Below are 72089 nucleotides of genomic sequence, written 5' to 3'. Positions count from 1 at the left end.
TGATTAAACCCAAGCTGTCTCATGTGAATTTCTTGATTTTTGAATCTTGAAAAAATGTATTCAAATGTGTTGAAGTCTTGGCCATCACTCTGTTCGCTAAAGCCTCCGGATGCAATGTTAACTTAGACTTTTATTTCTTAATTATTTTCATCTGAATACCCCTTAGTTAGAAGAACATGGGCATTTTTCTCAGGGAGAGTACAAAGTAACTACCTACCACACATAACCAACTGCAACTATGCCCTGAGTTTCTCTACTTGGTTAATTCCATGATCTTCCTATGGCAATAGGTAAGGTTCCAGGTACTTTTCATTCTAAAGAATCTCAAACAAGATGTCTACAACTGATCAAATTGAATGCTTGGAAAAATGTATATGACTGAGGCATCTTACCTTAGTAGGACCAGCTTAAGCACATTAATACTTTCATTAAAACCCCTTCTGTATATACTTGGTGTAAAGCCACACTTTAAGTTACAAGTCTAAATCTATGACATTTGTGGCACAAAGAAATATTTAAGAAAACTAGATAGAATAGTGTAAGAATGAAAAATTTCTTATTACATATAATATAACAAATAGTTATTATTTTCTTTTTTCCTTGGTTTTAGGGTTTTTTTGTTTGTTTTTCAAGGAAGTTTCTCATTCTAGCTCAGGCTGACTATATAGTCTGAGGCTAGCCTCAAACTCACAGTGAACCTCCTACCTCTGCCTCCCAAGTGCTGGGATTAAGGATGTGAGCCACTCACGGCACAAACAGTCATTTAATTCTAGAAATAATCTTAAAAACAGATGTAATATTAAATAGTAATAGACAGAGATTTAATTAGAACCCTAAAATCCACTGTCAGCATTCAAAATCTAACATGAATGTGTACATACACACACACACACACACACACACACACACACACACACACACACACACACCAATTTCATGTCCTTATAGAAATATAGAAAGGAGCAACTAACAATTCCATATTGAGCAGAACACAACAGGTTGATCTTCCCCTGATTTCATCTCTTTCTTCCTCTTCCTCTCTCTAACTTCTCCCCTTACCTTATTCTTACTTAATCGGCTTTAATCCTGACCCCCATTCTGACTTCTCTGCTTAGTTTAATATATTCTTGATCTTGGCTGTAGCTTGTTTTCTCTTGCCAGGTATGTTGGCTTACTACCATGTCCTTAAAGATAATGGTCCCACTACATTTACATCTAAGACATGTTATAAAACTACAATGAATCAACACACAGTAATATGAGGGCATTAGTTTTTAAGGCATCAATAATGTAGCAAATTGTTTCTTGGTGGCTGGATTAGTGAGAATTTCCACCAAAGCAAAATGGCTAAAATACAAAAGGAGTTTTTTTTTTTTTCCTCTCACTCATGTAAAGCTACTTCATATGAGGAGAAATTGAGCTGTTATGGGGTATAAATCTTCTCCATACAAGTTCTGTCATCTTTCATGTCCTTGCAAATGATTACTATTATTATTTCCCAGGTAGAAGGATAGGATAGAGTATGGAAGAATCGATAGGAAACCTACATAAGCTAAGCCAGGAGGTGTAAACATTACTTATGAGTATTTTAGCCACAGATTATATTCCCATATCTGTTGGCAAGGAGATTTGTGATGTGTAACTTATCCCCAACCTACAATGTAAGAATGAATGGATTTTGTTTCTAGCTGGTGATGTCACCATACATAGCATCATAAACCTCTTAGAACCCAGATGTGCAAACAAGGTAGTCACCAATCACAAACTGAAGTTTCAGTTTGACATGTATGAAAGACTAAGAATTTGAAAAAGAGAATTGTTACATAAAAGTCTAGTAAAATTCTAATTTACTGCATTAAGAAGCTCAAAGGTACTTGTCACTTGTGCTCATTAATTCAGCTATATAAGTGAATGATTTATGTCACATAGAAATACATTCACAGTGATCACATTATGTCTATTGAAAATGAAGTAACATTACATTAGTGTAATCCCAAGGGGGAGCACTTTCTAAAATTCCAAAACGTGGTGCAGATCTAAAGCATTTGCATCAGTTTTGAAATACTCTACTATGAAAATGTCAACGAGAGGGATCCCACCATGGCAGTCACCTTTCCTTATGTCTATCAAGCTGTCACAAGAAAATATGGATGAATACCTAGAGAGACATTATAGGCTTGGAAAATAGCCTGAACTGGTAGCACATGATACATACAATTGTGTTATGGCTACAGTTAACAACTACATCTGCTTATGGAGGGCTGTGTCCAGCCAGATAATACACTGGTCACAGAAACTGAGATCCTACCTAGTCATATCACATCATAGTACTTTAAGTAATGATGTACTTGGAGCTGTCTCTACCTGTAGCTGGAAGCAAGAAAAACAAATATTGATTATTATAGTAGGTTGAAGGAAGAAAATAACATGCAAAGTCTCCTCAGATCAATTCTCCAGCAAGGGACTGGAGATATTGGACAAGCTGTATTCACTAACCATCTTTGACTTGATGCCTATGACTAGTAACATTTGCCTCAAAAGTATTTTTAACATTTATTAAAATAAACTAGGACTTAGTCATGTATACGCATTTAATGAGCCTCCCAGTTCCATCCTCTGCTGCACTACTTCAGGGACCCACTTAATTTTCCATGAATAATCTGCAATTCTTAAAATGGAATTATACATGTTTTGCTTCACTTAGAGGATATCTTAATATCTGAGTTTGCTTCTACGCAATGATATTACACATGTACAGTACCATTATCCTTGCAATTAGTGGCCTTACCAAAAGTAATAAAGGTTATATTCAGTTTGCTGAGTTCTGAATTTAGCAAGTTATCTCAGGTGATACGGATTTTGATGGAGACATTGCATCTGCTTTTATTCATTTTGATGAACAAAAAGCATTTCCAGTCAGTAGAAGCGGCTTAGTGGTTAAGGCACTTGCCTGTGAAACCTAAGCTCCCATGTTTGACTCCCTAGGTCCCACATAAGCCATGTGCCTTAACTGCTAAGCTATTTCTCCAGCCCTAAATTTTCATCCCAATGTAAGACTGCAGGGACAACTGGGTGAGCAAAATAGACTCCAATTATACCAGAGCAGCCTTTTGTATACATGGTTACCTGAGAGTGAGGGGAGTAGCATGCATCTTTTTGAAGGCACTCAAAAGAACAGAATATGAAGAAGGAAAACTTTCTCCAGCCATTTACTCCCGCTTCCCAGTAAGCACTCTCAAGAGCACCAGAGACACACCAGTATATGCAGGGACCTTTGTCTTTTGGTAAACATAGTGGATGCTAAAATAATGGTCTGTCCAACCTAGGTATGCACAGTGAAAGGCAGCCTTCCTCGATCTCACAGGATAAGGTAATAAGACCGGAAGCAAATACTGAAGTTCAATGTGAGGAATCACTGGACCCTCTGCATGTTTCTCTGCATGCTTTTAAGCAGTACAGTTATGTTATTTCTTTGAAAGCCTTAGAATTTCTTCATTTTTCTCCAGGACTGTGAATGAAGGATTAAACTTCTGGTTTGGTTGAAGGCAAAGCAGGTTGCAAAATGGGGCAGGTCATTTCCTGTGGCCTCAAAGGTTCCTAATAGGATGGCAGAACCATGTCAGACATATCTCAAAGGTCACTCTGACACATTAATGCAAAAGGGTACAATAGGTTTGCATATGGCTGTACCTTCATGGAGGGGTGTGTGTGTGTGTGTGTGTATGTGTGTGTGTGTGTGTGTGTGTGTGTAGTGATGCTTTCAAACCTGTACTCCAACTGGAATTGAACAACCATCTGCACATTAGCTCTACCTTCTTAAGCCCATGAAACAGAATTTGAAATGAAGTTGAAGGCCCCTGTTATTACTGACTGATGAGTAAAGGGATTAGCAGAAAAGAAAACTCCACATTTTGCCACAAGGGAAAGCTAGTCTCTAAAGAGAACTTTATCATTTTGCTTATTCAAGAAATATTGTTCCAGAGGCATATAGAGATCCTCAGGGGTCTGTGGATACCTATTTATGAAACACTGTGATAAAAGTTAAAGACTGTCACTTTAGTGGGTCCCTTGATACTAATGTTGTTTGAAAGAAACTCTAAAATGAGCCTTGGAAACATCTTACTAGCACTGAGTTATAAGTGGACTGTAAATAACATATTTATATTTATTTTTAGCATCACCACTGAAATTTAAATTAAAAATTTTATAAAGATCATGTGGGCCCAGAAAAAATTATCTTGAAGATATAAGAAATTTAATTTCACAATTTTATAATTGCTTATAAAAAGGGATAATAAATAGTGCTGGGATTCAAACAGACTGGGTTTCTAAATCCTGGCTCTAGAATTCGTGAACTGCTTTATCTTAGGTTATAAGACTTACTCTCTTCATATGTAGAAGTGAGAATAGAAGTGCTTACACAACATCCTTTTGACCAGGCAGACAGCATGATGCATGTAGCATATACCACATGGTGTTTTACATATAACTGAATTCTTTTACGTTTTCTTCTTTTTTCACCATATGTGTAAGGACCTAATGATGAGGTACAATAATGGATTAAATACTATCCAAAGAGAGATCTAAATCTGATGAGACAATAGAGACACAAATATGCCACATCATGGTAGACAATAGTGTAAAAATGTGACAGAGCAAAATAATGTATAAGATCTAGATGAAGATTTTTTTTCCCCGAATCCCCAACAAGAAACTCAAAAGTTTTGCCCAAAGAAATATATTCCTGGTGAATATTCAGTTAATGATAATGGTGATGGTGATGATGATGATGATGATGATGATGATGAAAATAACACTAATGATGATGACAATAATGATGAAGATAATGTGTATTCATATTGCTATGTTGTAGGGATCCAATTTGCATATATTACTGAATCCTCACAACATTCTTGTGATGGAAAATATAATTTCTATGTTACATAAAAATCTCAAAGTTGTTCAGATAGCATTAAAAAAGCTGAGACTTCACCCGATCTTCTATGACTTGCAAACAACTACCATATACTTTATTTCCATAAGTTAATGAATGATTGGCTATTAAGTCCTATACTGACTCTGGTTTATTTGCATTTCAGTAGGTTTGTGTAGGTATATTAGTTGAGTCCTTTTCCCTACTTCATCCTATCTTCTATCCTGTGGTTGTTAGTACCCTACATGGGATTTGGGAGACAATACTGCAGAGTCACACCTCACTTGGTATCCATGAGAAGAGCATGTACCACTCTCTCTAAATACGTGGTACTCACCTAAGAAGCTGTAGCATGACCTCTCATAATGGTTCTCAGGCACAGGTGAGCATGGGACTCAACATGAGAGCCACTTTTAGAGATTATGTCATAAAATCACAAAGAGGGTTACCCTTCCTTGGATAAAATTGGAGATATTACAGCTCCTACAAACATGAGAAAAACCAATCTGAGAAAACAGCAAAAACATCATTTGTACCATCATTCCCAGCCAGCAATTTCAAAGTATCACACCAATAACCTCACCTGCTGCACAGGTCAGTGTAGAGTGTTTATTGTACTTGGAATCAAAGAACACTTTAATAATAGAGAATTGCCTTTATGCCTAATTACAGCACTTCAAATATTATTGTATACTTTTATGTATATATTTCTAAATATATCAATCATAATACATACATGGTATATTGTGTGCATAATATAACAAACCATTCCGTACTTCTGACTTAAGGAGCATATCTTTAAGGCCACTGGACTCCTCTCTGGGGCTTTACCATTCTTCTTCCTTACATTCTACACGTAACCACTGATGTAAATTTTATTTGTCATCTATTTTTTTTTGTTTGTTTTCAATATTACTAAAGTATTTCATTGTTCTTCAGAAACTGAATTATTTTGTTGAGGATCATGTGTGTAGTCTACATCCAAACTTCTTAAATTATGACTCATGACTTTTAATGAGGTCACATAATTGAAAAATAACTGGATGTTGGGGACAAAAATATATTGACAATAGTAATAGATGTATGAACATGCAATAACCAAAAATTAATTATGCTAATATATATAAATTAATATATATGAATATATATATATATTGTATAATAAATAATGTATAATAAACACCAGGTATCTGACAGGGTTCTCCCATGTTGCACCATGTTTCTTCACTGCAACCTTGGTTCTTAACACACATGACCATTTGGCTTTGCACATGCCATCACACCAAGCAACATTCAAGACTATTGTATATTTTGAACAGCAGGTTTTTGTTGTATATAAAAAGTCTTCCACTCTTATAAGGACATACTGTGTAATTATGGAAAACAGACCCTCAGTAGTTTGCTGCCATCATTCCTTGGCAAACCTTTAGATTTTATTGGATTGGAATGTTTGATTTTAAGTGTTTCTCTTTAAGCTGCTGATGTGAGTGTCATAAGACAGTCATTAAATTAATTTTGGCTTGGGATTAGGACAAAACTTTCAACAATTTTTGAAATGCCCCTTAATATATTTTTACCACTTTGGACCATATCTTTATGTGAAATGTGATTCTAACACTGACAGTTATAATATTAAAACATCAATCAACTCTGGAAAATGTTGATGCTCTATGTACTACAATATCATATATTCATCCAGATGTAATTCTTTATGTAAAATCAACAATTGCATCCATTTCGTTAGCATGAAAAAATGGTTTCATCTTTAACGAATAGTACAACTATGCTTATGTCAACTAATTATTTTAAAATGCATTTCTTTATGATAATTTTTATTGGTAAATGCTTGATGTGCTTACCTATAGTATGTAGCTAAATTTAAGGATTAAAAAATGAGAGAAAGTTATGATCAAAATGCATCATTTACATGTATAAAATTCTTCAATAAATAAAAATATTACTGGCAGAAAAGGGATTGTAAGAAAAAAAATTAAGAAAATCTGGTCTGTATAACTTACTTTCACTATTCAATTTCAAAGATAAACCTTGTTTTCTTAAACTTGCTATTGATGATGATGCTTGGAATGCATCAAGCTTTTATCATGACCTTTATAACCATTTTGAATATGTCCCCTGTACCAGAGCATGAGTTTATATACATCTATAAGAATTGTGGAAATAAATATTTTGAATCTTCAAAAATATAAAATAATATCACTATTTTGCCCCCTCCAATTGCTTCTATTTGTGCCACTAGTTATTCTATACATAAATGCCTATGTGAAGATTGTCAACCTTTTTAGTTTCCTCATCTGTGAAAAACATATTGCTATGCTTTTTATTTCATTTCTATAAATATTCATTTATCATGTGTTTACTTACTTTTTATGTTTCATTTTTATTTTTCATTCATGTACTTTGCCCATTTTTCTTCTGTATTATTTTTGGTTATTGACATATTTTTTCATTACATATTCTGGGTACCAGCCCTTGACTACTTTGTGTCTACCAGAAATTTTCTCTCAAAGTGTGGCTTCTTCACATTTGTTATTATACACTCATTAGTCAGAAGATTAGAACCATTTATATATACTTGCATTTATTAATTCTTTCATTTTCTTTATAGATAATGTATATTTAGAAATCCTTGTCTCCACTAAATTTATGAATGTTTACTTCTATATTTACTCTGGTCCCCCTGCCGCTTTGTGTCACCTGACTGACAGCAGTACCATATCCCCACCTTGCCCTGTCACAGGACAGAGCAGTCCCATTCACCTCATGCTTCAGGGTTCCAAGGGACCCACTGTCCCACCCCTTCACCCTGCAGAATTGCAAAACCACCATGCATTCCCTTCCTCCCCACACCCTGCAGCCCAGCCACAACACCAATCTGCTTTGTCCCATTCACCCTTCCCCCTTCTGTCCTCGGGCCACCTGACCATGCAGTCATATACCCCAAATATCTGAAGGACAGGCTCTTTCCTCAGGTCCTGGGGCCCCCACCAGAGCTTCACAGGCTCCTTCCATCTGAGCAGGAGGCCCCATTGCCATCAGAAGCTAGTGGAAGCAAACATAAAAAGGAATAATCACTGAAGACATTTCAAGGGTAAACTACAGCTTTCTCCTAAATTAAATAAGACTTCTACACTGTAATCGGCAGACCACAGTGCAAAATAGAATAACATGAAAAGTCAAATACAAGCAAATCCAACAAGATTGCTATGTCCCACAATGGATATCTCTATTCAAAACATAGGAGAGACAATAAGATGAGAACCCCAAAATGAAGTACAAACTATGCAACCCTGGCCAAGCAAATAGGAGAACTTGCAGAAAAGCAATGAACGGCTGATATTGTATGAATGTTGTCCTCACTAGCTTAGACCTCATAGAAAAGAACCAGTAAGGGTTCCAAAGGCAGTTAAATGATCTGCAGGAGAGTGAACAAAATAGGACCTCAATAATCAGCTGGCTAAGCTCAATGACGATATAAAGAAATTCAGAGATGAATTCTGATAAGCATTAAAAAAAATGAGACAATGATGTGAAAAGATAACTCAACAAAGGGATGGAAAGTCTACATAAAAAAAAAAAAAGTAGAAATTACAAACCAAAATGAACAATCCCAAAACTATAGAAACTCCCAAGAATATAGTCAGCTATGTGGGGGGATACAAACTCAGAACTGGAAGACAAAACAGAAGAAACAGTTTGTGAGTCCAAAAGTTTCAATAAGTTCAAAATTTTTGTGAACATAACATGAATTATGGGATATCCTTAAATGTCCCAACATTCTGATCATGGGATAGCAGAAGGGGAAGAAATTCAGACCAAAGGCATGGAGAACTTATGTAATAAAATAATTGAAGAAAACCTTCCCACTCTCTCAAAAGAAAGTCCCATAAAGTGACAAGAAGCTCACAGAACTCCAAATAGACTGGATCAAAGGAGAAAGTCTACAAGACATAATATCATTGAGACTCTAAACATTGATTCCAAAGAGAAAGTCCTAAAAGCAGCTAGGGAGAAACAACACATTACATATAAAGGTAACCCCATCAAAATTACTTCAGATTTCTCAATGAAAACCCTGAAAGCCAGCAGGGCCTGGAATGAAACACTGTAAAGTCTAAGAACCTATGGCTTCCAACCCAAACTACTCTACCCAGCAAAAGTATCACTCATAATAGATAGTGAAAGAAAAACTTTTCACAACAAAACTCAGCTTTACAACTATATGAACACAAAGCCAAACCTGCAGAGAGTACTTCAGGGAAATCACAGAAGAACCACATAACCAACCTCAAGTCCTTCAAGAAGAGATCACATTAACTAAACTCAGAGAAGGCCCAAGAAAACTATAAACTCCAAGAAAACACCAAATGACATAAACCACCATAATATGTCAAGGATTAAATCAAACCTCACAGTTGTTACCTTAAATATTAATGGCCTTAATTTACCCCATCAAGAGACATAAGCTAACAAGGTGGATCAGAACATTATTTCTAAAAATGTAAAAGTTTGATTTTCAAAAGTATTGTTTAAAAGTAAATAAAGTATTTAAGGTAAAATAATGATTTTCTGTTATTCTACACAAACATTTTCCTCAGCCTCATTCATTGAAAAATTCTCTTTTGCTCATGTCTCTGAAATGTCAGTGAACTCTATCATCCATCAAGTTTGCATAAAAAAGTGTGCTGATTTCATGAATTGTTCTTTTGTTACATTGGTCTCTTGTTCCAATACTGTTGTATTGTACATTTATAAAATGTCTTTGTATATGTGCCAATTCTCCACATCTGATTATTTTTTAAGAAATGTCTAAATTTAACCCTGCTTTTTATCCATGTGCATTTTATAACTAGCTGAGCTAATTCCATAGACAAATTGGTTGAAATTTCTATTGGAATTAATTTGAACTTATACATTATTCTAAGAAAAACTGACATTTTTTAAATGTTCATTTTTTTCATGTACATAGTATATCTCTCTGCTTATTTGTATTTTCTTTTATATCCAATTTTAAAGTTTCAAATTTTACCTTATGAGGTCATATGTAACTTTAGAGTATTCCTTATAGAATATGTTTTGAATCTTATTCTAAAATTAAATTTTTTATAGTAACATCATAGAAGTGAAGATGATGTTTATCCATCAAGTATGTAAGATATAATATTAATTTAAAAATCAGTATATTCATTTGAGTTTTCTACAAGGAGATTTTTACTGAGTTTTAGTGATTGTGTAATTTGTTAATTTTCATTCCTTATATTTTTCAATTATATTGTGATTATGTAATTTATTAATTTCTAATCCTTATATTTTTCAATATCTTACATCACATCTTTTTGAAATGAAAAGAGAGGAAGTGATGCAATGAAGTGCCAAATCTGGACTCTCTACTCACTTCTAATTTTGAAGAGAATATATTTAACACCTACCATCTTTTTTTGTTAGATAGATTTTACTTTTTGCACTGCTTCCTTTAGTTGGAATATTATGAGGATGTTTTGAATCATAGATAAGTAATGCATTTTACCTAATTTAGTTTATGTCTCTCTCTAATAACATATTTATGTCATTTTCTTTTGGCTTTTGTTCCTTTTCTACTGATATTTTATATGAAATTAATGATAGAAGTTAGATAGATGATAGACAGATAGATTTTACATGTGATCTGTACCTGGCTTATTTTATTTAACATGATGACCTCCATTTTCATCTATTTAATTGTGCATTGTTAAAGATGAATAAAACTATGTTATGTATATAGAATTTTGTTTGTTGTATTCATACATCTGTTGATTGACATATAGGCTGGTTCCATATCTTAGCCCCTGATATAAGTGCAGCAATAAACATAGATGTGTAGATATCAATTAGAGATATGTGTAAATTACATAGATAGATAGATAGATAGATAGATAGATAGATAGATAACATATTTTTATCTCGAGCCAGGTGTGGTGGTGTACGCCTTTAATCCCAGCACTTGGGAGGCAGAGGTAGGAGGATCACCGAGAGTTTGAGGCCACCCTGAGAATACATAGTGAATTCCAGGTCAGCCTGAGCTAGAGTGAGACCCTACCTTAGAAAACCATATATATATATATATATATATATATATATATATATATATATAAAATCTCATCCCTGCTCCCATTTCCCTGAGGCCTTCCTCAGTGAAGTCATGGGATTTATTGATTTATTGTAGGGTCATAAGACACAAACACAAAGACAGAAATAGAAAGACGGAGAGAATGGGTGCACTAGATCCTTTATCCATTGCTAAGGGGCTCCAGATGCGCACAACCTTGTGAATCTGGCTTTATGTGGTATTAGGGAATTAAACCCAGGGTGTTAGGCTTTGCAAGCAAGTGTCTTAACCACTGACCCATATCTTCACCCCTTTATTTAATTTTAATATGATATTTTAGTTGCTTCTGCATTAGTATAATGAAACTTGTAACACAATTAATAAAGTCTGTTTGAGCTTTTGGGTCTAGAAGTTCCCATCTTAAGTCACATGGCATTATTCTTCGGAGTCTTTGCTGAAAGTTGGAGGCTATGATGGGAGTGTCATGTGGAGCTGATTTGAAACACAGAAAAAGAGAACAGGCTAGGGTCCCAGCATCCCTTATAGAACATAACCCTAGGGGCCATGAACAGGCTTCCCCTTCTATAGATCTGCACATTAGAGCCACAGTGAAGAGCAAGCTTTTTTGCCTGGATCTTTTGGGAGAACACTGCCTACATTCAAAACACAACATAGACCTGGTCGTGGTGGCGCACACCTTTAATCCCAGAACTCGGGAGGCAGAGGTAAGAGGATTGCTGTGAGTTCGAGGCCACCCTGAGACTCCATAGTGAATTCCAGGTCAGCATGGGCTAGAGTGAGACCCTACCTTGAAAAACCAGAAAAAAGAAACAGACATATGTTAAATTACACTAGCAGCATTTCTAAAATTTAACAAGAACCTACATCAGTATGTGTGTGAGATAAGCGCTGATGGATGATGTGGTATTTCCTATTTTGCCAGTGTATGACTTGAAGGGTTTTGTAGGTATATCTGCAGGTCAAGTTGGCCTGTAATATTCCTACACATTTCTGCTTCTCTGTGTGGTTTTCATAGGACCATGGTTCTAGGCGCATGGCATCTTACAATTCATTTCCCTGCCCTTTGCTTCCATATCTCAAAGTCATTAATGATATCATGATAATATGGTTTGAAAATATTTACTTCAACTTGCTTATAAAACTTTGTGAAATTTGATTGATAATTTTGTAGAAATTTTTAAACTAATGGTGCTGTTTTTATGATGGAAATAATCTATTAATTCTTACTATTTTTCTAATACAATTTTGAAAACTTTATAATTGTTAGGAAATTATCAATTTCACCTAAAATTTCAACTTGTTTACTGTACAGGTGTTCATCTCAAGCTCATAAGTCCAAATTTTACTTTTAACTGCATTCTGTTTCAAATTCAAAAGATGCTGGGTTCAAATTCCCCCCTTTCTTTTCCTAATCCATACTTAATCTAACTGTCTGTGTTATCAGCCTTTTCAAAAAAATGTAAAGTGACATTGTCAGGTATCATAAGAGTATCTCATAGTTACTCAATCCATTTAATTTTTGCTGGGTTTATTCTGTGGTCTTTGATCCTATGTCTAGTAAACCTTCAATTTTTTATCTTTTGTGCAATGGACAGATTTAATTAACAAATATCTGAGGCATTAATAGTTGGATTACAGCCTTCACTTTTAATTGATAGGCAACATTTTCTCATGATTTTGCATTAAAGACCTTACTAGGATGAATGGGGAAAAAGGGGAGGCCATCAAAGGGGTGGTAAACACTAATCTAGACCCAAACAGCAATGGTACCATAAAATTCTGCTTCCTAAAAGGCAGACCAAATGGCTGAACCTTCACCAGGCCCTTACAAGAAAGGCCTGAACCACAAGACACTGGAGAGGGTAGAATCAAGTCTAACCTAAATCTTCTACATCTTCTTTTCCTCCCTCTCCCTCTCTCCCTCTTCTCTCTAACTCTTGTATATTAGTTATCATTTTCCTCATTTTCTTAGTGAGCACTGACCTGTAACTCCCAGTACCAGCATGGGGTCATCAATCACAATGAGCTTTTGATCAGAGAGACCTACAACGTTTCCTAAAAGACAGACAGATTTCTGTCAGAGTACTTGATGATCCATCAAAGGTTAGTGGTAAAACCCTATTGCTGAAGACACCATATGCAGTTGACAGGTAAAATGGAATGGCATGGCTGGAGAGAGTCAGTCCCCAGACAGTCAGCGTATCTAGTGCCAGAAGGTGATACATAGGAGACTGGGGGAATATCTGTTCAAGCAACTCATGGTCTAACCTACTTAGCAGCAAATAACCTGTTGTGATGCCCACACAAGTGCAATAGTGGCACACAGCCATGGTAGGGAACCAACTGCTCTTGATTTGGCTAACTGATCCCCTCAGTGGTACAGGACCCATAGCTGGAGCTGGGAAACAATAAGAACCATATCCAAACACAAGCCCACTCTCCAATATCAAGCTACCATCAATCATGGGCTACAAGAAGGCCTACACCTATTAAATTCTCTACAAAAAAAAAAAAAAAAAGTAAGGGTTATCTCATTTGTCCTGGTGCTAACTTACTCTCTGTTGGAGAATCTGTTTCTCTTTTTCAGATACATGTACATCCTAAGGAGAAAGCCACCCTATCATACCTCAAAAGGGCCCAGGCTGAAACTAAGAAAATTTGGCGAAACAAGCAAGGGTGCTCTTCTCCTGATGAACCGGATACCAGCACAAGGGGGAAGGAGACCAACACAAAGAAAAATCAACTCCTACCAAATCAGAGAGCCAGAGCCGCAGAGGCCCCCAACACCTCATCACTGAAGCAGACCAAAAATGAACCCAACATGGTTCAGGGAAATTTTGTGGAAGAGGGGATGGAAAGAATGTCGGAGCCACATGTTGGGTTATGATATGCAGAGACATTTATCATACCAATAACTGGGGGCTAACTCCACAATGCACGACCCATATACCTCAAAAAGGAGGGGCTAATGGGGAGGAGGTAGGTCACGGATGACCCTAATAATGGTACCAAACTGCCTGAATTTGCTGAATACAAAACTCATTTTATAAAAAAAAAAGATCTTACATTTCTATTTTGAAAATATTTTATTTTTATTTATTTTTTTGACAGAGAAAGAGGGGGGAGAGAGAGAAAGAGAATTGGATGCTCCAGGGCCTTCAACAAAGGAACTCTAGATGCATGCACCCCCTTGTGCATATGGCTAATGTGGGTCCTGGGGAATTGAACCTGGGTTGTTTTTCTTTCCAGGCAAATGCCTTAACTGCTAAGCCATTCCTCTAGCCCCTTTAAAAATATATATATTAGGGGCTGGAGAGATGGCTTAGCGGTTAAGCGCTTGCCTGTGAAGCCTAAGGACCCCGGTTCGAGGCTCGGTTCCCCAAGTCCCACGTTAGCCAGATGCACAAGGGGGCGCACGCGTCTGGAGTTCGTTTGCAGAGGCTGGAAGCCCTGGGGCGCCCGTTCTCTCCCTCTATCTGTCTTTCTCTCTGTGTCTGTCGCTCCCAAATAAATAAATAAATAATTTATATATATATATATATATATAATTTTTATTTATTTTATTTCTATTTAAAATGTATAGTATCCACTTTATAATTTTATTAGACTATTAGAGATACTTTCTATTATTTATGTTTTATTTAGTCATAATATGTTTTACAAGGTAGTGACTAAATTTTATTGAAGCCATACTTCATGTCCTTATGGACAGATTCTTGACAAAATGTGTATCTTTACATTATTGGATTCAGCATTCTATATGTCTTACTACATGAAGCTGGGAAATCCTCTGTCTTTACTAATTTGTTGCACTTAACAGTTACTGAGTAATGTGTGCTAATCTGTCTTAATGTGATTTTGCTTTCTTAACTGTCTCTTTAAGCACTGTAAACTATTTATATTATGACACTATAGTGCTTTTTATAAGCATAGAACTGTCATGCAATTCCATTAAGCTAAAAGTTTTAGTCTTGTGAGAAAATAGACTTTATTTCTATCAAAGTCTTCTTTCTTAATGTCTACTTTCTTATATAACAATATAAAAATCACATTTTATTTTAGTTAGTAAAAGCCTGGAAACTTTTCAGTAATTTTCCACTTAAGCTTTCTGTTTTAATTTGATTTAAGTATGCCTTTTATAAGCAGCATATAACTGGATAGTGTTTTAATTTTTAGTAATATAGCTTTTAAATACCAATAGTAGACTATATTAGGGAGATTATTCCTGTGTTGGCATTTTTCTAGTACCATGTTTTGTTTATTTGTTTTCTCCTGCTTGTAGAAGTTTATTTTCTTCTTTTCTGGCTTCCTTAAGGTTGAGGTTTTTATTCCACTTACCCTTCTATATATTTGGAAATTACCTAGTGTATTTTAAATATTGTGGTTATGTCAAGTTAATTTTTCATATTTTCCAATTTAATACACACATAAAATATTCGATATAATTTTATAATCTTTTATATGCATGTGTGTGAAGTGTGGATGTGATGATGCAAGTGATATATGTGTATGCATATGCAGATGTGTTTGAAACTTCTTCACATTTGCAGAAGCCAGAAACTGATGTCAGATTTCCTCCCCTATTGCTCTTCCACCTTACTTCATGGAAACAGTGTCTCTTACTAAACCTGGAGTTCACCATTTTGTTTGTTTGTTTTTTGCCTAAACTGGCTAGAAAGAAATGGCCAGAAATCCCCTTGTCATCTCCTTAATAGTGCTGGGGTTACAGGCACTGCAAAACATTTCTCGATACCTTATTTATTTATTATGAGAGAGAGAGAAAGAAAATGAGTGCACCAGGGCATTTAGCCACTGCAAATGAATTCCAGACACATGTGCCACTTTGTGCATCTGGCTTATGTGGGTTCTGGGGAATTGAACCTGGGTCCTTAGGCTTCTCAAGCAAGTCCCTTAACCCCTCACTGAGCCATCTCTCCATCCCACATGCTAAAGTTTTTACATGGGTGCTCTGATTAAGCTCATGTCTTCATATTTGCATAGCAAATGCACTAACTCACTGAGCCACCTCCCTGGCCCCTATAGATACTACACTTTTGAGCAAAATAATCCACATTGTTACAACACTTCTGTCCAGAAATTTTGTTCCATCATCTGTCACTTCCTATTTTACATCTTATTTATGTTTTTTTTTTTCTTCTGGTTAGTGTTTCTTTAACATTTCTTCTGCTATCACAAGATTCTTTGGAGTGACTTTTCTTCTTGAAATAGGACTTTAAAATTCTGTGATTTCCTGTTGGTCATTAATTTTCTCAATTTTTTTGTTTATTTGATTTTGTCTGTAATTCTGAATAGCTACTTAGATTTACAATTCTATGTGCTAAACTAATTTTTTCTGACAATTTTCAAATGATGGTGCCCTGATTGTACTGTCTTCCAGTGACCCTCCTTCTCTTAAAAGTCATTATAATGTTGAGTCAGTCTGTTTGGGTTTGGGTTTTGTTGCATTTTGTTTGTGAACGTGTTCAGGTGTTATCTTCCAGATGAAAGGCTCACTGAAGAATAATTGACTTTCAAAAATGCCTCTGAAACTTGATTCATCAAATTTCGTGATACTTTGTCATTTATTACAATATCCTTTTATTCTTACATAACTTATTCATTATTTTTTTAAACACTCATATTCCTTGAGTTTTTGATTTGAGATATTCTATGGCATCTACGTTTAGACAACTTTCCTATAGGAATTATGTACATTTGGTTTGGCTTAACTTGCTGAAGGAAATATTAAGCTAAGATCACCAAATGGTTTCTTCAGGGTCAGAGTTTTTAGAAATTAAAAAAATAAGAATTTAAGCTTGGGGGCTGGAGTGATGACTCAGTGGTTAAAGGTTCTTGTTTGCAAAGCCTGCTAGCCTGCATTCAATTCCCAAGTACCCACATAATTCCAGGTGCACAAAGTGGTACATGTGTCTGAAGTTTTTTTTTTTTTGGAGCACCTGGAGATCTTGGCTCTCTGCCTCTCTCTCTCTCTCTCTCTCTCTCTCTCTCTCTCTCTCTCTCTCATATATATGTGAAATAATTAAATATATAAACAACAAAAAAATTAAGTTTGGTAATCAACCTACATTTTAGTAAATAGGAGGCACCTGTTTATTAAGATTTTCCTTTTCACAGTAACTATGATGAAATTATATTTCTTGTCACCTGCCTTTGATGAAGTTTTTACTCATCCTTTCTCTTCAGAGTGTAGGTATTTAGCAATGTGCCTTTAGGCAGTTGATTCTCTTCTGGCTCCCATGATAAGTGGGCTCAAGTATCCTTTTTTCTTCTTTGTTTTCATGATTAGCAAAGGCAATGGCCCACATCATCACTGTGTTTGCCTTATATGCCAGCCCAACCATGACCTGCCTTTATATTCATTATTCTGGATTTTTTTTTCCATATGGATTTTTAATTTCTAAGTATTTTTATTTTTTGTAATGTCATTTATGTCCCAAGGTAAAGTTTTATAAACATGATTTTGCGAGCTTTTTTGGATTGAGAAGTTGAGAATAATTTTTGTATTACCAGATAGGGTAGCTAGCACAGGGGTTTCCTACAAATTTTTGGTTGTTAGATTTGACCAAATTGTATTAATGAAACACAAAAATATGAGATGAACTCAGTTGTGGTTACTTTCTGTTTCAGGTGCTGTCCTTTCTTTTCTTCTCTGTTTTGACTCCTGTAACAGTACAGAAAGTTAACCAGGGTTGCCAAAGTACAACAAAAGAATTGATCCATAGCTGGGTGCGGTGTCAAACACCTTTCATCCCAGCACTCCTGAGGCAGAGATAAGAGGATCGCTACAAGTTCATTGCCATCCTGAGATTACACACTGAATTCCAGGTCAGCCTGAGCTAGAGTGAAACCCTACCTAGATAAAACAAAAAACAAACAAACAAACAAAAAGAGTTGATTAGTGGGGGGGGGGGGGGGAACTCCCAAGTTCCTAACAGTCTTATAGCAAAGAAACATAAGGCAAGTATCCAGTTGTGTGGAACTTCCCATTTTCATTAAGAAAAGCTCTGGGTTTACTGTGGGTTGGACCATCTCAATAATGGCATGAATAGATCAGGGAGTATTAGTAAAACGGGTTTTCAAGTTTTATGGAGGAAAACAATTCTATTTAGTATATGTGGGCCTTGAAAAACATGTGATGAAAGATTTCTAAAGGCATAGGCAGGGCAGCTTAGGAGTTACAGGACCCCAAAGTGGAAACACTTCAGTACAGGATAGAAATGTCAAAAAGACCTGGCCTTTTCGGCGCGGGCGGGGCTGGGGGGCGCTCTCCGCGCCGCTCCCCCCTTCTCTCCCCCGCCCCCCACACCCCGGCCCGGGAGAAGTCGGAGCCGTAGCCCGCAGACAGCGACGCCGAGCCCGGGCGGGGTCGCCCCCCAAGGGCGGGGTCGCCGGCCTCGGGGCCCGGCCTCGGAGCCCCCGGCTGCCTGCGGCGCGGGTGTCTGCCCCGCGGCCGGCTCTCCCGGAGGTCGCCTCGGCCCGCCCGTCCACCCGTGCGTCCGTCCGCCGTCCCGCGGGCCTCGCGTCCACCCGTGGCACCGCGTCGGCCTCGCACAGTCCCGTTCTCGCGCTCTAGGCTGTTTGCTTCCGAGTTCTTGTCTTTCGGACACTTAGCAGGAGAAACTCTTCCCGTGGCTTCCCGGGGCTGTGTTTTCCGTGACGAATCAGTCCCCGCGGACCTCGAGGGGGAGCAGCCGAGGCGGACACGGAAGAGACGGAGCCGAGCGGCCCTCCCTGGGTCCTCCGCGCACCCATCTTGGATGCTCAGCTCCTCGCGCGCCACCACCACCACCCCCCTCAATCTCCCTTCTTCGCACGTTCGATGCCCCTGTCGCCGAAACGCTGGAGAGGAAGCCGTCCAGCTCGGCGAAGTCCCATCTCCATAGCGGGGGACGCTGCGAGGCGAGGAAAGGCTTGGAGCTGTGCGGGCGATGCCCTCAGGACCAGGGGAAGCGTTCTGCTGCGCCGACGACCGCTGGGCCTGTTGTACGTCCCGTCTTTGCTCTGGCTCGTGTGAGAAGCCGCGGAAGAGCAAACTAAACTCGACCGTGCGGGAGAGGCGCTTCTAAGAACCGCCGTGAGGATGGGTCATCGCATTTGTTATCCTCAGCCTTTCCCCACATCGTGCAAGGCTAGCTTGAGGAGAGAGGGAAAGGGGATCTTTGGAAACCTACATTTGCAGTTTCATCAGTGCACTAGGCACTGGAGGGTAAGATGATAGTGAAGATGGAGTCTAGGCCTTCGAAGATTTTACAGTCTTCTTGGAGATATGCTTAGACGTTAAGAATTTAAGGATGACAGCTCAGCATGGCCCTGTAATCCAACATTTGGGAAGTGGAACCAGGAGGATTAAGAGTTTAAGATCATAGCGGTTAAGGCGTTTGCCTGCAAAGCCAAAGGACCCTGGTTCAATTCCCCAGAACCTATGTTAGCCAGATGCACTAGGTGGCATGGTGCATGTGTCTGAAGTTCATTTGCAGTGGCTGGAGGCCCTGGTGCACCCATTCTTTCTTTCTCTCTCCCTCTTTCTCTGTCAAATAAATAAAAATAAAAATATTTTTTACCGGGAAAAAAAAAAAAAAAGACCTGGCCTTTCATTTTTTCAGCCCCCTTAGGGAGTCCTTTCACTCCCTTCTGAGAAGACCCTTCCTACATAAATGATATTTCATGGAAGATGGCCTTTTTCCAGAGATCCTGACCCCAAACACTTGAGAATATACAAGCCGCCCACCCATGTGGCCAATAAAATCCCCAACTTGAACTTTGTGGTGGGTTTCTCATACTAGCTCTTTTGCCTCTTTGGGCAAGAACTCTGCCTTGCTTTTGTTTCTAATGTTCTGGGCATAAGTATCCTTTCAAAGCTCTCCCTCCTAAAGCTCTAAGCTATGTCTTCCTTCCTTTCCTTAACCCACCTGCTCTTAAAGCTGTTCCTCCAAAAGCTCTAAGCTTTATTTATTTATTTGCTTATTTGTTGATTGCTCAAGGCAAGATCTCAATCTAGCTCAGGCTGACCTTGAATTCATTATCGAATTCACAGTGATCCTCCTACCTCTGCCTCCCAAGTGCTGGGCTTAAAGGTGTGCGCCACCACACCCAGCTCTAAAGCTCTAAGCTTTAATAAAATCTTTCTGTACCATGCCCTCTGTTCTGTGGGTTCCATTCTTTGTACTCATAAGACAAGAATTTGGAGACACTTCAAAATTATCCGTGTATTGGCATATCACATTGGTGCATTTGCAAAGAATCCCAACATTCATGTTAGCTTCCCATCCCAGTGAAACAACATAGATACTGAGATTAACCTGCATTGTACACCCATCAAATCAATAAAGAAAGATGACGGGAAAAGTTCTGCCGCTTCTGTGGAATGAGAATGAGCCATGTTTTACAGTAATGCCAATAAGATGAGCAAAAGAAAAACTGCTGAGAATTTTTATTTAGGAGCTCTGTCCCTAGCGGGGTGTGCTGAAGATCCTAAGCATTAAGATGTGCTAAAGTTATAAGACAATCTTGTCAGTATGAGAGTTTGTGGGGGAATCTTTGATTTGCAAGGCAGCTGTCTGACCTTCAATGCATGCTGTATGCAAAAGAGCATAGCTCAAGAAAAACCAGTATCATCTAGGAGAGAGCAAAACCTCTTCATTTGAAAACTGCCTTAGCAGCCTCAAAGCCTAAGAGATGAATGGCTAAAACAACAGGGTTATGGTTGCCCTCTCTGGAGAAATGGATAAAATGTGAGGTTTGTTTCTGCCTGCTGTGTTCTGCTGCAACCTCTGTTTATACTTATTTGGCCATGGGCAGTGACACTGTGCAAATCTGCTCCTTAGTCGTGGGAAGCGATTCTCTAGCCCAGCAATCCCCACCTTCCTTCATTTTTCACTTCTTTCTTTATCATCCATTTAATGACTTGGAGTTTGACTATAGCAACACACAATTCAGAAAGTATCAACCCAAACTGACTCACTTCTTAAGGGAAATGAAAAAAAAGGCTAAAAACAAATATACTACAATAATTTTTGACATCCCAAATATTTCTGACAAACCATGTGTATAGGAAGAATGCAAAGCTTTAAACAAGCTAAATATGTTTATTTATTTCACTGATAGTTTCTGACTATAGATGGTTGATATTGGAATAGTTTTACCTGGAGACCAGTAATTCTGCTTTTATTTTATTTCCATTTTGAACGTTCAAGTGTGCACATCCGTTTTCATTTTCAGATAAGTTCTAGACATGCCCTTTCTTCTAAATCTGCTGGGACGGTTGTGTGCTGAAGTGCGGCCATGTTCTTCCTGAAGTCTGTCGTTGGCCATATTCAATGCTTGAGGCTACTTTCTATTAACTCTGTAAAACCTTTCTTTGACTCTTGTCATCACAGTCCACTTTTCATTTTGACTGACATATACATGCCCAGGGTGGACTTAAAAATGAGAGAACAGCTGATAACCACAGATATCCACAAGACATCATCACATTCCACCTGAAAAGCATATCTTCACTTTCCCACATGCTCATCACTTTGTGGTGTCTGTTATTACCTCAACTTGCCTGCTCATTGTCTGTGAATTCCTACTAAAATGGAAACTCCATGAAAACTGGCATTTTTCTGTGTGCTCTTCACCTTCTGGAACTGTTCCAATAAGAGGACCCACCACAAGATGCATGATCAAAAGTCTTTGTTGAGTAAATAAATGGTTGTGTGTTCTAGGAAGTGGGCCAGGAACCAACATTAAAAACTCCATGGATTTGAGACCTAGCACTTTTGCTGAATTGCTCTCCTGAGGGGAGATCTAGAACATTCATCAGGCTACCATAAGTAGCCCTATTTGGAAATAAGTGGATGCATATCTTCCAAAATGTTGATTCCTTTCCTTTTCCCCCACAATATGTATATAATAGGTCAATGAAAAGTCACTCAATTTCCTCTCATGACCCGGGGGCTCTGTAGATATGTTGTGAGGATACTACCAGCATGATAGACAGAGCTTTCTTGACTCTTAAGACATACTTAAGTGACTGGAACTCATTTGAGTATCTAAGTAAGAAAGTAGAAAAAGGATAAAGAGCAAAACTCCACATAAAGTTATTTGAATGTGCACACAAGAAATCTTTTAATCTTCATTTTCATTTGTTCTTGCAATGTAAAAGTTTGGAACTGTACCTGCCTTGTAGACTTAAATAATGATAGCCTTAAAAATGATAATGCTTATATTAGTTATCTTTTTCCTCAATTTAATAGTGGACACTGACCTGTAACCCCCACTTCCAGCTTGGGCCTACCATCCACAATGAGCTTTTGATCAGAGAAACCTACAAGGTTTCCCAAAACAATGACAGACTTCTGTCAGAGTACTTGATGACCCACCAAAGGCCAATGGTAAGACCCTATTGCTGAAGACGCCATACGCAGCTGACGCGTAAAATGGAATGACATGGCTGGAAGCCAGGAGAGAGTCAGTCCCCAGACAGTCAGCGTGTCTAGTGCCAGAAGGCGCTACATAGGCGACTGGGGGAAATGACCAAGATCTGTCCAAGCAACACATTGTTTAACCTAATTAGCAACAAATAACCTGATGTGATGCCCACACAAGTGCAATAGTGGTACACAGCCATGGTGAGGAATCAATTGCTCTTGATTTGGCTAACTGATCCACTCAGTGGTACTAGACCCATAGCTGGAGCTGGGAAACAAGTCAGAACCATACCCAAACACAAGCCCACTCTCCAATATCAAGCTACCATCAATCACGGGGTATAAGAGGGCCTACACCTATCAAACTGTCTGTCAAAAAAGTAAGTGTTATCTCAATTTTCCGGGTGCTAACTTACTCTCCGTTGGAGAATCTGCTTCTCTTTTCCAGATAGATGCAGATCCTAAGAAGAGAACTGCCCCAACATACCTCAAAAGGGGCCCAACTGAAACTAAGGACAACTGGCGAAATAAGCAAGGGTGATGTTTTCCTGTGAACCGGATACCAGCACAAAGGGGAAGGAGATCGACGCAGAGAAAAATCAACTCCTACCAAATCAGAGAGCCAAAGCCTCAGAGGCCCCCAACACCTCAGCACTGAAGCAGACCAAAAATAAACCCAACATGGCTCAGGGAGATCTTGCGGAAGAGGGGGCGGAAAGAATGTCAGAGTTACATGTTGGGTCATGATTTGCAGAGACATTTATCATACCAATAACTGGGGGCTAACTCCACAATGCACGACCCATTTTCATTAACAAGGAGGGTCTAATGGGAGGGGGTAGATCACAGATGAGCCTAAATAATGGTACCAAACTGTCTGTATTTACTGAAAAGAAAACTAATAAATTAAATTTAAAAAAATGATAATGCTAGTAATTACCATGGTAACCTACAGTATGCAAATTATTTTTATATCTATAAACCTGTGCTATGTATTGCATACAAATTTTATAGTATAGGTACTGGTTAAAGGCACTTTTAGACCTTGATTTCCCAATGCTTGCTATTCTATAACCTTCTAACAAAAAAGACATAGAATTAAAATACTATAATTAAATTTGATAACTGTATATTTTAGGAATATATACTTGGTAATAGAATGGCTGTGAATGTCAACAAAGCACCTAAGAAAATTTTGTGAAAATATAAAGCCATAAAGATAAAATTATAGCAACATGAAATGCCAAAATGATTTCAGCCAACATGAAGTAATATGGATGTAGGGGAGACATGAAGCAGAAGCAAGGAATTATGTCATATCATGGAGGAAGGAACATGTTTGGGGATACTCTTTTAGCTACCTAGGGCTCTTGTAATAAATTTCTGCAAATTGAATGGCTTAATACACAGAAATTTGTTATTTTCCACTTCTGGAGGGTGGCAGACTAAAGTAAAACTATCAAATTATTGGTCCCCTATGGAGGTTATTCAGAGGGACCCATATTAGCCTCTTGTGGAAGCTGGCAGTCCTAGGTCCCCTCACTTGTTGATGCCCTAGCTTCACACAAGCTAGAAGTACATGCAATTGGATCTCAAATGTACCTTAATGTAGAATTGCATAACCTTGAAATGTTTAGCAAATTATGCCTATAGTCTACAAAGTACCATTTTTCAAATTAGAGAAAATTCAGAGGCTCATGGTTGACCTGTCTTTTGGGTTATTACAGTTCACCCCTTAGTAATGCATAAGATTTATTTATAAAATAGCTAAGCATTTTAATATATAACATTTCCAAATAGGCATGTTGCATGCATTGCTTGATATATTCTTCCCCCTAGTCTTTAGTATTCTCATCTTATTGATGAGAAAATTTGCACAAGATAGCAGGCAGTGTCAAGCTAGTCTGCATGTATGTTTTTACTGTTCAGACATTAGAAAATTTAATTTGCAAATTTAAAATCCTCTAAGTGGATTGTACACATGAGAAGTAGAATCAATGATCTCCAAACTAAAAAATAAATTAAACTGTAACTAAGAATGTTCCTTCAACACTACAGAATGTTGTAGAGCTTCAGAAAACCAAAAAAAAGGGCATGGGGCATAAAGAAGAAACCAAGGTATGATTGATGATATATCTCGAAGTAAAATATCATTATATAAAACCAAAAAAGTAACTTAAAACAATTCCTACAGTTTTAAAAAGAAAGTAAATGCAAATGACAATGCTGAACATAAAGTGATGGAAACACTATTGAAACACTTACCTTCACAGAAATAATTAGTAGCAACCTTCTTTACAGATTAGTCAGATCATACTATTTGAAAATTTCACTCACATATGTACTATATTGGGATCACATTTTCTGTTCACCCACTCTCTTATTGTGCTAGGCCTCTTCCCTCACGTCCACTTTCATGGCTCATTGAAAAAATTCTAGATTCTGAAAGAGAAAACATGCAATTTTATCTTTGGGAGAGATTAGCTAATTTTGATTAAAAAAATCTCCAGTTCCATCTAGTTTTTAGAAAATAACCTAGTTTCATTCTTATTTATTTATTTAGAATTCTTATTTAGAATGATATTTTATTTTGTGCATATATATTATTACAGTTTTTTCTTTATCCCCCCATTAGTTAATGGACACCCATGCTGATTCCATCCTGTGGCTATTATGAATAGTGATACAAAAAAAGTGGTGTGCAAGCTTCTCTACTGTACTCTGACCTTGAGCATTCTGGGTATACACTCAAGTGGTAGAACAAGGGAAGAACTCTAATGTTAGTGGCTTTAGATTTTTTAAATATTTTTTTTTAATTATTTAGTTAGTTTAGAAAGAAATACTCAGGTTGAGAGAGACACTGGGTGCACCACGGCCTCTAGCCATTGAAAATTAACTCCGGATGCAACTGCCACCTTTGAGCATCTGGTTTATATGGGTATTGGGGAATCAAACCTGTGTCCTTAGGCTTCACAAGCAATTGCCGTAAACACTAACCCATCTCTCCAGATGTAATTTTAGTTGTTTTATTTTTTTATGAGAGAGAGAAAGAGCAAGATAGAGAGACAATTAGTGGGCCTGGGGCTCTGGCCACTGCAATTGAACTCTATATGCATGTACCTCCTTGTGTGTCTGGTTTACATGGTATCTGAGAAGTTGAACATGTATCCTTAAGCTTTGCAGGAAAGAACCTTAACCACAGAGGCATCTCACCAGCCCCCCAATTTTAATTTTTGGTGATCTAATTTATATCCCAGCAAAGAGTATATGAGGGTTCTTTTTCTTCTTTTTATTGTCTCCAATATTGCCTGTTGATCTCATAGTAATCATTTTTACTGAAGTAAGATGGATTCACATTGTGGTTCTAACTTGACATTCTATGAGAGTTAAGGGTATAGACATTCTGGAAGAAAGTATAGGAAACACACACCAAGTTACAGATATGGGCAGCAACTTTTTGAATACTGCCAGCAGCTCAAGAAATAAGAGCAAGAAGTGATTAATAGAATTGTATCAAATTAAAAGTATTCTGCACAGTAAAGGAAGTAATGGCCAGTGATGAGACAGGTTATAAAAAATATTAGAAAATTATTAATCTGACAAGGTATAAATGGCCAGAATACACACACACACACACACACACACACACACACACACACACACACACATATTCAAAAATTAAAAGAATAATGCCTTCATAGGGAAATAATTAGAACAAATACAGGAGAATTTTTTTTGGGGGGGGGTTCAAAGTAGGGTCTCACTGTAGTCCAGGCTGACCTGGAATTCACTATGTAGTCTCAGGGTGGCCTTGAACTCATGGCAATCCTCCTACCTTTGCCTCCTGAGTGCTGTGATTAAAGGTGTGCAACGCCACACCCAGCAAGAAGAATGTTTTGAAATATATGTTAGTTCATGTCATTCTTAGATTTGGAACACTCTTGAAACTTCTGCTGCATTTTGAATAAAATACCAACTCTTTTATGACCTAAAAAGTCACCATCATCTTCTTGGCTTTTGCCTGATTTGATACCACATCTCCTCTCAAAATTTCTCTGGTGCTTTATGTTCTGAGTCCACTGGGAATTCTCTCCTCCAGTTTGGTCTCTTCCTTGTTCTCTTGGCCTAAAATGATCATTTTCTGGCATGCATTGAGATTTAGTCTCCTAAGGATTATTCAGATCTAAGGAAAATGATGACTTCTTTGTAGACAACCCACATGCATGCCCTAAAGGGATCTACTTCAACTCCTTCTTCAACTTCATGAAAGTCTTTGTTTTTAAAACTCATACTCAATTGTTTACCAAGTCAGTAATTCTGTACCATAAAAACATATGAGTAAAATACAATGTCTATTGTGTTCATTAGAAATGCACTATCTCTACTCTAGGAACAAAGATATTCTTACATAGTTGAAACCTAAGGCTAGACGTATAAAAAGAGCAATAGTCAGGCTTTATATGGGGTAAAAAAGAAAAGAAAAGAAAAAAATAAAAAGAAAGATACAAAACAAAACATAAATCATGGCATCCATTTCAAGAGAATTTAAATATATGTATATATGTAATGAGACTATGGAGAACAGTGAGGCAATCTTTGATTCTGTATTACCATTAAAAATTACCACCATCTCTAATACTTGAATATCACCTGTTTGTTCTATATGGCATCTTTCTCCCAGATGGTGGCTGCCCTGAAAGTTGATCACATCCAAAGCTCAGTAGCTTTCCAGTGTCCTCTTGAGCTTAAAAGAGATATGGGCAACAATTATAGCCTTAGGAAACAAGACCCTCTGGTACAGTCTCCTTATGTCCTGCCCTTACCCCAGTAAATAGTCCTTTTATTAAACTCTGCTCAAATTAGTTCAAATGTTCCATTTGTTTCTTTCTGAGACACTGACTAATACACTTGAATTTCCTTTGGGAATTTTCAAATGCCAAGAGTACATATTTCATTTTGTTTCCCCTACAATTATTAATTGAATGTCTAAACATGTCGGGTACTATGACAGAGCATTGGGACAGCACAGGGAACAAAGTAAAGGGAAACCACTGCCCTCGTGTAGTTTGTGTGCTAGTCCTGGATTCTAACAAACAGCACATACATGAATTGAGTGGGCCAAAACTGTATTATGAAATAAAATAAAACAAAGAAGGGGGACAGCAATATGAGGGGCTGAAATTTAAATTGGGCAAGCAAAATATTAACAAATTTACATGTAAATAAAATCATGACAATTAGAAAGGAGCAGCTTTGAAGATTTCTGGGAAAAGAACACCCAAGTCTGATAGAATATTAATGCAGCATATCCAAAACAAAAGTAGCCAAAAGGAGGCCAGAATCTTAGGAATGTGTGAGTAGGGAAGGTGAGGTAATAAGGTTGATTGATAGGACTTGGAGGGCAACTATAAAGGTTGGTGGGTTTATGTAGAATAAAAGATAGGAAAATGTAAAACTTTGGGCTGTGTTGATCTAAATTTCGTTTGGTATTTATTTTGTAGTTTGTGTGCATTTGAACAAATGTGGGCAAATGATGGCAGGAATAAAATTATTGGGGGGTTAATAATCCAATAATCCAAGAATATCGAAATGATAGTACAGTTAATAGCAAAGGAGTTGATGACAACACTGTGAAATAAAGTCATGTCTCATTTTGAAGACTCAAAATCAACATGATTTTCTCTCAGGTTCATTCATTCAAATTGTATATGTTGTATACCTACTGAGGGTCAGGCAGAATGCTAGCTAGGCACTTGGACTGGAATGGAGAGTAGACCCAAGTCCTCTAATATGTAGCATCAAACAAAATGTCACATTCTACATTACAAATAACATTGGCATTACACAAAAGCACATAGATCAATTACAGAGTGTATTGAAAATTGATACATGCTATGAAACAGAGAATTAAAATGATCCAACATAAATGCAAAGGGATAAACCAAAGTAACAGATGGTTAGGATGAGTCTCATTGAGTGCAAGAGGTTGTTTGTACAAACATTTGAAAGGAAGATATTTGGGGGTGAGAACTCTAGGTAAAGACAACAACCAAAGCATAGTCACTAGGTAGGTTTGTGCATGGGGTTGTAAAGATCCACAAGAAGCTGAAGAGGCTAGAACAGAATCAGCCAGGAACAGTTTTAGAGGAGGACATGAGAGAGGTCCCAGGCTCCGGCTATTTGTGCCATTGGAAGAGAATGAAACAACATGAGCTCAGACCATACATGATGAAAGCTTATTACATGGTTTTGAGTACAGCTGTGGTAAGTTTGACTATTTATTTAATAAGATGATCCAAGTTACAGTATTTAAAAATAGTTACTATGTGGTAAGATTTGAAATAAGCTGAGCTGCAATGAAGATGAGAATGTGAAAAAAGAGGCATTGCAGATACTATTGTCATTATAGGTTGTAGAAACTTTGGAAGGAAATCACACTGGATCAAGAGAATGGTGAGAAGATGAGAATTTCATCATTGGACCATGTAAGAACAAAATGAGTCCTACAGATTATTGCCTTATTTTTCCCTTAAGGATGGACATTGGGATTTCTACTTTACACCATAGTATATAGTGGGATTGATACATTAAAAAAAATGTGAATGTTTTCAGTTTAGTCAGCCTCTTCCTTCACACTCCCTTCTTCAGGAACTACTTTACATGAAAATAATGCTTTCCCATTCATTGCAAGTTCTAAAGAGCCAAAATTTAGTGAGATGACCATGTCTCTTCAGCACATGTGATTGGCTGCATTAAGAAATTTAAATCTTTGGACTTCCAGTTAAGATGGCAGAGTAGGTACCATGCCAAAGCAGCCTAGAGGGTAAGCCCCCCTCCCCCCCAAAAAAAACAGCAAAATACACACTTTTACTAAAAAGTGAGGTATATAGGTAATTGAAACAGCAGCAGAGAAGTAGGAGAGATCCAGAGTATTCAGAGCCCGTATAGGATGGGAGAAGCTGCTCCAGTGGGAAAGGACCATGTGCAAGACCACAGAAGGTTCGGCTTGAACCACAGGAAAAGCCAGGTGAGGGGATTTTCCACTCACACCGGAGCCCTCTGTAAACTCAATAAAACATGAAGGGAGCATGGCAGTGAACAATGAAGGAGTAGATCACTAGGTAGAAGAACATGTGGAACAGTGGGCAAACTGAGCAGCATTGGCTCTCTCCCCTTCCCCACTGCCAGTGTCCAGTCCTTGGGAAAAGAGCAGTGGTCCAGGGACCCAGCCATGCCTACTTGAACTGACAGAGCATCAAAGAGGGACCCAATTAAGAGTGCAGCTGAGACCAAAATCATCCCAAAAGGTAACTGGGATTACTCCAGGTCAGTACCTGCCTAATAAACCTGTTATATATGCTTGAACCAGAAGTGCTAATTGTACTTTCCATATCAGGATAAACTATATGTTAAATCAGATGGATGGTCAAATTTGCCATTCTTAAATAAGCTGTATTTTGGGCTTGTTATTTGTTGCTTCCTGAATTATAGTGGCTTTGTTTACTCTTCTGTTATACATTAGGGAAGGGTCTCACCTAGTCACAAGCTGACTTGGAACCCCCTGCAGACCAGAAATTGTAATCACCTTGTTGTCAGGGTTAAGGGAGTAGGTGAGGCACCACACAGCCTAAGAGACAGACAGAGGATCTGAATGTCATAATACCTACTCTTGGATAAATACTCTGAGTTATTTTTCATTGACAGTCTACATTGTTTAGTAAAATTTTAGAATCTGCCTGTATTTCATTCCTCTTAGCCTACTTTAATACTCTCATAGCAAGCACACCCAACACGTAGAGTGACTTTTGTAGATACTCTGAGAGTCTTCAGAGCCACACCTAGCAACTTAAGCTCCTACCCTGAGGATATATAATTGATTGATACAACTCATAATACCCCGCTAACTGGAAGATCCAATCATTAACTTATCCAAGATGCAAAAATATATACACTATAACACAAGAAACACCAAAAATCAAGACTATAAATCTACCAAAAACTATTAATGCATCAGAAATGACCTCCAGTGAGAATGAGTTAGAGGATATGCCTGAGAAAATTTCAAAAGAATGATTATAAATATGTTGAAAGAACTCAAAGAAGAAAGCAAAGAAGACATAGGATGCCAACTTAATGAAATGAAGAGGTCAATACTAAACATAAATAAGGAAATAGAAATAATAAAGAAAAACCAGTTAGAATTACTAGTAATAAAGAGCACAGTTAATGAAATAAAAAACTCTGTAGAAAATCACACTGCTAGAATGGATGAAGGAGAGGACAGAACATCTAAGCTAGAAGACCAGCTGGCAGATCTAATACAGTCCAACAAAGAGAAAGACAAACTTATAGAAAAGTATGAGTGGAAATTTCAAGATATTTGGAACACTATGAAAACATCAAACATAAGAATTCATGGCATAGTAGAAGGAGAAGAATTTCACTACAAAGGCATACTTACTGTCTTCAACAAAATCATAGAAGAAAACTTCACCTAAATTGGGAAAGAGGTACAAATGCAGATACAGGAATCCTTTAGAACACCAGCCAGACAAATCATGGAAAGAACCTCTCCTTGCTGTATTATAATCAAACCACCAAACATACAAACAAAAGGAAAAATATTGAAAGCAGTCAGAAAGAAAAATCAAGTTACCTACAAAGGCAAGCCTATCAGGATTACAGCAGATTATTCAACACAAACTTTAAAACCAGAAGGGCATGGAGTGATACATTCCAAGTTCTGAAACATAACAACTGTCAACCAAGCTTACTTCATCCTGCAAAGCTATCCATTCAAATAGATGGAGAAATAAGGACATTCCACTACAAAAGCAGGCTAGAGGACTATTTGAAGACAAAACCAGCTCTACAGAAAATACTTGAAAGAATCCTCCATGCTGAAGAAAAAGAAAAGAACACATATAAGGAACTGGGAAAAAAGAAACAATACTCAAATGCTAGTTAACACAAGAGATCAAAAGTAAAAGCAGAGGAACTACAAGAAAATTGGCAAAAATGAGTACACATCTTTCAATAATATCTCTTAATATCAACGGACTAAATGCCCCAACCAAAGGCATAGGTTTGCAGACTGGGTTAAAAATCAAGATCCTTCAATTTGTTACCTCCAAGAAACCTACCTTTCTGCAAAGGATGGACACTATCTTAGGGTGAAAGGATGGAAAAAAGTGTATCAAGCATATGGGCCTAGAAAAAAAGCAGGGGTTACTATACTAATATCTGACAAGGTAGACTTCACTCCAACATTAGTTAAGAAAGATAAGGAAGGCCACTTTATATTAATTAAAGGCACCCTCCAACAGGAGGACATTACAATCCTAAACATATATGAAGGTAACATGGGGGTCCCCAAATATATCAAATGGATGCTATTAGAACTAAGGTCACAGATAACACCAAACACAGTGGTAGTGGGTGACTTCAACACCCCACTCTCATCAATTGACAGGTCATCCCAGGAAAAAAATAAACATAGATGCATTGCAATAAATGAGGTCATAAAAGCAATGTACCTAAGAGATATATACAGGACATTTCATCCAAATGCTGCACAATATACATACTCTTCAGCAGCACATGGAACATTCTCTAAAATAGACCATATATTAGGACAGAAAGCAAATCTTAACAAATTCAGGAAAATTGAAATAATTCCTTGCATTCTCTCTGACGACAATGGAATTAAACTACAAATCAATAGCAAGAAAGGCTATAGAGCATACACAAAATCATGGAAACTAAACAATACACTACTAAATGATGAATGGGTCAATGAAGAAATCAAGAAGGAAATCAAAAAATTTATAGAGTCAAATGGCAATGAGAACACAACATAACAAAATCTCTGGGACACAATGAAGGCAGTCCTAAGAGGTAAATTTATAGCTTTAAGTGCTTATATGAAGAAATTAGAAAGGTCACAAGTAAACGACCTAATGTTTCACCTTAAAGCCTTGAAAAAAGAAGAACAAGGCAAACCAAAAATCAGTAGATGGGAAGAAATAATAAAGATTAGGGCATAAACTAATGAAATAGAAACAAAAAAAAAAAAAGCAGTTAAAAATTAATGAAACAAAGATTTGGTTCTTTGAAAGGATAAACAAGATTGATAAACCCTTAGTAAATCTGACCAAAAGAAAGAGAGAAGAGATAGAAATTAATAAAATTAGAGATGAAAAAGGTAGCATCACAACAGATTTCAGAGAAATTCAAAAAATCAGGACTTCTGGCCAAAATGGTGACCGCCTAGGTGCGCTGCAGATACCGGGAAAGAAAGGCAAGAAATTAAGGGTTATCAGGGTCTTATTGCCAGTGGGAGGGCACAGAGTGGGGAAAAACAGGGAAACACGGATACCCCCTTGGGTGGGTAGTCTACCCCCCCATACAGCCCCCGCACCCTACGCCCCAAGCAGCTGTGCTCCAATCGCCCACACACCAGCCCATCACGTGCCCACCAGCCCACTGTGCTGACACGGGACCTCCGCTGTTGTGCTCTGATTGCACGCGCCAGCCTGCCAGGCTGTGCTCGGTTCGCATGCCCCTGGGGGCCACCTTTGCCGTGATTAGGCAGCTGCCAGACGCCCCGCTGCTGTGCTCTGATCACTTGCCCACCTGCCAGCCTCTGCTGTGTCCTGATCCTGTGCCCTCATAAGCTGCCTCTGCACTAGAATTGCACGTGCAGTGGGCCCAGTCCCACAGCAAAGGCCACACAAGCCCACACTAAGTCACTAGCGCCAGCTCAGGTGCCATCCCCTACCTGAACATCGCCACCCATCCCCCACTCCCCTGAGGCAGGAGAGTGCAGACCATTTGCAGGTCCCATTGTTCCCAGCCAGAGTTTGGGCAGCTTCAGGGCTTCCTACCTCAGTCCCCTTTCATTACTGGGTGAGAATTCAGGCAACGTTGGCACCCCTGTCAGGCAAGAGATAGGTGGCTTTGGCAAGAGAGAGCAAAAACCCAGGCTGCTTGCAACTGCCCCAGGCTCCCTTGGATTCTCATTGAGCTAGAGCTCAGGCTGCTCCACCCACTACCTGCCCATACACTGACATGGGTAGACCACAGCACAAAAGAAATAACATGAAAAATAAAATGCAAGATAAGTGAAATCGGCAGAATCATCAGGGCTTATTTCAAAAACCTCTACTCCACAAAGCTGGATAATGTGGAGGAGATGGATAAATTCCTGGACACATATCATCTACCAAAGCTAAACTCAGAGCAGATTAATCACCTCAGTGAACCCATCACACTCATGGGGATTGAAAAAGTAATAAAAAAAACCTTCCAAAAAAGAACAGCCAAAGACCAGATGGATTCCCAGCCGAATTTGATCAAACCTTCATGGAAAAACTCAAACTAATCTTCCTAAAACTGTGCCACACAATTGAAGAACAGGGAAAGCTACCCAACTCCTTCTCTGAAGCTAGTATCACCCTAATCGCAAAACCAGGCAGAGATGCCACAAGGAAAAAAAAAAAAAAAAAAAAAAACTACCGGCCTATTTCCCTAATGAACATAGATGCAAAGATCCTGAACAAAATACTCGCAAACCGAATCCAACAACACATCAAAAGCATTATCCACCTTGACCAAGTGGGATTTATCCCAGGATAACAAGGGTGGTTCAATGTCGCGACAACCTCGACCAGCAAGAATGATGCAACCCGAGAGCTCTTCTTTAAGCAGTTTATTCAGGAACCTTGAACAATCTTCTGACCCCGGGGAGAGCCAACCCACAAGCTAAGCAGTCCTGCGCTAGCCAATCCTAGTGAGCCACGTGGCCCATGCAGATAGGTCCACGATTAAGGAAGCAGAATTAGTTAATCAGCCTCAGCCAAATAAGGACTTGTTTATCCCAGAGAGCACTCGCTATCGGGCTAGCGGAAGGCAGAAGCCGACGCCATCTTTAGGGCGCGGCACATCGCAGCTCTCCACAGTTCAACATACGAAAATCTGGCAATGTAATACACCACATAAACCAGCTTACATATAAAAACGACATGATCATTTCAATAGATGCAGAAAAGGCCTTGGACAAGATACAACATCACTTCATGATCAAAACATTGTAGAGAATTGGCATGGCCAGTTCACATCTTAACATAATAAAGGCAATATACAAAGCTCCAAAGGCCCAAATAATACTTGATGGAGAGAGACTGGAGGAATTCCCATTGAGATCAGGAACAAGACAGGGATGTACTCTCTCACCTCTGCTTTTCAACATAGTTCTGGAAGTCCTAGCTCAAGCAATAAGACAGGAGAAGGAAATAAAAGGGATACAATTTGGAAAGGAAGAAGTTAAGTTAGCACTATTCACTGATGACATGATATTATATGTAAGAGACCCAAGAGACTCCATACCAAACTCCTGAAGGAGGTGGAAAGAATGTCAGAGTCACATGTTTGGTCATGGTATGCAGAGACATTTATAGTACCAATAACTGTGGGCTAACTCCACAATGCACGACCCATTTACATCAACAAGGAGGGTCCAATGGGAGGGGGTAGATCATGGATGAGCCTAAACAATGGTACCAAACTGCCTCTATTTGCTGAAAAGAAAACTAATAAATTAACTTTAAAAATATAAAAATAAAAAATAAACCAAAAAAATCATAGGTACATAAAAGCATATACTCCACAAAGTATAAAAATCTGAAAGAAATGGATGATTTCCTTTATTTATATGACCTACCTAAATTAACTCAAGATGAGCTTAATCACTTAAATAGAGGTATAACAACCATGGAGATCCAAACAGTTATCATTAATCTCCCAACTAAAAACAGCCCAGGCCAAATGGATTCACTGCTGAATTTTACCAGACTTTCAAGAAAGAGCTAACACCATTGCTTCTTAAGCTTTTTCAGGAAATAGAAAAAGAAGGAATTCTACCAAGTTCCTTCTATGAAGCCAGCATCATCCTGTTGCCAACACCAGGCAAAGATAGAACTAAAAAAGAAAATTACAGACCAATATCCCTCATGAACATAGATGCAAAAATTCTCAACAAAATATTGGCAAACAGAATACAAGAATATATCAGAAAGATCATTCACCCTGACCAAATAGGCTTTATCCCAGAGATGCAGGGATGGTTTAATATACACAAATCTATAAATGTAATACATTATATAAATACATTATATAAATGGGTTGAGGGACAAAAATCATACAATCATACATTAGACACAGAAAAAAGTGTTTGACAAAATCCAACATCCCTTCATGATAAAAGTCCTACAGACACTGGGAATAGAAGAAACATATCTCAATATAATAAAAGCTACTTATGACAAGCCTACAGCCAACATATTCGTAAATGGGGAAAAACTGGAAGCTTTTTGACTAAAATCAGGAACAAGACAAGGGCGTCCACTGTACCCACTTTTATTTAACATAGTTCTAAGGCAAGAGTCACACATAAAAAGGATACAAATTGGGAAAGGAAGAGATCAAGTTATCATTATTTGCAGATGACATGATTCTATACATAAAGAACCTTAATGACTCAACTAGCAAACTGTTAGAGCTGATCAAAACCTACAGCCATGTAGCAGGATAAAAAATAAATATACAGAAAACAGTAGCCTTCATATATGCTAACAACAAACACACATAGGCTGAAATCAGAGAATCACTCCCATTCACAATTGTGTCAAACAAAATAAAGTACCTTGGAATAATCCTAACCAAGGAAGTAAAGAATCTCTACAATGAGAACTTTAAAACTTTCAAGTGAGAAATTGCAAAAGACACTAGAAAGTGGAAAAACATCCCTTGTTCCTGGATTGGAAGAATCAATATTGTGTAAATGGCAATCTTACCAAAAGTAATCTACACATTTAATGCAATCCCTATCAAAATTCCAAAGGGTATGCTAAATACATTTTTCTTCAAAAAAAAAAAAAATTCCAAAGGCATTCTTCACGGTAATAGAAAAAAAATTCCAAAATTTCATTTGGAATCACAAAAACCTCAAATATCTAAAATAATACTTAGCAACAAAAATGAGGCTGGTTGTATCACCATACCTGATTTTATCCTATACTACAGAGCTATAGTAACAAAAACAGCATGGTACTGGCACAAAAACAGATATGTAGATTAATGGAACAGAATAGAGGATCCAGATGCAAGTCCAGGTAGCTATAGCCACCTGATATTCAATAAAAATGCCAAAAATACTCATTGGAGAAAAGACAGCCTCTGCAGCAAATGGTGTTATGAAAAATGGATATATATCTCTAGAAGGATGAAGATAGATTCTTCTCTCTCTCCATGCACAAGAATTAAGTCCAAGTGGGTTAAAGACCTTAACATCAGACCTGAAACTCTGAAAGTGCTAGAGGAAAAAGTAGGGGAAACCCTTCAATATATTGGTCTTGGCAAAGATTTTCTGAATACAACCCCAATTGCTCAGGCAAGAAAACCACAGATTATACACTGGGACCGCATGAAATTACAAAGATTTTGCACTGCAAAGGACACAGTGAATAAAGCAAAGAGGCAGCCTACAGAATGGGAAAAAAAAAAATCTTCACCAGCTATACATCTGATAGAGGATTAATATCTAGGATATACAAAGAACTCAAGAAGTTAAATAAAAAGGAATCACATAAGGCAATCAAAAAATGGGATATGGAGCTAAATAGAGCACTCTCAAAGGAAGAAATATGAATGGCATATAAGCATCTAAAAAAATGCTCTACATCACTAGTCATCAGGGAAATGCAGATTAATAGTACATTGAGATTCCATCTCACTCCTGTCAGATTGGCTACCATCATGAAAACAGATGATCATAAATGTTGGCAGTGATGTGGATTAAGAGGTACCCTTCTACACTGCTGGTGACAATGAAATCTGGTCCAGCCATTGTGGAAATCATTGTGGAGGTTCCTAAAACAACTAAAGATTGATCTACCATATGACCCAGCTATAGCACTCCTAGGCATATATCCTAAGGACTCATCTCTTTCCTTAGAAGTACCTGCTGAAGTATGTTTATTGCTGCTCAATTTATAATAGCCAGGAAAAGGAACCAGCCTAGATGTCCCTCAACTGATGAGTGGATAATGAAGATGTGGCACATTTATACAATGGAGTTCTACTCAGCAGTAAAGAAAAAGGAAGTTATGAAATTTGCAGAAAAATGGATGGATCTGGAAAGGATTATACTAAGTGATGTAATCCAGGCCCGGAAAGCCAAGTGCCACATGTTCTCCCTCATATCTGGATCCTAGCTACAGATGATTGGGCTTCTGCGTGAGAAGGCAAATACTTAGTAGTAGAGGCCAGTAAGTTAAAAACAAGGTACAAAGGGAAGAGAAAGGAATGTAGGATGGTACTTAATATGTTGGTATTGTATATATGTAAGTAGAAGAATAGACTAATGGGTGTGAAAAGGCCCAAAGTGAGGTCAGGGGAGGAGACTGAATAAAGGAAATGTGGAGGGAGGGCTAATCAACATCTAAGAGAATAAATGAAATGCAATCCTTTTGTTTTGGACAATGGAACACTCCGGAGCCAAAGATCATTGCTAGAAAATTTTCAGTGCCAGGGATTTGATACTTTCCAGTTAGTTGTTGGTGAGGAAGATCCCTGATGCCCCCAAAACATTATAGGCCATCGCCGAGGCCCTTGGTTTTCCACCAGGAATCAATGGTAAGACCCTATTGCTGAAGTCTTCACATACTTGGGCTGCAAGGCCACTGAGAAATCCTGCTGGAACTGAGCTGATAACCTCCTTCATGTAGACCAGCTGACAGAAAGGTGGAAGAAGCCATTCTACATGCAGTTCAATGGGAGAAAGAGACACCACCAATGAAGATACTCAACAGTGGACACTGCAAGCCTTATAATTGGCCAGCCAGGCCAAATGAGCCAATGGGTGCAATAGTGGCAAGTCTGTCATGGTGGAAACCAACTGCCCTCCAATTGGACTGGAGGTCTGCTCCAAGGGAGGAAATACATCCCTCATACTGAAAACTTAAAACAGGGTTAGTCATGGTCCATAGAAGTGTAACATGTGCTGATGTCTGGAAAAATGTATATACTATGCTTATCAAAGTGCCCAGTAAGCACTTCTTTTATTATTCATACCCTTATATTAATGCTACTCTCACTTTGGATAAATAATCTTGTCTTTTCAGGTGGCAGATACCTTGGGACAACCCAGAAGGTATCATGGTGCTAGAAAGAATGACTAGAGTTCTGAGTAACATCTCAATCACACCTTCCAATGCTCAGGGTCTAATATGGAAGAGGTGGCGGAAAGAATGTAAGAGCCAAAGGAAGGGTAGTAGTACTCCTTACAATGTGCTCCCTCCAGAAAAAAGTAGCCTCAATATCCATGACCTCATAGTGCCTGATACTACCTACCAAAAGACCATCAGAAGAGGAGGGAAAGATCATGATATCAAAATAAAAGAGAGACTTATTGATATGTGGAGGGGATATGATGGAGAATGGAATTTCAAAGGGGAAAAGGGAGGGGGGTGGGTATTACCATGGGATATTTTATATATATATATTTTTAAAATTGATCTAAAATAAAATAAAATTAAATTAAAAAAATAAAATTAAAAAAAGAAACTTAAATCTTTGACTGTTAGTAAGCCATGTTTGCTGCCATTTCATTGATATTTTCCTTAAAAAATTTTATAAAATAATGAACAGTGCTGATTTGAATCTCCACATGATAGTTGCTATGTCTGTCTGCCAATCCCTTTAAAACCTTGGCGTTCACAGAATACTATTATTCCTCTTTTCTAACTTAAAATTTTGTTAAAATTAATATAGAGTAAATTTTGCCTTGAAGATTATTATTAAGAGGCAAACTTCACACCCAAACTCTTCTCAATTTTGAAGTTAAAATTGAATTTGACCTTTAACTAAAGATCAATTCCACTGGGTAACCAATTTGGACTGATTCCACTGGAGATCACCTAAGAGTATTCTGGCATTGTAAATGGCCATTAAAAGCCATCCACGCTATAATTCTTTTAGAAACAGATAGTTATGTGAGAGTCATATGATGGTTATTGCTTTATGATTTAGATATTATTTAATGAATAGCTGGAAATATCTATCAAGTCTAACTTGACAAAAGAGGACAGTGAGGACCTCTGTCTCAGCCAAAACTACTTGGGAAAAATGCTGTGATTTCGGAAACTAAAACTTTCCAACTGACAATCATAGCACAACGTCTATTTGCTTCACATCTTTTATTTTAATTTATCACAGCATTTTTCAGTGCTTTACTTGAATCTTAAGCCTTACTAGAGGCACAGTCTGCCCCTGCCCCTCATCCCTCTAGGTCTCTCTAAGTCTCTGTAGGTCAGGGTTTTTAACCTGTGCTGTACCGTGTATTATTGGAAGAATTTCTGAATAGTAATTTTAAATAGATGGAAGCAGGGCTGCAGAGATGGCTTAGCAATTAAGGATTTTGCCTCCAAAGCTAAAGCACCCAGGTTCAATTCCCCAGGACCCATGTAAGCCAGATACACAAGGTGTCACATGCACCTGGAGTTTGCAATGGCTACAGACCTTGTCATACCCCATTTTCTCTCTCTCTTTCTCTATTTCTCTCTCACACAGACAAATAAATAAATAATTTAAAAAAATTTTAAAAATAGATGGAATCCATAGTTAAGGGTCATACTGAAATAAGTTGAAATTCAAGTCTATAACATTCCTCATGTTTGTTTACTCTTTTCCTCTAATTTTAATGAGAGTATCATTATTATGTTTATATATTATTTCTTCAGTTGTATTCTTCATACCATAGCATAAAAATTACTTTAATGTTTTTAAATTTATTATTATTATTTATTTATTTATTTATTTATTTGAGAGCGCCAGACACAGAGAGAAGGAAAGATAGAGGGAGAGAGAGAGAATGGGCACGCCAGAGCTTTCAGCCTCTGCAAACAAACTCCAGACGTGTGCGCCCCCTTGTGCATCTAGCTAAAGTGGGACCTGGGGAACCGAGCCTCGAACCGGAGTCGTTAGGCTTCACAGGCAAGCATTTAACCGCTAAGCCATCTCTCCAGCCCTACTTTAATTTTTAATACCATGGGCATAATAGGCAAATATCTCTTTATATTAGATGCTTTACATTTTTATGGTCTTATTGATTTGAATGATTATAAAGTCATATTTCTGGTAGTTCACAGTTCATATGAAACATAATTTTGTGTGTGTATGTATATGTGAAAGAGAGAGTGTGTGTGAGCACTGATGTGCACACACTATGGCATGAGTGTGGATAGCAGAGAACAGGGTCAGGTGCTAGTTTTATTTGACACCTGATTTGAGAGAGGGTCTCTTGTTTGCCAGCGTGTACACCAGGCTCTCTGGGTCACAAGCTCCCCTAATTCTATTTGCACCTGCCTTGTTAGCATAGGAAATCTGGCATTACAGGCATGTTTTACTACACCCTGCCTTTCATTGGCCCTGGGGATGCAGATTCAGGTCCCCACACCCTTATCACCAGTCCTTTATCCACTGAGCCATCTCCCCTTCCTGGAACATAATTGTTTGTATGGTTTTTCTCCAGGTGTATGCAAATTCAACTATTTATTTATTTATTTTTAAATTTTTATTTATTTATTTGAGAGCGACAGACACAGAGAGAAAGACAGATAGAGGGAGAGAGAGAGAATGGGCTCACCAGGGCTTCCAGCCTCTGTAAACGAACTCCAGACGCATGCGCCCCTTGTGCATCTGGCTAACGTGGGACCTGGGGAACCGAGCCTTGAACCGGGGTCCTTAGGCTTCACAGGCAAGCGCTTAACTGCTAAGCCATCTCTCCAGCCCTATTTATTTATTTTATCTGTGTTTCTTGAGCACATTTTCATAAGTCCAGGAGGTAATCAAAATGCTAGGCACTTAATCTTATATAAGCAAAAATAACAAAAAATGTAAAAGAAAAATAGATATAGAAGGAGAAAAAGAAGGAAGAGTGCAAGAGATGGAGGTAGGGATGAAAAGAAAGACAAAGAAATAGTATGTTAAAGTACCATTGTTTAAAGATGGCCTTTTCTATGTGAATTTCAGATGACCAAATTAAGATATGTCCTGATGTACTTCCACAACAAATTTAGTCATGCCCATTCATAACACAAAAAGCTCATGAATCCATGAAAAAAGATAAGAAAAATAGTCTGCCCATTGACCTCAAAGGAAATAGACATTGTAGTTGCCAATGAGAGAACACTGTTTCCCAAAGAATTACTTGTCATGGACTTGAAGCCATGGCCTGCAATTAAGAACATGCTTTCCAACAAGACCTGTGCTCACCACTAACAATAAATTATGTCCACCATAGTAGAGCATCAAAATGGCTAGCTCTTCCATTTATAGCATCGGTTACATTTTATAATTGTACATGGAAGTCAGTATCTACCTGTTTGCTGTCTGTTTACATGCAGGTCTTAAGTGTCTACAAAAGAAGGACTATGTTTAGTTGCTAGCATGATGCTTGTCTCACAGAAAGACTCATTAACATCAGTCTCATGACTAAGTGGATTGGTGAGTTTATGTATGAATAAAAGCACTAGGATTCTCAAATATTCTCACTTGACATATTTCTCTTCAGTAAATTTAACCTGATATAAATTGTACATTTATTTACATACACATGATGTGGAGGTATTAGTTAAATTCACAGAATATTGTTGGCACGATATTTTAAAAATTTCAACAACAATATAACTTAAACAGCAAGGATGCAGGCAACCTGCTCTTTGTCTTGTTTCTGAGAAAATGCACACTTCAAGTCAAATGAGGAAGCCATGAAATAGAGAGTCAAGCCAAAGTTTAAAAAAAATAAAAAGGGAAACATGGACTGAAAATAATCCAGTTTAAAGAGCATGTGATAGTTCACATTTTTACAATTTGGTGCAATGTGACATGTTCAGTCTTATTTTCCATAATGAATTCAGTCAATATGTCCAGTGAATTTATGTCTTATAAACCATCTCTATTCCCTTCCAATTTCTAGAACCCTCCAGCAACCTAACTTACCAGTTTACTCACTTATTTATTTCTGGTGACACTAGTGATGCACCTGTTTGTCCACAAATGTTTTTCTATTTTTTTTTTCCAACGTAGGGGTCTCACTCATGCTCAGGCTGACCTGGAATTCATTATGGAGTCTCAGGGTGGCCTCAAACTCATGGTGATTCTCCTACCTCTGCCTCCTGAGTGCTGGGATTAAAGGCGTGCGCCACCACGCCCGGCTCACAGATGTTTTTAATACATTTATCTGTTTGAGGTGTTGTAGTCAGAAGTGAAGTGACACTGGAGGCAGGACCGGGGCTAAACTATAAAGGGAAAGTTGTTTTTGCATCATTACAGATTCTATGATTTGTAGCCTCCATTATTCTAATACTTGAAATGGTATATATTATCTATTAGCTGAGCCAGGCCATGTCTACCTAAGTCAACATAAGCAACAACAAATGCTAGCAGAGAAAATGATTCAATTGCATAACAATTACTACTGGATCACCAGTAAACAATGCAGAGCTGTCTAGTATATTTATGTGATCTCCAAAGAATTAGTAAGTTTTACAAAGTGACCCTAAAATGCACACACACTTTAAATTAAGAGATTCATATATAAGGGCATGCAAGCAAAATTAGGTAAACATATTCCTATTCAACCATGATGTGATTTGAATGCAGCAAAAACAAAAAGCATACTTTAAAGGAGATGATTTTCTTTCTGCTTTTAATTCTGAGCATAATTTCCATTAATGTTAACATGTGTCTGTCAAGGGAAAATATATCCAGAAGTATCCCAGAGGGACTCAACAGTCTTTTTAATTTGGAAGAGTAGTATAGTTGCACAACATAAAATCAATATTTATTAGTTATTTGAATATTCAAATTTGACAGCTAAAAGTTTGCAAGGTTTGCTGTCTTCTCCTTCATCTAGTTAGCTGGTCATCTTAATACGTGCCTATGAACTATAGGAACTTGTCCTTGGAAATACATCTAGTGTTTCACATTAACTCTAATACAACTTGGAATAAGTTAAAGAAATTGGTAATGAGGTTAAATTTTTCTTTTCCTGTAGTTGACTTCATGAGCTGTTCAGAAACTAATAACGAGGTCTTTTATTTTTAAATATTATTTATTTGAGAGATATGGAGACTGGGCATGTTAAGGGTTCTAGCCACCTCAAACGAACTCCAGACGTGTGTGCCCCATTGTACATCAAGCTTAAGTGGCTCCTGGGAATTGAACTCTAGTCCTTAGGCTTTGCAAACAAATGCCATAACTGCTAAACCATTTCCCTAGCCTGTTTTTTTTTTTTTCTTTTAAAAATTAAACAACAACAACAAAAAACTGGAGCACAGTATGGTGACACATGCCTTTAATCCCAGCACTCCCAGGAGGCAGAAGTAGGAGCATAGCTATAAGATTATGAGCTATGAGGCCACCCTGAGACAACACAGCAAATTCAAGGTCAGCCTGTGCTAGAGTGAGACCCTACCTAAAAAAAAAAAAAAAAAAAAAAAAAAACTAAAAGAAATAGTTGTTTGTAGAGCAGAAAAACGAAAGAATTAAGGGAAATATTATGCAAACAGAAGATTAGGCTTGGAAGATATCTTGGTCTGTGGGTAAAGTGTGTGCTGCACAAATGTGAGCTTAGCTCTCTAGGATACAAGCAGACCCATGCACTATAGAATGTGTCTGTAATGTTAGTACTGCAGTGCCAAAGTCAGAGATGGAGACAGGAGCATCCCAGAAACGTATGGGCTAACTGGACTAGTATATTCAGCAATTAACACCAAAGAGACCTTGCCTCAAAATATAAGGTGGAAGGCAAGGAACAGCACTGGAGGTTGTCCTCTGACCTTCGCCTGCATGTTCTGACACGTATCTGTCCTCACTCACATTATATGCATATGCAAGCAGATTTAAAATACAGAAAAATCCCTTAAAATTTTGTTGTCTGAGTCATATAAAACTTGTTGCTGAAATATAGATATATGATAGCTTTTATATATGGGAACACACTGGAACATACTTTGGAGGAGTACGTTTGAGCATGTGTACACACACACATGAATAAATATAAAAATATATACAAATAGAAATATGTATACATAAAATGCTGATGTTCATCAAATCATAATTAGTTACACTCGATAAATTCATTATGAATTAAAAATGTAACTCAAAAATTGACTTAGTGTACTTTATCCCTTGAGCACCCTTGTTCAGCAACAGTGCACTGTACAGCACTGGTTGTTTCCTCTCATGATCATGTGCTTGATGAAAGCTTGTAAATCACTGGCACTTTCTCTCCTCATCAGGGAGTTTTGTACTGTATATGGCTAGTCCAAGGAAAATTTAAATTGAAAATCTGAAATATGATTCTTATTGAATACATATCATAAGTTCAAAGAATATAATTCAGATCATTGTAAGCTGGGGACCGTCCATACAATGACATATGTAGACAAAGGAGTATATGTCTGCACATAGATTACACATGGAATGTATTATATGCATACTTATTATGTATAGATGGCACAAAGTGGAATATATAATATACATTTCAGTAACTATTGAAATATATTCAAGGGATAAATAAAACACTTTCTGATGGAAAATGTCCTTTGTTTCTTCTTCTTCTTTTTTTTTTTTTTTGTTCTTATGTTAGAAGCTTTTATTGATGTCCATTATTGGAAACATTATATTAAAACTATACACAGAGCTAAGCATGGCAGTGCATGCCTGTAATTTCAGCTCCAGAGGCTGAGGCAAGAGGATTGCTGTAAGTTCAACAGAACTACATAGAAATACTGTTTAAAAAAAAAAAAAAGAAGGAGAAAAGAGAAAGATGCCAAAGCTTCAATACTACACTCCTCACTTAAAAGCCTAGGTGAACTGGCAGAAAATAGAGTTTGTGAATGTGGACGAAGCATTCAGCCCTGCAATGAGGGTGGAAATGCCTTGTGGAGTAATCTCAGAGGAGCACACGCTGTGTGAAGCTGCAGGGGAAAGGCTCAGGGGTGGGCCCAGGCAGAACTGCAAGGGCAGCCCTCTGATTTGAATTCAAAACAAATAGATTTAAGGATAAAATATAGAGAAAAATCAAATATATATATTTAGGTTAATGTGTACCTATTAAGTATACTGTTACACCATTACTATCCAGCCAAATAAAATTCAAAGAAAAATGCATTTTATGAGACAGAAGCAACCACAAAATACAATAGGTATCTGAAAATAAATAGAATTGACAAAGTAACTTGGGATAAAAAAACTCAGAATTTACAAACTGTACTACTTTGTACTTATTATTTTGTTGTATATTAATCAAATATGTATTTTAAGCTATCACATGTGTAAATGGTATATTTTTATATAGAACTTAACATGTTTACACTAAACATACAATACTACAAAAAGAGCTATACCTTAACTAAGCAACATAGATCTTTAATGAAAATTAACCATGTGGTAGGTCACAAACCCAAATCTCAATCAACTTAAAATAAATTTCTGGGCCTTCCTAAGGTATGATGATATAATGAAAATTTCACGTTATTAAGGAAAGCATATAATTCAAGTGCTTTGAATATTTTTAATTTTTGCTTATTTATTTATTTGAGAGTGAGAGGCAGATAAATACAGAATGGACACAACAGGGACTCCAGCCAATGCAAACAAATTCCAAATGCATGTGCCACTTTGTGCTTCTTGTTTACTTGGGTTCTGGGGATTTGAACCTGGGTCCTTAGATTTCATAGACAAGCACCTTATCAATAAACTATCTACTCACTGAAAATAATTTTTTTAAAAAACACAAATTACTTTTAGTTCATTGTAGACATTAAATTTGTCATAACGTCAACAAAGATTAGATTGTAAATAAGGCTACATATTACACTAATGCAAGGAATCCTACCTGTATCTATAAGTAATTTATACCCCTAAAAAGTTTCTATTTTAATTCTTTTATAAATTTTATTTATTTATTTGAGAGCTACAGATCGAAAGAGAAAGAATGGATGTGCCAGGGCTTCCAGCTACTGCAAATGAACTTCAGACCGTGTGCCCCCTTGTGCATCTGGCTAACATGGGTCCTGGGGAACCGAGCCTCGAACTGGGATCCTTAGGCTTCACAGGCAAGCACTTAACCGCTACGCCATCTCTCCAGCCCTAAAATTTCTTTGTAAGCAAGGTATATTGGAGATAAAAAAAATAAATATTAAATCAATAATTCATTATATATTAATATAATATAATTTTAGAAAATAATTCCTTTTAAAGCAAGACAAAATCAGTGCAGTGAGTAAAAGAAATAATATGAAGAGAAGAAAATTAATAATGAAAATGAAACATACCATAATAGAAAAACTATTATTAAAGATGATTAAAAATAAAGTAGTCAAGTGTGGGAATGTTAATTGAGAGAAATGAAAGAGGAAATTAAATGTTTCCTGTAAAGCATTACGATAAAAGGGGGTTAGATTTATAGACCTTATATTTTTGGCATAAAATCACCATGAACTAAAAATTGGAAAACAAATGGCATAGAATAGAATTAAGTAACCAAATTTACTTTGACAGGCAACAACAGGAGAAAAAAATGTATTAATTAATTTTGTGGGACACCTAAAATGGACTGAGTACTGCCTAAAGACATAGTGAAGTGTTACTTCCGAGTTTGTCTAGAAAAGACTGGGATGTGTGTTGGTGACTTTCTGAGTGTGAGAGGACTTTGTGACATCATCTAGGACCACCAAAGCTAAAGAAAGATGTTTATTTATTTATTTAATTTTCTCTCATGAAATTGGAAAACGCACTTTGCTGTGTGTGAGAACCCAATCTTCCAGCTTTCCAAAATTCACCAGAGTCCCCTTGGCTTCTCTGAACTTTAGTACTGGACTGAGAATACCATCATCAGCTCTTTTTGTTCAGAGGCTTTGGATCTTGGACAGAACTCATTGACCAGAACCCTGGATTGCAGTCAGCCTGCCAGGGGACTTCTCAGACTTCATAATCACACCAATCAATTCTCCTAATAAGTTCTCTCTCATATAGCTTGATATATTTTTATCACCAAATGCTGTTGGCTGTCTCTTTCTCTTGAGAACCCTGGCTGTGCTCTCTGGGGAGCACCCCAACAAAGAACAATTATGAAACTGAGAAAAATATAACTCATATATACCAAAAATGTTGCCAGTGAAAGTCAATTTAGATGGTTTTATGGAAAAGCTAAGTCAAAAATGATTTTTTGTTATTAAAACTTTAAGAACATAGACAATACTTTATGAAGCTGACAAAAGATTGATTCCCAAACATCAAAAATATAAAACAAAAGTGCATCATATAACAACCATGTTTAGGATTATTGATTTGAAAATACTCAAGAGAATACTACTAATTTTTAACAGTATTATCTTAAAAAACAATAAAAGTTAATAAAATGAACTGAGTCTTAAAAATTCTAGGGTGACTGTTTCATAGTTGTATTAACAGACATGTTTATATGTTACATTATAGTTTATATACTATCAATGTTCAAAGGAAAACCCCATAGGAATATATTAAATCACATTCAAAGTTATTTAAGTATTTGATAAAATTAAGTGTCCAATTCTCATAAACATTTTGAATAAAGATTTCTTTATATGCACTCAGTATATGTGTGTATATAGATATTTAATAGTGAAACAGTACAAAAACATGCCATATAAAGAATGCTAAGGGTGGAAATAGGAAAATATACATTATATGCAGTACAGTTACTTCTTGGATTATATAATAAATGAAATAAAAGTGTATTGCAAAGATTGGCATTTATTTTTTTATTTGTGTGTCCGTGTGTATAATGTGTGTGTTTATGAGCACACACATTCCACAGCCCAGCTGCGGAGGTCAGAGGACACTATTGATGTTTTGGTTCTCTACTTCCACTTTCTTTTGATATAGTATCACTCGTGTTTTGTCATTGCTTGTTCCCAGTCTTGCTGGCTCTGTCTCCCGTTGCTGTGGGCACATTTGGATTGCTGAAGCCATTGTGAGTCCAGGTGTATAAGTGTGCTGGAGAGGATCAAACTTAGGCCAGCAGACTTGTAAGCAAGCATCTTTAACTGGTAAGCCATCATCCCAGCCCCAATATACTTTTAAAATGGCCACCTGGTAAGTTGTATCTACCCTTTATTCATTTCTGTGAGAAACTTGTCATGCTCACTGCTTAAATACATCCAGGGTCTACCTTTCCAGTAATATTCCAATATTCTCACCTCTTCAATTTCTTGTTAGTGGCCAATTTCTATTTCCTCCCTCTCCCCATTAATCCTACATATTTGTTAGAATATGAAGCACACCTCAACCTTTGTACCTGATCTTTTCTTTCCACTTGTCCTATCTATAATTTTTAAAGGACTCTATCTCTTTAGTGACAGATCCTACTTCTGAATATCTTGAAAAAAAGGTCTAGGGGCATGATTTCAGAATCTTGGTACCTTGATTGTACATCCTCAGAATCTGTGTTCTTGCATCCCTAGGGGAAAAGCAAAACCCATTAATCCCTTCACTGAAACATATGCCATATTGACTGCAACAGGCACCCTACTGGTCATTACACATAGACATTTGCACAATCTGTGTTCCTTTAATCCATTGCAATTAACATACACCCCTCTTCTTACCCAAGCACACTTACCAACATGTTTCACAAAGCCCATTATCTCCTTCTCAAAGGGTTTTACATTGTTCATTGCCCAGAGATCATCTGTCTGACGGAGCACGTCACAGCCTGGATTTGAACAGTGGATCCTCGGTTAATTTACCCTATTTGTTTATTATTCAGTTGTAATGTGGGAATGTAATATTTTTTATTTCATAGAGTTGTGATAAGAATTATAAAAATATTTCACAAGACTTTGGAAGAGTAAGTACATTGGAATGTTTAATGAATTGCCACTCACTGCCTATAGATATTTGAAACCTATTATTATATACGCTTCTAAGCACACTGTGCTCTTCTCTAGTGAATGTCATATCCCCCATCTTCCACATCAGGAAAGTCTGCTTCCTGCCCTGCTCCTGTTTCTCCTTTTTTACTCCACAAACTTCCAAAATCTGGATTCACTTTCCCCAGTGCTGCCGAACCTGTGCTTGTCAATGTCAGCAATGATGGCCTTGTAGTTAAATCCAATAAATAATTTCCAGGTCTTATCTGTCTGAACACTTGGCACGGTTTGACACTATTGACTGCTTCTTCTTTCTTGAAATGCCCTCTCTCTAGGACTTATCTATTCCCACACTCTCCTTTCTTGCCTTCGACTCTCTGACCATCTCATTTTCATCTCCTTTGTGAGTGATTCTTTCTCCTTGGCTTACCCTTTAATTATTGGCAATCTTCACAACTCTGTTTTAAGCCCTGTTAAATTCTTACTTTAAATAATTTTCCTTGCTAATATTTTCTTCTTATAGGACATTGATTTCTAGCTATACCTTAGTGACTCTCCAATTCAGCTGAGGACAGGAAAGACATTTTTTAAGACCATCAATTCAAAAGACAATTAGACCTATGATGAAGGTTTGAATGTTTATTCTTCTACTTGCTGGGTAGATACCTTTATGAAGAAATACTTTCACTTGTCCAAATTTCAGCTCATTTAACTAATGCAGAAAAGAGTAGTATAGGTCTGCAGAGGTATCTCAGTGGTTAAGGTGCTTCCCTGTGAATCCTAGGGACCCAGGTTCAATTCTCCAACCCATGTAAGCCAGATGCACAAGATAGTACATGAATCTGGCTTGTTAGCAGTGGCTGGAAGCCCTGGCACTCCCATTCTCTCTGTCTCTATCTGCCTCTTTCCATCTCTCTCTTTCTCTCTCTCTCATAAATAAATTAATTAAAATTTGTTTTAAAAAAGAGTGTAAGGAAACATGCATATGTTGCTTAAGAGAATCAGTGACAAGGAAAATCCTTACTTAGTTCACATTTATGCTACCTATAAAAATTTATTTTCTGTTTTAGGCATGTGTATCTTCTGGACATATTCACCCATTTTATCATTCTATAAAACACATGAATTCATGGACTCAGTATGTTTCTTCAAGCCTCTTTTCTGGACACAAAGATGTTCCATGAGAACCTTGTGATTATGATGTATTGGCTCTCTGACATTTCTTTTACAGTTTATGTTTATATCCCTTTCATAATGTTTCTTGTTTAAAAATATAATATTTTCCTATTCTAGCTTTTCTCTGCATCATTTGAATTTATATACCCTTGAAGTTTAATTTTAGTAAATCCTAAATTAAACAATAGCTTGTGCCCCTTTCAAAATTGCTTAGGAACAAAATAACTCATTGAGTTAGTTTACTCTCTTCCTGACTAGATTAATACGTTTAACTTGATTTTCCTTCTTTTTAAAATTTATTCTTCAGATATTTCTTTAGTTCAGCTTTCTTTGTGGCAACTTTTCACTTCTGTTCATCTCCACATGGCTTTGTTACACACTTCTGTAGACATTCTACTACTTATTTTCTTCCAATAATATCCTACACACTTCATTTGCTGGTTACATGCTGTGGTTCAAGTGTAAAATGTCCTTTGTATCCTCATATGTTTGCAGTGAAGCCTCATACTTGTCCCCAGCTGGTGAAAACGTTGGGAAGTGGAGCCTCCCTGGAAGAGGAGTGTTACTGAGGTAGGCCTTGGGGGTTGGTAGCCCTTTCCCCACCCTACACCCCATCCCCCTGTGCATACTAGCATATTCTCTGTCCTTCCTCCATGCTGATGTGAAGGTGTGATGTCCACCTGTCTGCTCCAGCTATACTTTCTCCATGATGAGATTTCCCCTCCAAGCTGTAAGTGAGAAATCAACTCTTTCCTTTAATAAACTGCTTCTAGCTTGGTGTTTGATCTCAGCCATGAGTAGTAAACAGTTACATCCTCTCTATTTTCTCTTAGACTGCTTTAAAACTATTTCATATTTTATTTTGGTATTTAAAAAATCATATTCTACATTTCATTGTTTTTAAGGACATTATTACTATTTAGGGAGGCTACAAAGTTATAACATTTATAATAGAATATACATACATATATATATATATATATATATATATACAGATAATTAAATTTTGTTAAATATTGTTCCTATTCACCTCCACTACCCTCCCCTGTACCTCCTTCCCACTTCTTGCCTGTCTTCTTACTTTCTGCATTGTTTCCCTTTTCTTTTTTCATATCACGTGTATTCCATCACTGTCTCTTGTTCAAATGAAAGATATATTAATGTATTAATGTAGACAATGCAGAATTCATTAGTATAAAGAATCAAAGGCAAATAAGTAGGGATATATTCAGTGGGAAATAGGTCTGAAAACAGAAATATGACATTTCTGTAAATTGTCACTTCTGAGTTGTGTGATTTCAGGTAAATCAGTGTTCCACAATTTCTAACAATCCTCCTTTTCATGTAAGCCTAGTGACATCCAGCTTTTAGTGTTGACGAGAGAGTAGAACAAAAGCATATCCAGAAATTTAGCTCAGTTTCATGGTTAGAGATGCTCCCCAGAGGTTATGATATTTCAGAAAAATGTACATTTATCTATTTCATAGCTTTGTCATTGGATAAGGACTATACAGGACCTACTAGCATTACCAGTGTTTCAGGAATTAGTATAATAAGTTCAATAAATTAATAACCAAAAAGCAAACTCATATTTCATTTGTTGCTTTTATAGTTTTCTGTCTGTTTTATATTTATATTTATTTATTTATGTGAGATACTGGTGCACCAGGGCCTCCAGACACTGCAAACAAACTCCAGACACACGTGCCACCATGTGCATCTGGTTTACGTGGGTACTGGGGAGTCTAACATAGGTCCTTAGGTTTCACAGGCAAATACCTTAATTACCGAGCAATCTCTCTAGCTCAGCTTTCCATCTTTATTCTTCTGAAATTTCTAATCACATTGCTCTTGGACCTTGCATCCCTTCATTTGTATATTCCATCTTTTCTTCCTGTTGACAATTTTAGATATATATTCCAATTCTCTTTTAAGCCATATTCATTCTGTTATTATATAGTCCACTAATGATTCTATTTCAATCAATATACATTTGATTTTCCAAGTTATGTGGTCTAAGAGATCTGTTCATGTCTAATAAACTATTGAGTACTTTAGGATTATAGCTGCTATTTCATTATATCTCTGCTATTTCTCTCTATGTCTTATGTCAATACTTCCATAGCTGCATCGTTTTTGATACAATATTCAGAGATTTTTGTTGTGATGGGTGATAGTGTTATCTTTTAGTTGATTTTTTTTTTCACTCTCAGATAGAGGGGCTGGTTTTCCTGTCAAGATCTTGGAATTTTGCTTTCATTGCTTGAACTGGCAGTCTGAGCATGAATGGGCATAAGATGTGGGCATTGTAAGTTTTAACTAGTAGAGCTAACATCCAGAAACCTGTATTACCATCATTTCTGAGGATCTGGGGTCAATGATAGGACTCAAGTTTTTCTTCTCAAGTCCTTTCAGTTTTCCAGTTATGTTATTATTAATACTTATTCCCCAAGGGATATTTAGCAAGTATGCTTTTTTTCTGGCTTTTAAAATTTCAGCATTATGCCTTCAAGCCCAGTCGACATTAGGCTTTATTTCCTTTCATGTTCCTTCTCCATTTTTAATCCCTCCCTCCTCTCCCTTTCTCTCATTCTCCTCCTCCTTACTCACTCCTCTTTCCACAGAGAAAAACAAGAAACCCTGGGATCATCTTTACCTCTTGTAAACCTGATGATGTCTTAGAGTTTGTTCATAGAAAATTTGTATATTTTGCTGTTCTCATTTTGTTTTATACTCAACCTTAGACCCAGTAAGCTACATTTTCATATCATTTCATCTTCTATACAATGAAAAAAAAAGATAAAAATCAAAATCCTTTATGATTTACTAGTTGTAGCCCTTTTCCCATATTCCTGTCATAGTTACCATGATTTCCTGACTAGCCAACTTGAGCCTCATTTTCTTTCTCCATTCAGGCTCATTCGTAGTCATTTGAGGTCTTCCATGTTACACTTATCTTACTAAAGTTCAATTACAAATAAATAGCATAGATATAATGTACGTGTTCTTCAAACCATCTAACAAACTCTTTTTTTTTTCCAAAAGTAAAAATTGAAACTACTTTCATGGTATTCTCTAATGCTTCTGACCCTCAATAAAGTAATAATTCTTTCCACTGTGATCTGTTCTCTCATTACCACAACTCTATGCCACCTTTCACATTCTGCACTCCAGACAATATGAATACTTAATTTCATTTTTTGAGTTAGTACTGGTCTTCATCTCTGCCTATGTTATCTCCTTTTGAGATATCTTCCCACCCCAGGAATCCTTACCTTAACTCAATCCTCTGTTGCTTATTCGCCTCTATTGAGTAAAATTTATGACTCTTCCTCAATATATTTTAATATAAATTTTATCAATCTATGACTTTCTTATTAGGGGAAACATCCATTCTAGATGTTCCCATGAAGCTTTCTATTTCTTTCCTTTTAGAACTACTACACTTGAATGCAATGCTGCTTATTTGCTTATATTCTCCTCTACTGTATACCCCATGGTAACGAATACCTCTTTCTTGCTTATCTTTGTGTCCCCAGTACCTATCCAAGTGCATTGTATATATGTGCTCAGTATTTATGGGATAAATGAATAAAATTAAGGATTGTTTTCTAAATAATAATAGAAGTGTTCTAATAAGGAGTAAAAATGAAATTACAAGTTACCACACCATCAGTAAATATTACTTATTTTACATTTAAACTCAAAGAAAAATGTCTTAAATAAATACCTTACATCTAAAATTTATATTAAATAGATAAATAAATGAAATATTTTCCAATTATAGTTACCTATATCCTTGTACTTCACTAAATAAAATGTATAGTGAAAATGAAATGCATTTTATTTGATGTACTGAAACACTTTTTTTTCCATGCCATTTAAATACAACATGACCAATATATATTATTTTAAGTTTATTTTCACACAAATTATCCTAATTGGTATTTGAGTCCTGCTCTTTCACTTTGACACAGAGTCCAGCTTAACCACAGTATCCCACATGCTACACCACCCACTGTCTTTATGCATTTTGTCCTGTCACAGACACATCAAGCAGCCTCTGAGCGTAATCACATCAAAATCGATTTTCATGGCTGAGAGAAAAATAATGGAAATTTTTTCTGATGTAGTAAATGTATGTGTTCCCTTTGGTTAACCAAAATAGACTATACATCAGACCTGTCAAAATTAAGTTTGCTTGATTCAGTGCACTTCCACCAACTTGTGTACAAATCACAAAGGCATATCATGGAGCACCATGATTACAAACTTCTTGCTTTTCTGGAATGTTCCTGCATCTCTTACAAATTAAAAATTCTACCAAGTTTTGAAGCTACAACCTAATCTATAGCTTGAAGCTTCCAGTAACCTTCCTCATGCTATAGTATATTTTAAATACAATACTACTTAAACTAATAGGTTCTTGCATTATGAAGTGCCCCCCTGTTGTGGTCAATTGCCCGCTGCTGGAATGAACTTCTGAACAAAAACAACTTAAGGGAGGAATGAGATTTATTTCAGCTTACAGATCCAAGGGGAAGTTCCATCAATGGTGGAAGAAGCTGCTTACTTCCATAGATCCAAGCAAAGAGAAAAACTGTAGCAAGTAAAACACCAGCACCAGCACACACACACATGTACACACACACACACACACACACACACACACACACACACCAAAAAAAAAAAAAAAAAAAAAAAAAAACCCAGCAAGCACAAAACTGGCAGCAAGAAGGGATTCTGGCAGCCAGAGCTCTGATCCCTCTGTATGCCTTTGGATTTAAATCAGATCTACCCCAAAATATACATGTGGGCTGAATCCCAGGATTGCTTCTCAGTGGCCTCTGCTCCAACCAGGCAGCTGGAGACCCAAGTTACAAGCTAAAGAAAACACCTGAGTCTATGAGGGGGCATACATTCAAACTACTAACCCCCTCAAAAAAAAAAAAAAAAAAAAAAAACAGCCACAGTAACTAACATTTAAATAGGCCAAGAGCTAACATAAAATACCATCTTCTTGAGCTTTTCTTAGGTCTCACTCTACCTGTAATTTGAGCCTAGGGATTACTTACATAAATGTCATTATTCATTTCTCTGAAGCCAGGCAAGATAATCTACAATTTTCAAATTATGAGATCCTAGTGAGGTTATCATTCTACTTATATTATTTACTGTTAGTGTAGAAACATCTTAAAGATAGTAGCTTCAAAAAATAAAAAGAGGGCTAGAGGGATTGTGTAGCAGTTAAGGCATTTGCCCACAAAGCCAAAGGACCTAGGTTCGATTCCCAGGATCCATTTTAGCCATATGCACAAGGTGGTACATGTGTCTGGAGTCCCCCCCAATTCATTTTCTGTCAAATAAATACATAAAAATTTCAAAAAGAAAAAATAAATGATACTAGCTTCATTTCTGGTTTCTTAGTAAATACAATAACAGCAGAATGGTAATGTAGAGTTTTAGCCTTGATCCGAATGACCCAGATTGGCTACATTTTAAGGATATCAGTTTATTACCAAACTTTCACTAGCAAGATACATGCTAAACAATGACTTACAATGACTAATAATGCTTTAATCATTATGGGTGGTAATATGCTTTAGTACATTTAGAAACTGACTAATGACATACATATGAAAGCTGTAACTAATAAATAAATAAATCATTTTAATTAGACTCCAGTAGCAATTTATAACCAGCAGAAAATCATTGCAAAATTCTTTTAGTTCTGTAAGTCTACTTATTATGTTAACATTATGGATTTAATTTTTATGGCCTGAGAGAAGAATAAGTATACACTAAATTCATGGCTTTAGAAAGCATGCTAATGGTGCAAACCCCTTTAATCCCAGCAATTGGAAGGCAGAGGTAGGAGGATTGTTGTGAGTTCAAGGCTACCCTGAGACCACATGGTGAATTACAGGACAGCCTGGGCTAGAATGAGACCCTACCTTCAAAAACAAACAAACAAATAAATAAAAGCATGTTAGTAAGAGTTATAAAGACAACCAGGGAGTGTGGATAGCCACATGGAAACTTCAGCTGTTAAGTTGTCCTAATATTTATGCTTTTTAAAAATCATGCTTAAGGGGATAGAGAGATGGCTCAGAAGTTAAGACACTTGCATGCAAAGCCTAATGATGTGGGTTTGATACCCTAGTGGCAACATAAGGCTAAAAAGTAGAGCATGCATCTGAAGTTCATTTGCCATGTCTGGAGGCCTCGGTGTATCCATCTTCTCTGTCCCTGTTCTCTTCATCTTTCTGCTTGCAAGTAGATAAATAAAAATCCTTTTAAGAAAGCAAGTTTATTATTTATTTCTGTTTTCATCATTCAAAACTAATTCTTCCAAGACTCAGATGAAAATAGAATCAATTCTTAGACATTAGTTGCATGTCTGGAAGTAAAATCGTTGTTAAAAACCAGATTGCTGTTTTAACTTTCTAGGAATTTTGAATGATGTGTCCAGATAACATACATGAGAAACTATTGATAGTGTTCTTTATTTCATTGCATGTTTAATGTTTAGCAATATTTATTAACTTGAGTCTTTAATTTACTATATGTACTAAGATGTATTTTTAAATAGAAGGCATTATGGTATAGTAGGAACAACACTGGATTTAGGTTTAGCAGTAAACTTTCAACTTAAACTTCCTGAATTTGGTCTAACAAATGATATCTTCACAGTGAGTAAATTTATTTCTGCATTTAAAAAAAGTATTGAGAATTTTATATATGGACACACTATAATTTGATCATCTTTACCTCTCATTACCTTCTTTTGAACCTCAAACCCACCTATTTCAATGAGCCCCTCTTTAAAAAAATATTTTCTTTATTTTTGTGTGTATGAGTGTTCATGTACATGTATGTGTTCATGGGTGAGTATAGTGATGTGAGTGTCACAACACACATGTAGAGGTCAGTGGGCAAGTTTTGGTTATCTCTCCCCCTGAGCTCCTTTTCTAAAATCCAATTTGTTGAGATCTAATTCTACATTGACTAACAAAATGTTTTTATAGACTTTCACATCCTTAAAAACCTGAAAGAAGCCAGGCATGGTGGTGCATGCCTTTAATCCCAGCACTAGGGAGGCAGAGGTAGAAGGATTGCCATGAGTTTGAGGCCACCTTGAGATGACATAGTGAATCCCAGGTCAGCCTGGGCTAGAGTGAGACCCTACCTTGAAAAACAAAACAAAACAAAAAAGCCCTGAAAGAAAATATTCTCCATTCTTTAAAATTTATTTAAGACATTTAAATTCTTAAATCCCCAATTATAGAGATTTTGTGATATATTCTGCTTAACTTTGTGCTGAGATAAAGGCTGAAATGTCTTTGGTAACATTCTCTTCTAGAGACTGATGAAAATGTTGTAGAAAGGCCATCCTAAGCAGAGTGATAAAAAATCCATTCATAGCTCCTAACAGGCTTTCCATTCTAGACAGTCCAGCATCCTGGTGGCATGTCTTATGTGATTCACATTAACATAATCAATATTAAAATTGATCTGGTAGTAGGATGAGAAGGAAGGACTAAAGGAAGAGGATTTCCTTTCTTTCTTTCTTTTTTGAAGATTTCCTTCTTGAAGTCCATATTTGAAAATCATAATTATGCAACAGTATAAAATCCTTTACTTGCCCAGACTTTCATAATGAGAAATTTTCTTCACAATCTATAAACTGATCATAGCTAGAAAACAGCATCCATCAGTATAGCAAACTTTGGTTTATTAAATCATAGATATCATAATTTCTGTTTCTGTAAATTTCCATGCATACCTAAGTAGTGCACTGAAGTCTAGGTAATTCCTGGTTAACAAATGTATGAGTTTAACACATCATAATTAGAACATTACATTATATGTGTTTTATACACTTAATGAAGGCTTTGGATGAATATTCACTTATTTTTTAATGACTATTCAGGGAACATTTACTTTTTGTCAAGTATTTTACTAGGTGTTTTCATTTAAATTTCAAGTAAACTTCTCAGTAGTATGAACTGGGCATAATTCTGGTATTCTATTGCCTGAATTTAAATCCCATTTTCATCACTGATTACATAAGTTCAACAAATTACCCAAACTTTCTGTCACACCTTTATTTTTTTCTATAAGATGGGTATCAAAAGTAGTGTCAAAATTATGAAAGCTTTGTAATGATTAAATGGAATAAAACACCTAAGAGTTCATCATGGTAAATTGTAAATGCTACATATGATAACTATGATTTTCTTCATTATACATATCAAAAACCGAGAATATAGAAAAATCTTCCCTCTGGACATTCTGGTAGTAAAAGGTAAGATTGGGGGATTTACTCTTATTCTTCTAAATTCTAAGTGTGTATCTCTCCTTATCTTTTGAAAATGTTTTATTCGTGCAATGTGCATGTAGCATTTTAGAGAGGTAAGTGCTGCACCATGGCTTGGACTGAATACTCATGACCCTTCTGTATTGCTCTCTACTCCTGATTTCAGCAGCATACTATTGCCATCAATTTTAGACATTTTCATTAGTTTCCTACTATGACATATAGACTTATCATCCAAATGTCCCCATTATGTACTTTACATTCTTTCATTCATCCAGTATCATCATATCGAAATTGTTCAGTTAAAGCAATTTTCAATGTTTGCATTATAACTCCTATGCAATTATATTTCACTTCTGAGTCAACTCAAGCATGCTATTTGAATTACCTTTTCAGTGTGATATTTTGGTTTTTCCCAGATTTAAACAATTTCTGTAATTAGGGGGCTAGAGTGATGACTTAACAGTTAAGGCACTTGCCTGGGAAGCTTAACAACCCAGGTTTGATTCCCCAGTACCCACATAAGCCAGATGTACATGGTGGCAAATGCATGTGGAGTTTGTTTGCAATGGTTAGAGGCCTTGGCATGCTATTTTCTTCTCTCTTCTATAAAAATAAATTTCATTTAAAAATATTCAAAAAATAATTTCTGTAATTAAATTTGCATAACTTTCTATGTCACCATCATTAATTTTCCTTAACTTTTCAACTGCTATCAAAACAACTTCAGATCCTATGGCTTATGTAGCTGAGCCCATCAGATCCTCTACTTATTTATAGATTTCTGCTGGAGATACTATTCCTAAAGGTTTCCATTCAGGTCCACATGCCAATCACAGCTCAATTCTCTGATCTGCTATGCTGTTCTCATGCTGTCCAGCCTTCCCTGTCCACTGGTAGACCAGTCCTCTACATGTTCCTTGTGTTTCCTGGGCCTTGATCTCTCTCTCTCTCTCTCTCTCTCTCTCTCTCTCTCTCTCTCTCTCTCTCTCTCTCTCTCTTTCCCTCTCTCTCTCTCTATCTCATGCTTACTTAGGTGCTTTAGGAAAGACGCCTATGAGATGAGTACAATCAAAGCTTAATTGTCCAAGACTCTTTATTTTGCCTTCGTACATTGGATTGAGCTTTTGCATAAAACTCTTGTTTGGTCGTTATATTTGTTTGTTTCCCAGAATTTTGAAAGCATTATTCCATTGTTGTTGAGGTTTCAGTTTGCTGATGATGTCTGTTGCCATTCTGTTATTCTTTGTATCTGAACTGTTATTGCTTCCATGTTGAATTTTCCATGATATGTTACATATTAAATATTCATCTTAAGGATTCTAACTTGTATACTGGCATTGTCTCCCAAGAATTAGTTCAGTTTTCTTTGGTTTTGCAGTCCTAATCAATGGACCAACCATGTGTCCCATCCTTCTAATCTAGGTTCTAGAAGTGCTTTATCTGACCTTTGTAGTATGTTTGTTAAACTGTTTAGTCTCTTAATAGTTCCAGCTTCTTCCGAATAAATTACTGGTCTTGTTCAAATTAACCAATATTTTTTATAATATCCACTAACAAATCCTGATACAAAGATAGTTGGAGAATTCATATCTAATGGAAGGGAGGCATATGTAAAGATATATCTGTATGGGTATAAATTAGTCTGCTTTTGACTTTCTTTCCTATCCTCAGAAAACACCACCTTATTCTTAGAACAGGCTGCTTTGAAGTAAACTAAAGTCAGCTTATTTTCTTTCTGTTTCTTTGAGATTTCAAAAAATGTAAGAACATACTAGGAAAATATGAAAACAATCTCGAGAATAGAATAAGATGAAGTGGTCATAACTTGAAAACAAGTGAATTTCAAATAAGGTAACCAAATTTGCCTTTACTGGGCAGGTAAACCTATTACATATGTTTGCATGGAAATCTGATTGAAGCATTTCTGTAATGTATTAAGTCAACTTACAAGTTAAACTAATATCACTTCTCCTATTGAAATGCATACAGGAAGCTTTCTCACCCTCCAAGCATTTACTTGGTGTGATGGTAAACTAAAGCAAGTCTTTATGAACTGTTGTTCACAAAACACAAGGGAACCATGCATGTGACAAGCCTCTGAACACACTGCCAAAATATAATTATCCATAAACAAAGACCAAAAACCCAGAAAAGAATCTATTAGTGTTGCCATTTCTTCTTAGCACTCTTCCTTTATTTTCACTGCTACACAGAACCACATCATTGCCAGTGGATGGGGGCACAGATGGCTTAGAGCAGACAGCTGTGTTTCTGTCATGGTTTCCACTGTATCTCCATGCCTTTTTTTCTAATGGAGCTCTGAACGCTTCAAATTTCCTTTATTTCTTGGATAATTGTTTCACTACTTTTGTTGTTGTTTTCATTTAATTACTCAAATGTGGCTATGTATATGGTATTCTTGCCTGGTTTCCTGTGATCCACTAGAGGCAGATCTGTTAACATTTTCTCCTACTGTGTATTAGGAAGTTGATAAGGACCATTTGGCTTCATCATGAGGCATAAACAGACCCCAAGAATGTTGTGCTTGGTGTCTGATCATAGATGCATATGACAACTGAGTTTTTCGTGCTTTCTCAATTTTGAACTCTCTGCTATACCTTCACCCAAGCCTGTATATCCATTCTCTATTCTAGCATTCATGACTAGTATGTATAAGAGAAATTCAATGATGCAATGCAATACTAGCAGCCTAAACTCTCCTGCTTCACTTTACTTTTTGACTTGTGCTAGCTCTATTTGTTCTCCCCAACACACTCTTACTCTTTTTCATTATAAATTACTCTCCATTGTTGCAACTCTTAGAATATCAAGGAATTTGAATATATATAGTCATAAAAGAACCTCCAGGTCTCACTTAATATCCACAAATCTATAGAATGCATTAGGAAGACTTCTATGACTCCGTCTCTTCCCGGTTCCCATAACCTTTGATAAAATTCCCCAATGGAAGAAAACAATTCATACTGAGATTTTTCTCTACAGATATCCATCTCTTTTATACTTCAAGAACCAATTTTATGTCTTAGTATTATTTTACTTCACCTTCATGAAAAGCCTTATATAATATACATTGGCTTTTCATTTTTGTATACCCAGAAGTTCATAGGTAATGGATCTATAGAATGTGTATATACACAGTACTTCCATAAGTCCACCGTGTTCTTTTTATGTGAATTATATTTCAGTATTAGTTAAGACCAAAGGGGCTTTTAGGAGAACTGTATGTCATTAACTCACCTTCTGGCATTTTAATGGTTATCAGCTGTACAGTTTCATTTTATTACAACAGATATTATTGTGATAACTTTCCTACTTTACTTTGCAATTTATTGGAGCAGTTAATTTCTCAAAAAAGTAAGAGAACTTTTTTTCATTAGAAATTCCTGCATGCCTCTTTAATGCATGTTCCTTGGTTTTTAGAAGAACTGCTGATGAGTGATTTTGACTTGTGTCTTCAATAATAGGAGATGTTTAACAGAAAGTTGGCAAACCACATAGGGGCTGAAGCCACTTCTGAAAACTAGCACCAACTGATTAATTTCTGTCCCATTACTGTCATCAACATTCAAAAATGTCCCAAGAGCATAGCTACCCAAATATACTTGCAAAATTTCTAAGGACAAAGCTTTTACTTTGTTTAATATATCATTTTTCTCTAGGATTATTGTTTTTCCTTTGCTCATTTAACTCTGGCATTTGACAGCATTGAATTTAAAGACTGAACTATTGGCTCAAAGCAAATGGAAGAGATTTCAATTATCTAATAAATATGTGTTCTGTACAACTCCAAACCAAGTCATTCTAACATTTAAATTATCTTCTTTGTCAAGGAAAGCAGCAAAAGTCAGTCTCCCTCACCTTGTCACACTTAAACTAGTCTATCTGAATACAATATAAGCTTGTCAAAATATGTTTCTGTATTTCCTATCTTTTGGACTTTGATTTTACTGTGTTTATTTGTCCAGTTGGTGAATCTTGACAGGACTATAGCAAGATAAATGAGGAGAGCAGAGAACATGACCAAAATGCAGCAGTCTTTAGAGATTAATAAATGGTAAATAAGACAAAAGGATGTACATAAGAGTCCAATGACATGAGCAGGACAGATACAAAGAAAAAGCAAGTTTATATGGACTGGACTGAGGAGATAACAGCCTATCTTACACAGTTTAACTAACATCAAAGATATTTACTGTTAAGATTTGTTACATTTCTCTTTCTGCAAGGAACAATGCTATTATAAATCCACACGGAGGTCCATGTTCATAACCCAGAGATCCTGCTCCCCACCTTTATAATCAACAGAGCTGATAGTGAAAGTATCAAGTCCAGTTGGATAAATCAATGCTAATTAGTGATACAGTCTTAACAACAACCCCAGCACTAATGAACATCTAGCATGTGTCTATAAAGCTAAAGACACTTAATAAACATTATTTTATTCATTCCATTCATCAGTCCTCTATGATCATTATTGATGCTTCTATATAATCAAGGAAAACAATATGCACAGAAGAAATACAAATTTCATGATAACTAGGAAAGATCACCACCAGGGCTTTATACTTAGGTCTTATCCACTTGGAGATGGATTTTCTGCCAGTTCTACTCTCCTGGTCTGTGTCCACCATGTTTGAACCCAGTTATTTTCAACTGAGATGAAAAACTATAGCCAATTCTGACTGTTCTCAAAGTTCTATAATACTTTTTTTTTTAACTTCACTGGAAAGTTTACTTTAGGCTATATGCATATTTATCATTCAAATTCCATCTCTAGGTTTTTATATATTTTTAAAAAATCCCTAAAGGGTTGGTAATTGGGGAAATTTTACATCTGTTGCAGTACTAGGCCCAAGGCACTGGGTGACAAATAAAACCCACAAAGTCTTGCTTCAGCTAACTTACACTAAGAATGTGAATGCAGAGAAATGACAGAGCCTGAAATCAGTCATCAGCTGAGCACTGGAGAGCTTTGTGGGGTTTCCCTGAAAGAGATGAGGTTAAGATGGTTCTTGAATATTAAGTAGGAAATTGGCTCTGAAATTTGGAAAGGCATGAAATAGCGCCCAACACTGAGTTTGGGAGAAAAATGCAAAGACTTAGAAACACAATAAAAGAAACAAAAATAAAAGTAAAGAACCATGAACTTTTGCAAGGTAATTTAAAGGATATAGTGGAGGTTTAGGGTGGGCAAATGAATGATTGAGAAAAGGGAAGACAAAAGAAACATTGATAGTATGATTCTGCGATGCTGATGAAAGAGCCACAATCTATCACTTGACTCAAAGCTAAAGCATTCCTAAATGGCTTCTTATACTGCAGCTGCTAAAGCATGGTTCTGCCTCTTCCCACACACCTTTTACCAGAGCACTCAGAGGTAAATCCTGGAGCCATCATAGATCACAGCACTCAGGGGGGTAAATCCTGGAGCCACTGTAGATCTGTGAAGGTCAATGGAGATCTCTGAAGTTTGTTAATTTCAACTCCAATATTTAGAACATAAATAAACTAACTTTACTGCTATAAAGATATGTGACAGTTTACATCACCATCAAGATTAGTTATAGAACCAATCAGTTCCTTATTTGGACACTGGGCAAGCCTCAGTTAGCACTTTAGAACAGGGAAAGCACCATGTGACTCACAGACCATGTTACCCAAGACACATGGTTTCCAAACAGGAGGAAATGATATTTCTGTCCTTTGCTTGAGCACTGTGATGCTGGCAAGTAATGGAGGTTTGTAAACTACCCATCAATCCTTTAGTCTTCTGAAACACAAAGAATGACCCCTTCTCTATATGAGTTGTAATAAACTTATACATTCCCTAAGACAAGTATAAATAATTTTATATTTAAATATTTAAATAAATAAAGTATAAAATTTATAAGTATAAATTGCAAAGGTTTTTCTCTTAAACTATTATAGAAATTTCTTTTTTTTTAATTAGCCCAAACAAAATATTTGTTAATTAAACTTTTGCTAAGTTTATATACTTCCTGGGCCTCTGAATTTTAAACAACTTTCAAGCTGAACAGGCATAAATCTCTCCTTAATTATCCCCTCCTGAGAATACTTACTCTGGCCTCAGAATAAAGCACTAGTGCCATCCAACAGTACCCCATACCCTTACACCCTCTATCCAGTTCTTTATTTCCATGTTCCCCTCTTACTTGGCATAATTGAGACATTGCCGATTTTTAGGTCAGAGCATTATCCCTATTGCAGTGATCAGTCTTGAGCTCCATTTCTTGAACTTTCAGTGTCTCTTGACTAAGTACAGGTATAACCTTTGAATGACATGCATCAGCTCCATCCTCTATACCAAACCCTTCTTTCTTTATGTGTAATTTTCCTCATTTAAAGCAATGATTATGGCTAGAGAGATGGCTTAGCAGTTAAGGTGTTTGCCTGTGAAGCTTAAGAACCAAGATTCAATTTCTCAGAACCCTTGTAAGCCAGATGCACAAGGTAGCACATGCTTCTGGAGTTAGTTTGCAGTGGCTAGAGGCCACAGCACACACATTTCCCCCCTCTCTTTCTCTCAAATAAATAAGTAAAATATTAAAACAATGATTAAAAATAATAAAAGTGGATCTTCCTTGTAGAGTTGTGGCCAAATTCCAAGTGACTAAACAAAGGGTAATTAGCATCTTCTCCTCATGCAATAACCATTCAGGAAATAGTGTGTTGAATACTAGAACAATGCTTGATCACTATTACCTTCAAAATTTTCACAATGACATCATGACAATATTTCAAAGGAATTGTTTCTGTCATCCTTTTACAGAAGAGGAATCTGAAACTTGATTCTACTGAAGAAGTAATTCCTCTGACTATAATTCATGCTACATTTTGCAATTCCCTGGCTTTAAAACATTATAGAATTATACCTGACTTTAAGAGGAAAATACCTTTGGCATTATGAAATTATGTCACTTTAATGACATGTGAAGATATGCTTCACCTATAATGCAAACAAAAAATACAAAAAGTATGCCTTATTTGATTTCAAAATAAGTCATTGAACAATAAAATTTACTCAGGCTTTTGAAATTTTGAACTTGTTTTCCATGATTTGCCTAGAGTTCACAATATGGTACAATAAACAAGATGTCCTTAGGAAATATATGTAAAAAGAAAATATGACAGTATGTTTAGAGAAAGGACCATCAAATTAAAATACTAAATGGAAGAACTGGAAATTATGGCAATCATTTTGTATACAAAGGCAAAGGTATACTTCAGTTTTGTTTCTGCAGACATCTTCTAGAGTCCCTGCTCTGTTCTTGTTCACCTTAGTTTCATGTACCTTGAGATAAAATTACCACAGATTAAAATTGTTCAATGGGGGTCTTGGGACTCCTTTTTAAGTAAGCTTCAAGAGAAATTCAGCAATTGGTACTTTTAGAGACTTAAACATTAGACTTTATTTAATATAGAATAAAGAAACATTTCAACCTCTAAATATTATATGGGGCACTTTAATGGGATCCTTAGAGTCATCTTACGTTTGTAGCACTGCTACAAATAAACGTAAGTTGAAAATAAGTATCATAGTGCAAATAGTGGAAAGCATTTCTAATTAACTATGAATGCTTTATTTGTATCACTAAAACATAAGATTCTTGAGGGCAGAAATCTCTTCATCTGGGCTGGAGAGATGGCTTAGTGGTTAAGGCACTTGCTGGTGAAGCCTAAGGATCCAGGTTCCATTCCCCAGTATCCACGTAAGCCAGATGGAGTTTGTTTGCAGGGGCTCTAGCTCTCTCTCCCTCTCCATCTGCCTCTGTCTCTTAAATTAATAAATAAATAAATAATCAAAGTATTTAAAAAACTAAATCTCTTCTTGGTCATGTCAGTCATCATCTATCAATCCATCCAGAAACATCTACCAAGTCCCAATCGCATCTGTGTCACAGATTAAATGAAACACAGAGATAAAGACATAAATCCTCCCTTCAGAAAGCCACAGTTCAGTTCAGGACATTGTAATAAACAAAACTTCAAAGTGACAGAAAAAATGCATAAAATGTGATAAGGAGGCATGTGGAAAGATGCATAAATGTGTGTGAGAAGGAATGAGAGCTGGGGAGCTGGCTGAGTGAATAAAGCACTTGACAAGCAAGTACAAGAACCTGAGTTTGGATACCAGGAATACACATAAAGCCAAACATGATAGGAGGTGAGCCTGCAAGTACAGAGTTTTATGATGAAATGGGAGGCAGAGAAAGGAAAATGCTCAGAACACTGCATACCAGCTATCCCAGTACATTAAGCAATGGATGACAGAAGGCACTCACTTGAAACAAGGTGGAAGTTGAGGGTCAATCCACAAGGAAATCTTCTGACCTCCACAGACATGCCATGGCACTTACATGTAGATAAACATGAGAGAGAGAAAGAGAGACAGAGAGAGAAACCAATGATTAATTATGATCAAAGGACTAGATAAAGCAAGTTTAGTGCCTCAGGTTCTATAATGCCAACAAACAGTAAATGAATAAATAATAATCTACTGAATGAATGTGTGCTAAAACTGATACCAGATCACATATTGGTTTGAGGCTTGACTGAGGCCTGCAAAGCACTTAGACCAGGAAGTTTCCAGGTATATGTACAGAGTGAAAAGAAGTCAACAAAATTTGTTTTCTTAAGCCCTTATATGTAATGCTTGGTTGTTTCTCCTGGAAGCCCATGGATGTTGAGCCCTGACTGAGGGATCAAAGAACTGGGAACCCTTGCACATAGGTAAGGCTGTGAAAACCCTGTGTGTTCGGAAAGCATAAAACCCAGTATCAAATCCCTCAAACTGGTTTTCCCTCTTAGCCTTTCACAGTCCCACACTGCTGCTCTGGAAGTCTCTACCTATATTTACCCAGACCCGTTATACACATGATTTTTATTCACTTCCCAAAGGAAAGTGTACAGTGGTCTTTTTTTAATATTTTATTTTTTATTTGTTTGGGGGGGGGGTGGAGAAACAGGCAGAGAGAGATTGAAAGAAAGAGAATGGGCATGCCAGGGTCTGCAGCCGCTGCAAACAAACTCCAGATGCATGCATCACCGTGTGCATCTGGCTTATGTGGTTTCTGAGGAATCAAACCAAGGTCCTTTGGCTTTACAGGCAAGTGCCTTAATCACTAAGCCATCCCTCCAGCCCTGCAGTGATCTTAGTGATGATCATACTATACCTGTTCTAGTCTGTTTTACTTTTTACATCTTGAATATAATTTCAATGAAACAGTGTCCACCCTGCTCACAAGTGTATCCTCATTGCCTAGTGTAAAGTCCTGCCACATAGTTATAACAAAACCATTGCTCATCATCCAACCCATTGGATACATGAGTTTAATATATTGGTATACAACTCTTTCCATTGTACAACTCTGACTATATTACATGCTGACTCCCAGGCTGGTCAGTGAATACCAAAACAATGTTTCAGTGCTTGAGAGTGACAGTGAGGGTCTCCTAGGATCTTGTAATTAGTAGTTATTCCTATCTCAACAATTCTCATCTCTGGACTGGTATTTTTGCTTTGCCACTTTTTACTTTGAGATTCTTACTGTATCCAAGTTTGAAGGCATGGCACATCACAATTTCTCCTGGGCTTCACATCTTTGAAACCCAGTTGAATTATTTCTTCCTCTTTTTAGATAAGCCACATCTTTCTCTCCTCTAACCATGGCTAGTTCAAGGTCTCATTTTTATTCCTTTGAATAAGCATAGTTTTAAACACTCTGTCTTCTAAGTTGACCACAAAATCATGAATTCAATTTAGCTTCTCGGTGCAAGCTTTATTTCCATTTCAGCCTGAGTTTCCAGAGAGCATGGGCTGTATCCTGTTCACTTTCATAACTGCTACAGTGGAAGGTGAATCCAAGTTTACAAGTATTTACAGAGAGAAGGAATACTCCAAGCAGTTTACAATACCTTTTGGCTCATTGTTGAAATATGGTCATAGATAATGAATCATTTTAACTTATTTTGAATATACTGTATGTCTGCACATGCAGTTTGCCAACTCCGTGCTGCAAACAGAACTAGTCATACCAAGTAACAATATTTAAAAATATGTTTTTACTTATTTTTTGAGGTGTGTGTGTGTGTGTGTGTGTGTGTGTGTGTGAAGAGAGAGAGAGAGGGAGAGAGAGAATTGCTGTTACAGGATCTATTGCCTCTTCAAATGAACTACAGATGCATGTGCCACTGTGGACATCTAGCTTTGTGTGTGTACTAGGGAATTAAACTCAGCCCATCAGTCTTTGAAAGCAAGTGCCTTTAACCACTCAGCAATCTCTCCAGCCCCCTAACTAACGCTATTCTTAAGAGGATCAAATGATATGATGTACATAAATACTTAGCTAACTGGTGATCTGAAGTTAAGCAATGAATAAATATTATTTCTATTTATCTTCATTCATATTATTGCTATTTTTGCTGTATCATCACTGTTATTTATAGCATAACACTTAGGGGTTGGCATTTCACAGGGAACTTGAGCATGCTCACCCTGGATTATAAATTCTTTATTTTGCATGTTTTTCCCCAAGGATTCCAATGTTGTTCCAAGGCATTACCATCAAACCCAGGGCCCATGTCTGACTAGTGGAACTGTGTAAGTCTTGACTCCATAATGCTTAGGAGGTGCATGCTTCACTGAAGTGCCATTGATTTTCAACTAAAGTGAAATGCTTTCATTTACTGCGTTCTTAAGAGAATTACAGCAGAGGGTGAAGAGGGTTCGGCTTTCAAGAAATCCATTATTAATTTTACATGGCAAAATTGGGATTTATATATTGAAATTTAAATTCAGAGGCCTTACGTCTGCTAAACCAAAATGTTGTTATAAAGTTATTGTCTTTTCTTTTCTATGAACTGGAAAGCTTGCTTTGCGCTAGACTTTTAAATCCTCTGCTTTGATCAAACAACTTCATCTTTGTGATCAGGAATTACTGCTTCTCGGGTCAGCCTGATGGGTATATCCTCAGCTTTTTCCTCCTTGCAATTTCAAAGATTTTTTTTTTTTTTTGACATTGTGAGTATGTATCTATAAATAACATAATATTTATATAGCATTTTGATCCTATGAACCCCAAAATACCCTTCTATGCCACAGAAAAGAATGACTCCTCCCCTCCCAGTATCCTTTAAATGTGTCATCATCTGTCATCCACTCAACTCCAGTGTTCACAGCACGTGTGTTCCACTCTATTCTCTCACTACTCCCTTAGCCCTTTTCTCATTCCTTGGTCTCAGAAGGCATTCCAATTTATACTCATTATGCAACTTTTTTGCGAACTATCTTTAATCAGCTTTTTAGACATTCTACTATTACCCTTCCTGCAATGTAAGGAAAACCTTTGGCTATTTCTGACACCATAAATACTTCCACATGCCATATGGATTGGAACTGTTGACCAGTTAATCCTGACTTTTGTTGTCCATAATTCTGATGGCTTCCATCACTGGCCTTTGAAGGTTCTAATGGGAAGCAAAGGACCCCCAGGGCTCTGCAAAGACCTCATCCCAGTACAATCATTTTTGAACAAAAAGAAGCTATTCCCACAGCATCCTTCCTCCCACCAGTTTAAACTTTACAACTTTGATTATATATACATATATGTATGCACACACACATACACACACACACACACACACACACACACACACACACACACACACATATATATATATATATATATATATATATATATATATATATATATATATTTACCTGGGTTATCAGTCATTAACTTACACAATAAGGACAATAATATTATAGAATTGTATTTCCCATTGTTTTTTTTTTCTAAGTAATAGGAGCTGAAAAACAAACTCACTGAAATCTGATATGTTTTGGCACTGTGTGCATAGCTGAAAGGCAGCAGAAGGAATTCAGTTCAGTGTGTGCTACCCCTCCTCACTCCAAGAAAATTTTCCCTCAGGCTAAATCAAGCATAGAAAAATTTTGCCTAAATGCATTTTTTAAAGGAAAAGTCATAATCAATTGGGGGGAAAAGCAACTGATAATGAAAATGGTTTCTTCAAGCATCGAGATAACATTTGCTGCTGTGCACTCTATAAAAAAGCCCTTAGATTTCTCTGAGAGGGCAGTGATATTGCTTTCCTTCCTGCTGCCAATTATCATTTTGAAGATGGAAAACCTCCATGCTTCTCTTTTGCCCTGGGAAGCAAATCTTGACTCAGTGGTCAGCCTGATTTTAGATTTCTCTATCTGGAATCAAAACTTTTCCTAGGTAGCAACAAGAGAATGTTGTTTGTTTCTTCAAATATTAGCATGCAGCTTCTGTCCTTGCTTCTGGGACATAACAATTAAAACTTCTGGCTTGTTGGAAGCTGGGTGTGTAAATAGTGAAACTATAATAAAAGAAGAAATATAATTAGCGTGCAACCCACTGTTGTGGAGATTGAAGAAAATAGTTCTATATGAGTTGTAAAAGTTATTTTAGTGATTGTCTGTGTGCATGTTCATCTGTGTGAATTCAAGCACACCCATACTCACATGCCACAGTTCATGTGTGGGGGTCAGAAGGCAACTTTCAGGTCAGTCTTCACTTATTGGCTCAATTTGAGTCAGCGTCTCTCATTGTTCATTGCTACACTCCTGTGGTTCTGGGACTTTCTCCTGTCTCCACTTCCCTCCTCATTAGGTGCTCTAGGATCACAACAGCCCATGCAGCTTCCAGATTTCACTCAGGATCTAGGGATCCAAACACAGGCACTTTATGTTCCATGGTAAGTGCTTTTTCTGAGCCATCTCTTCTACCCTAGTTTTTTTATTGTTCTTAAAAAATAATTTCGATCTCATAGGACATAGAATCTTCAAAAATGCAGACCTATTAGCTATGGCTATTCATTGAGTTGGTGCTTAGAATGCAAGATGACCAAAGCCTTTGATGTTCTTTTGGGTCAAATAAATGAGTTGTCTAAGGCATCATTCATCTTTTTGCTTGATGTATTTGTGTCTGAAGACAATTTTAAATGGTATCTCTGAAATGTTTTGCATCCAAGTGGTATCTCTAAGCATTACAACCACACAGCAAAGAGGTTGAGAATAGTTTTGGAATCAAACACT

Source organism: Jaculus jaculus, chromosome 11, assembly GCF_020740685.1.
Source record: "Jaculus jaculus isolate mJacJac1 chromosome 11, mJacJac1.mat.Y.cur, whole genome shotgun sequence".
Classification (NCBI taxonomy): domain Eukaryota; kingdom Metazoa; phylum Chordata; class Mammalia; order Rodentia; family Dipodidae; genus Jaculus; species Jaculus jaculus.
Note: the sequence above shows the minus strand (reverse complement) of the source record.